This window comes from Pinus tabuliformis, chromosome 1_2, assembly GCF_031772625.1.
Source record: "Pinus tabuliformis cultivar Carrire ecotype Pingquan chromosome 1_2, CPIR1, whole genome shotgun sequence".
Taxonomy (NCBI): Eukaryota; Viridiplantae; Streptophyta; class Pinopsida; order Pinales; family Pinaceae; genus Pinus; species Pinus tabuliformis.
Genome location: NC_142298.1, coordinates 1034489622 through 1034561710, shown reverse-complemented (window position 1 = coordinate 1034561710; position 72089 = coordinate 1034489622). Strand labels below are relative to the sequence as shown.

The 72089-nt window shown below is 37.6% G+C and overlaps 1 protein-coding gene across 1 annotated transcript; it reads left to right on the top strand.

The window, feature by feature from the left end:
- The first annotated feature begins 14456 nt into the window (after window positions 1–14456).
- LOC149209664 (uncharacterized) lies at window positions 14457–43618 on the top strand. The gene is made up of 4 exons (XM_089398698.1): window positions 14457–14520; window positions 14669–14725; window positions 43112–43376; window positions 43471–43618. The coding sequence occupies exons 1-4, from the start codon at window positions 14457–14459 to the stop codon at window positions 43616–43618; spliced, it is 534 nt and encodes a 177-aa protein (XP_089254824.1).
- The last annotated feature ends 28471 nt before the right edge of the window (window positions 43619–72089 follow it).

Genomic DNA, 72089 nt, shown 5'->3' with positions numbered 1-72089 from the left:
CGGTTTAGTAAACTATCAATGGCAGAGAAGGGAAAAGTCGTTACCTTTGAAACAGAGGAGGAGGAGGAATATTTGCAAGCCTTGATCGCCCAAATTGAAGCACAGGACGATGAGGTGGTGAATGTCTCCTAAGTGCCTTTGGTGATAAAGTTACCCCCCTACATCCCCCCGTGGGAGGGGAAAGCCAAGATACCAAAGGATCTGGAGGCCACGAAGAGTGCACTCCAGACCCTGCTCCTTCCTGATGAAATAAGGCTTGAAGGTCCACTGTTGGAACGGGTACCTAATATGAAGTTCGAAGACTGGGACCTCGCGGATGGCGAGAAGTTCCCACAGTTGGCCGCAGAGAAATTACTAAAGCAGAAATGGCTACGCGGTGTAGAGAAGGTTGGGCTACTCCATCTACGATGGATACCCCACTACCACTGTGCGCCCGTCACAATTTTTTTCATCCGGCAGCTACTGTGCCTAGTACATGATGGGTATCTATGGCTGGAGAAGCTGATTCCCATCACAGCCAATTTAACTCCCCAGATTTCTCGGTTGTCCATCAAAGGAAATGACCCCGCAGCCATAGCAAGAATGAGCAGTGACTTGGCCCTCGCAAAAGCTATGAAGGCCAAATATAAGCTGGAGAAGAGGAAGCAAGGGTACGTAATCGCAAGCATCAAGGACCAAGGGGTGCACGTAGCCACCCAGTTGCTGGCCAGCAAGCTACTGAGGAAATGTCGGGCTGACGAAGTGCCAACCTTTGTAATTGCGTTGGCATAGCAGTGTGCAAAGGGGGTCCAGTTCAACTGGGTGCAGTTCCTATGTAATGAGTTTTTGACAAACTATAGAGAGGCCTAGGAGAAGGGTAAGAATTTCCACTATGCGTGGTTGCTCTTATCCGTCATGTTGGTTGTAGGAGAGCTGCCAGAAGACAACCAGTTTCCCACGGTTGAGGGTGACCTACCCGATGCCATGAGGTACACCTCACTCTGGGCAACAAAATACAAGACGAGGATTCGCGAGATAAAGGTGTTTTGGGTGTTCGTAGAGGCGAGCATACGAACATGGATCAACTGCAGGCCACGCTTGTCCCCTACAGTATATCGCAGCTTACAAAGCGTGACAGAGTTCAAGGCGGATATGCATAACCTATATATCCAGGCACACAAGGATCCATCCTAAACGTGGGTGAAGCTTCTATTCATTTCAATGGATGATGCAATCTTCAATGTGATGGCGTTGTGGTCTACAAAGTGGCATGCTTCGGACTTGGCAGAACTGGAGAAGATCGCAGTGTAGCAATGAAAGAAGGACACTAAGCTGTGCCTTGCGCAGCTGGCGGAGAGAAAGCACCAGGAACAAGAAGTGGCCACACAGTGGAAGTCAGCTGAGGTAGCAGCGGCAGCGCAGATGGCAGAGACCATAACCGCGCCCACGAAAGAGAACAAGGAAGGGCAGGAAATGTCCACAGAGTAGGACATACAAGGGGAGGCTGAGACAGAGGAATGCATGGACCCAACACCAAAATTGACCAACTCAAGAGGCCGCATGTCCACGAGAAGCCAGCCTTGCGGAAAAAGACAAAGGCATCAAATACCTCCACCGACCCAATCCAAATCACCGAGGGAGACCTTCTTGACACTGGCGAAATAGTTCACGATGTCACTAAGGATACTCTTCAATAATTAATGACGGAGCAGACAAATATGTTGGGGGCGCTCAGAGCGTAATTGCTAGCATTACAGGTGCGATCCCCTGGAATGATGGCACCACACGTTGTGGTAGGTACATCTAAAGCCGAGCCGATGCTGCACGCCCGCACCACGAACACTTTAGTGTTACTAGAAGGTGCAGTCTTAGTCGCAGCTGAGGGCGACAGTGCCACGGAAAGTCAAATGAAGGGCTAGGGGTTGAATTTGGTCGCCCTTCCTAGAGAAATCCTATACCAACTATAGGATGGGGTAACTGCTGAACTTCGCGCTAGGGAGGGCCGCACCCTCCAAGTCTTGAGCGAGCAGAAGTTAAATTTAGAACAACTCAGCCTGCAGCACGACAACCTAGTCACATAAAACCAGGGATTGGAACAGGTTGTGGAGGAGGCCTGTAGTAGAATACTGAAGTTGGCCATGTCAGCGGTACTCCCAACAGTAGAAAAGATTCACCAGCTAGCGGCTGGAGTCCGCAAGGCCTAGGAGGAGGTTGCAAAGGTTCAGTTGGAGCTGAACCTGCAAATCGCTAAGTTGTGACTGAAGGCGCAACCCTCTACACCCCCGGAAGTCAGAGAGTAGTGCCACTGTGCCATTCAATCGGGGTGGGAAGTGATAGAGGACGTTGTACAGGACTGCACAGGATTGTTGGATCAGTCCCTCTTCACGCTCACCTCACTGCAGGAAGATCCAACCATACAGCTCCTGGAGACAGAAGCATGGCAGTTACAGCAGGCATATGAAAATATCAGGGGGACCGCACTGACGGTCGCCCTTACTCAGTGACTGGCCAAGATGAAGGAGGCTTAGGCTCTAAAGGAACAGGTGGACGCTGCGTGCCAGAAATAAGCAGTGCTTAAAGCGCACATCCAGCCTTGGTTCGAGGAAGTGTTCATGGTCATTGCCATGATTGAGGGAAAGCTAGCCCAAATGCAGGGTGCATATGCGCTAAGGCAAGAAGGTTCCCCTGACAATGATGCATCGAAGATTCCTGCACAACTGATACAATGGACAGTGGAAAACGTGTTGCGGATGTAAACAAACCACAAAGGTTGCTGGATGAACCCCGCGCAAAGATCAATGCACCAGCTGAGTGACTCGGGACGAGTCACGATGATTGTGTTGGGGGTTTGTTGGGCAGCAGATCCCCCCATAGCAGGTTTTGGGGCTTAAAGCCCGAGTTTTGGTCAATGTAATGTAAACACCCCACAAAATGCGAGCGCGGAGCGCGAGAGTCTAGGGTTTTCCTCCCTAAAATAATGTAATTTAATATAGAATGTGTCGGCTTACCCATGGTCCGCGGACCATGGGATTGTATAAATAGAGTGAGGCTCTAAGTGTAAAGAAAATCTTAGTCTTAGCTTGGAGAAGTAATATGGGTTTTGGATGCTAAATTAGCTCTGAGTCTATAAGTCCAAGTCCTGGGTTGTAGTAGTAGGAAGAGGCTCTATAGTTGAGTGCACAGAGGCTTGATAGAGTCTGCAACTGTGTACATGGACCCCTGTAGCTGAATGCGCAGGGTGGAGTTGGGATTGTATCAGAACAGAGGATTAATAAAAGATCAGTTGATTCTCAAATACTATGTGTTTATTTCTTCTGTGATATTTATGCATCTCTTTACAATTCATGATTGTGCGCACTGGTTATAATTGTTGAATGATTAATGAGAATATTGGGCCCACATAATTAAGTTAAGATCTATAATAAATGCATAATCAGGAATAAGGATCTAGACATCTCCTCTTCGCACTCGTTACAGAGCTACGTGGAAGCAGTTGCACGAGTTGTGAAGGATAGACGACTGCGCGGAGCAGCGCAAGTGCATAGGATCGGTTCGCGAACTTCCCAGACTTCATCAAGATAGCCCTAGGGTGTAGAAACCTGGTTCCAGCACCCTCCCATACTACCTCGGGTGAGACCTCAGTCTGCGCACCGCGGACTGTTATCGAAAGGGCCGGTAGTTTCGAGATTTGTTTGGCTAAATCACTTCTGAACCTGGGTTAGGCCCCAATAAGCCAACATAAAGTGTTTGAAAGAATGTCAGTCTTGGTTAGTGATGGTCAAGCTTAGTCATAAGGTTGATTTTTGGTTTATTAATATTGTCATCATGTCTTTGATGGATTTTGAAAGTTATAACAAGTTCTGGGTAGTGGCCAAAATTCTGGGCTAGAAAAGTTCCTTCAATTCCGCAGATGCTGGCACAGGTATGCTGGGAAAAGTCCCTAGACATTGGCTTGTAGGCCTATGAGAGCATCGAGAGGTCCCTAGACATTGGCATGCCCATAGCATGAGAGTGTCTAGAGGTCAAGAGGTCTAAAATATCAGTGGGACCTAGGGGCAAGATGTCTGAGTGGTTGAGATGTCTCTTGGGGGTCTTGTTAATGATGTGGAAGGTATGGTTGACGTGTTTTTCCGATTCAATTTCCTTAACATCACCAAGGAGGTTGAATCATATCATAGTGGACTATCTCGTCGCATGTTTAACCTGGTTGGTTACATATTATTCCTCCATAATTCCTCCTTTTTTATTAGGAGAATGATTATTGTAGTCATTGCTACTCTTTTGATTATAAGAGGATCTTCATTTTGGACAATATCAAGCATAGTTCCCATGCTTATGACAGTTAAAGCATTCAACATTACTCACGCTCTTCTTGAAAAAATTGGGTTTGGACTTTGGCTTAGAATATTTTCTCTTTCCTTTCTTCTTCTTTGCTCGCGTAGCAAAAAAGCAGATGGTTCTCCTTCTTCATGTCTCTGAATTCTGCCCCCTAAAATCATCCTTGATTCTTCTTGTTTGCATCTTCCAATCAATTCATCAAAAGTTGGTAGAACATTATTATCATTGATAGCAGTAATGAATACTTCCCAAGTGGTAGGAAGTACATTAAGGGTTCTTTGTACCAATTCCCAATCAAACAGGGGCTCACCAACAAACAAAATTTGGCCCTTGATTTTAGTAATCCTTATAAAATAATATTAAATAGATTCTCCCTTATTTGATTTGATATCTTTAAGCTGTTTCTTCATGCCAAGGACGTGATATAGCTTTTGGACTTAAAACATGCCAACAATATTGTCATACATTTCCTTAGATGTCTTCAGTTTGGAGATATAGGTAAGAATATGATCTTTCAAAGAATCAATAATAATTTTGCGGGCTTTGATCTCACCTTTCTTGTATCTTGCTTTAGCAATAGTAGGGGCATTTTTAGGAGGATGGGATACACCTCCTTGCACATACTTTGGAACATCTTCTCCATCCAAGTTGGTGTCCAACCTGAGTTTTCAAGCAACATAATTTGAAACCCCTATCAGTTTCTCATTGTCCTTAAGGAAGGGTGTAGCCATATGAACTTATCTATTGTGTTATTTTGAGCAACAAATAAGGTCTTTCAACAAATAATTGCCTTCAACTTACTTTTCTTGAGCTTATCTTCACCACAACATTGGTAGCATGTTAAATTTTACAATTTTTAAATTAACTATCTTAGATATTCAACCTTTAAGTGCAAACAGTAACCAATAGCCATATGGAAGACATTCAATGAATAGTAAGACAACATATTTGTTCCAAGACCAGGGGAAACCCCGACTGTGGGGGAAAACCCTTTAAGAATATTCTTCTATTACATCTTCATAAAATGTTTAATAGAGATACATAAGTAGAGTACAAAACCCTTTTCTTAATGATAGCAACATTATCCCTTTTCAAAATAGGAAATATCTTCTAAAGTGTCATATTTGATCACAAATGTAGAATAACATATCCTTCAATCCTTCAACAAAGTTTACAAGTGCGAATAAAAGATCTACAATATGTCTGCTAGCAGATGACAAATAAGCCTCAATGCAAGCTAAAAAAAAATAAGCCTTTAGTGTGAAGTGATCTAGCCACAAATATGAGAAAATTATCTTCCGAAGATCATGCTTCAAGATGAGTGTTAATGAATTGAAAATCAACTTCAAAATTGCAAGTGTAAGAAGAATATTAGCTTTCATGAATGAGATAGACAAGTCTCCATATGCGTGCTAGAAATCCAAGACAATACACCTTCACAATAAGATGATCTGACCACAAATAGTAAGTAAATATCCTCCAGGTGCGAGAGGATGAGACTTGTAATACGAGATCTCCAAACACTGATACAACGGATATATGCCACCAATGATAATACAAGATAGAGATCTTTCCAATAATATGAAATATGCCAAACAATAATGCAAGAAATAAATCTCTAGAAATATGAGAGATAAATATCCACTAGATCTGTCAATGATGAAATGAAATAATAGGCTTCCAATAAATCTGTTAATAGTAAGAGAGATAAAATACTGATGCAAGGGATTTATCACCAATGTGAAAGAGATCACTAGTGATAAAAAGAGATATGCCATTGATAATAAGAGATCTTTCAATGATGATAAGAGATCTGCCACTGTTAATAAGAGATTTGCCAATGATGATAAGAGATTTGCCACTGATAATCATAGATCTTCCACTAATAATCGGAGATCTACAAATCTATAATAGATTTGCTAACAATAAGAGAGATAAATCACTGATGTGAGGGCTTGATCAATAATGCGAGAGCTAGATCACCAAATCAAGAGAGAGAACTCGATGTGTTGCAAATGAAGGCTTCTCTTCAATATATAGGAATCTTTGAGACAAAATCCCTAACTCGAATTAGGTTTTTGGAAGCTCCTAGAGTCATCCATTTTTGCACATGTCAAAATAACTTTATAAAACAATTTTGAAATAACTTTTGCACTTATAAAGTTAATTTGCACTTGAGAAATATTTCGCTTCAAGGGTGAAAGGGGTTAACTCATATAGTGTTTTTCTAGGGAAATTTCTCCCTTAGTTGCAGAAAATTCAACAATAATCCTTTGAGTTGTGTTGGGAAGAGCATTCCCTGTTTTGATTTTTTTTAATAACACTATGTTCGATTTCAGGTAGTAGGAATATGACTCGGAAAATGATTTGTTGAATGAAATTTCTGCTAGCCTTATCACTTATGTGAATATTGAATTAGGAATGTGGATGGAAAAATGGAAAAGTGGATAAATTATCAACTATGCCTTCTACATCTACAAATTTATGCAATTGAAAGTTTTTTTCTGTAGTTACAATCTTTGGGATATCCCGGTCACATCACACCCTACTTGGGTTTTTATAGTAAAAATATCTCCAATTTTAGGTAGTAAGAGAACCTACAGCTTGTACAATTGTTGTTTCGAGGCATGAAAACTCAATTAGAGTTATCACATGTATGTAGACTGAATTAGGGTCAATAATAGAAAATAGAAAAGCATCACATCTATGTAGAATTGATTAGGAGTCAGTAAAAGGAAATAGCAAAATAGAGAAAAGTATCAACTATACATTACTAGTTATAAATTTTGTGCAAGAATTTTTTTGTAGTTACAATCTTTGGGCTATCTGGGAAGAGTATCATATTTCAAATGAGGTTGAGCCTGAAGCATGACTACCCTATGTGATTGATGTAAATCCACAAAACGTAGACCAAGAAACCATCCTAATGATCTGCTCATGGTTCTAGCTCCCTGTGAATTTTATGTTAGTATGTAAATCAATTAATAACTTCATAACATCATACATATTATGCATATTGAAAATAAATTAGTCACACATATATGCATGATTTTGTGCACTGAAATACTAAATCATCGCATGAAAACACATGATACAATAAATACATATGTAGGTCAATTGTAGTGTGTGTTACGAATGCTTACAAAATTGAGTGTTGTGATCATACAGTATAGGTAAACTTTGTAGTCCATATTCATGGAAGTTTTGTATTTCAAGCCAATGCATAATGGAAGAGGCATCATGTTACAAGTTAGAATGTGATATCGCAGCGGGGTTGGGATGGATAAGCATACCCGTTTGTTTTTATTTTTTTTTTGAAGTTTTGAAATATGTTGTTAAGTTGTAGTTTTAGTTTCATTCTTACTTTTTGTTGGGAAAATATAATATGAGAAATACACATGTTTTGTTTTAATTTTAGAGAGATAATTTATTTTTAACAAGGCTAATGGTTGAAACACGTTATTTGATGGTTTTATTATTTTATAGGTGATTTTCATCTTTAACTTTTCTTAAAAGATTCAAATTAGTAATTTGATGAAAATTGAACTCGAAGCAAACCTTGTGTTACTTCATTGTGATTTGCTTGACAGATGAAGGTGATCCCTATCTGGACTTTTAGCTTGTTTGCAAATTTTAAATAGAGAACTACAAGAACTTTACATGTACTATCACATTATATAATATATAATATGTACATGTATTGTCATATTATATAATACAGAATATGAAATGCAAAAGGGAATTGGTTTTCACTCTTGGTCTTGAGAAATGGTTTCAAGAAGTGTGGAAATGATCATTTATGTTTTGATATTGCTTGGAAATGTTTTTCTGATGGGAAGTATGTTGGTACTCATAGCATAACATGTTTCCTACTGAAATGAATCAAATTTCATACTTTCTAGCCTTAAGTTTGTAGGGGAGAGTAGCACATCTTTTTGAGTGGAAAATTAAACCAAATTAGTTACTTTCTTAATGCAAGGCCATGGGTTTTTTCTCTTCTTCTAGTGCAAAGTCCATCATGTAACTGCATAATGTTGTGCCTATTTTCTAAACATTTCTTCGAGGAAGCTAGATTAAACAATGTGCTGGAATTTCTTATAAACAATTTGGTAATGCATACCAGAAAAATTATAGACAAGGAAATATAATATATTCATTTAATTGAGTAAAATACAATAGTTTATGCAATGTTACATTGTCATATGATTTCTGCATAACATAAAATAAGGCCTGAGAAAACATCTATACATATTTTGCATAATGCTAAACTAAACCTAGAGATTCAATATGTCCCAAGTTTTATTCCAGGATTCTCATATGTTGTGCCTTAGTTGTCCTACATACCCACTACATTCCTTCATTACCTATAGTTTGTTGCATTATTAAATAGAGCAAAAGGAGTTTTCGAAAAATAGTTACAAAAATTCCTCTTATTTGCAATTGTGCAAAATGTTACAAGCAATTGCATGTCTGTTTGACCTAAACACAAAAGACTATACAAGAGAGATAGATATTAAATATGGAAAATAGACAAAACACATATAATTAGGTTATTTACCTCGAAATCCTTCCTTAGTGCAATATTTTTTATATTACTGTAGTCGCTACACTTCAAAGAATGTACTGCAAAGCATTTTTTTATGTTTTAGCATTACTTTGCTAAGTGTATCCACTGCCATCATTGTTTTTATAGGAGTATAGTTGGACACTTTCTTGTCTTCTAACCTTTTATGAAATGAAATTGTATTGAATTTTGATGTTTAGTTCTTGTATTTCTTGTATCCAATATTTTTCAGTAGCTATTGGATGATTACTTCATTTGTAGATAATATGCTCTTAGAGAGGGAGATGTTGCTCCACTCAAACAATGATCTGTGATTAATGTCCCACATATCTCTCCACAAACAAAATGCCCTTTTTTCTTGGAGCTTCCTTGTCTGATATGCTCACAATGCCCTCAATATTTTCTTGTGTTTCTGCAGCCTATAATACACTGACCCAACATTTTCCAAGTACAAATTTAAAAAAGAGGAAAACGGTCAAAGGCTTTCTTCTGTTTTTGGGGGAAAGGGAGAATTGAAATATATTTGAAGTAGCTGAAGACATGGGCTTTTCTTTCAAATTGGTTTTCTCTAGATTTTCAGAAATTTTTTTAATATATTCCATGAATTTGAAATAGGGCTTTGAAAAGTCTTCTAAAAGTTTGTAGTTTAATATTTGCAAATCATTTCATGCAACCCTCTACTTTACCAATTTCTTCCCATTCCCCCACTCCTCCCCTCTTGATTCCTCATGCCTTCCACATCCACATCCTTATTTCCTATAACGCTAATTCTGCATCACTCTACATTTAACCACACTTTTATCGGTGTGTCTTTAAACCTCTTGATACAAATGCTAGTAATAAATACTATCACAAAAATTATACAAAAACTTGTATAATTTCCCACACTGTCTTCAATCTCTCTTCATAATCTTCATTGGTTTCTTTATCACACTTTGCGTGATTGTTGCCTCTCCATATTTTTCAATGGTTTCTTTCACTCACTTTACGTGATGATCTTCTCTCAATAATTTTCATTGGTTTGTTTAATGCACTTCACGTGATTGTAGTCAAAGTAGTTATCAATAGGGTATGAGTCTGCTGGTGTTGCTCATTAATAAATGTTTTTGAGATAACATTTTGGTAAAACAAGTGTTAGTGGAACATTGCCCCCATCTCTTCCTCTGTGCCCCCACACCCTACCACTTTGTCTAAATGTAAATAGCTCTTCATTTTCTCATTCTCCTCCTTTGCTCGCACATTTCACGATGATCGACATTCACTGTTGCAATTCAAGAAGTTGATCACTGGTGATCCTTATTGGGTTCCAACGACCCCTTTCTGCAACTGGACTGTGGTCACTTGCAGCTGCCGACATCTGAATAGAGTGTTCAGCCTCGACCTCAGTGGCATGGATCTGCAAGGTACAACCTCTCCTTTCTTAGGAAATATCTCATTTCTCCACTCTCTAAATCCATGGTCATATCCCACCACAATTGGGACGTCTATCTTGTCTAGAGATGCTCTGCTAGGTGGAAAATCAATTTGAGGGAAGCATCCTGAGTCATTTGGGTAGTTACTGAAATTTGACATTCTAGTTGCTTGCTTGGAGGAACAATCTAGGTGGAAATATCCCTATGGAGTTGGGTTCTCTAGTGCATCTGAAGGTTCTTTACTTACAAACCAACTGGCTCACTGGTTCAATTCCCTATTCCTTAGGAAACCTTTCAACTTTGATTGATTTAGACGTTTCTACAAACAATTTGACTGGTGTCATTCCACCTCAATTGGGTTCGCTCAATCCGATGCGACTGCTTCAACTTTTCTCAAATGAATTGATCAGCAATGTTCCACATGAATTGGGCATGTTCACTGATATGATTATTGAATTTTATTCATATAAAAATGTTTTGTCAGACACTATTAATCTTTCTTTGTCAAATATCTCTACTTTGGTTTCCCTAGATATTTCCATAAACAAATTTACGGGAAACATACCACAGAAATTGGGTCAGTTCCTTTATGCAGGATACTCTTACTTACATCAAAATGATTTTTTTGGTGTTATTCCAATTTCTTTATCTAATATCTTCTTCTCCTTCTTCTTTTTTGAATAATTTGGAAATTTCCACAAACAAATTGATTGGTATCATTCCCCAAGAATTGGGTTTTTTCACCAATTTGGAATATCTTTACTCAAATCAAAATAATTTGTGAGGCACCATTCCCTCTTCTTTGTTAAATATTTCCACTTTGATTGAAATAAGATTTGAGTAAAATAAAGTCACTGACAACATTCTCACTTGCTTGCTAAATATCACTAATTTGAGCACTCTATTTTTATGGGTTAATCATCTTAATGGAAATATATAAACTTCCATTGGAAATTGTTCTAAGGTTAGTTACCTCGATTTAGGTAACAACGAGCTGAGCGGCATTGTGCCAATAAAGTTAGGAAATAAATCCCTCCTTAAACCAATAGACTTGCAAGTGAATCAACTCTATAGTGGCAACACTACAACTATGCCCTTTCTTGTAACACTTATCAATTTCTCTCAGCTACAAGAACTAACTTTGGAACACAATAAACTATGTGATGTTTTGCCCCTTTGAATAGGCAAACTTTCTATGGATATGTCTATCTTATCATTATCAACAACATTATAGAAGGAAACATCCCTCCAAATATTAAAAATATTAGAAACCTAACCTTTCTAAATTTAGGGGGAAATGTTTTAAATGGTAGTATTCCATCATTAGAAAACCTTGAAAAATTAGAAAGATTATATTTCAGAAACAACAAATTAGAAGGGAACATCCCTGATGACTTTAAACAACTAAATTATCTTGGTATCTTGGACATTAGTAGAAACATGCTTTATGGAAAAATTCCCAATTCTCTATGCCGCCTTAAACAAATAAGGATCATTTCCCTTCATGACAACTACTTTTTCAGATAAGATACCCACTACTTTAAGAGATTGTGAGAATTTGGAAACACTGGACTTGTCTCATAATAGACTAAGTGGAATCATACCACGAGAAGTTTCCACTCTTCCTCACTTACTCTTCTATTTAAATTTGGCATGGAATTTGTTGGAGGGCCCTTTACCTCCAGAGATTAGAAAGCTTGGAAACACTCTAGCTATAAACATTTTTTCCAATCTACTAACCGATGTCATTCCAACAACACTTGGAAAGCTTGGCAACACTCTAGCTATAGACATTTCTTCCAATCTACTAACCGATGTCATTCCAACAACACTTGGAAGTTTCATTGCACTTGAATCATTGAATATATCTAACAATTCCTTGGAAGGTTCAATTCCAGACTCACTTGGAAATCTACAAAATCTTGTGGACTTAGATATCTATTCCAACTCCTTACCAGGTACAATACCAACCACTCTTAACAAGTTGAAAAACATCCACTATTTGAATTTATCTTTTAATACTCTCAAAGGATAAATATCAAGAGGATTTTTCACTTCTCAACCCATCATCATTTCCTTAAATGAAAATTCTCACCTCTGTGGACCACAAGTATTTTCATTACTTCCATGTTGAACACCAAGAATTCATGTTGAAGTTTTGATGAAAGTTCTATTGCCAATAGTTGGTGCTATTGGTATTACATTATGTTGTCTATTTTTAAAATTCTTTTGGAGGGGCATTTTTCAAATAAAAGAACCACATTTTTTGGAAGTTATTTTGTAAAAATTAGAGCATCGAAGGATCTCATATGAAGAGCTTGTGGGAGCAACTAATGGATGTATCGAGGCCAACTTATTGGGGAAGGGTAATCTTGGATCAGTCTACAAAGGTGTTTTGGGTGATGGAAAATGTGTTGCTATAAAGATTTTCAATTTGTAAAGTGACAAAGTTGACAAGAGTTTTAAAGTGGAATGCAAAGTCTTGCAAAAGTTTCGACATAGGAATCTCATGAGGATCATAACCTCATGTTCCAACTTCCATTTCAAAAGTTTAGTGTTTGAACTTATGAGTAATGGAAGCTTAGAGAAGAATTTGTCTCTTAATAGAGATGACAACTATAATACAAATGTGTGTGAATTAGGATTGAAATCTTGGCTAGACATTGCCATAGATGTGGCCCATGCCATAGAATATCTTCACCATTATTCCCCTGTACAAGTAGTGCATTGTGATATAAAACCTAGTATCGTGCTTTTGGATGAAGACATGGTAAGCCATGTAATAGATTTTTGGATTTCAAGATTAGTTGGTGATACCACTAACAATTCACTTACTTCAACAGTTCCTTTGAAATGATCTATTGGCTACATTGCTCCAAGTATAACCTTTTGAAATATTACTTTTATTTGTATTTTTTTCATTAACATTGTAATTTTTTTGCTATGGTTGCCTTGAATGCAGAGTATGCATTGGGTGAGAAGGTTTCCACTCAAGGAGATGTTAATAGTTATGGCATTCTTTTATTGGAAATGCTTACTTAAAAAAAGTCGACCACTAACATGATTGATGGAGATTTGAACTTGAGAATATGGGTAAACTTAGGACTTCCAAATAGAATGAATGAGGTAATTGACAATTGTCTTTTGAGCATGCTGGATGAATATGAAATTGAATAAAATGATAAATACAAATACCTACATTCTTTGTTATGTGTTGGTCTACTTTGTTCAAAAGATTCACTTGAAGAATGCCCAACTATAAGGGATATGTTGCTGGTGTTGGAGAGTGTTAGAGAGGATTTGGTGAAAAACAAATTTGCTTCAAAAACATTAAGACCAAACACATCTACTTTGCTTGTGGGTACAAGTGCAATGGGGAATAATGCTACTACTTCAAATGGTCAAAGTTCTGCATTTTAGTCAAATGATAAGTATTTACATTACTCAACCACAAATACAATTTTTATATTAAACAATAGTTTCATGCATATAAACTAGATGTTTATTATTATATTTTAATAAATAAAACAAGATATGTCTACATTATTTTCAATATTCATCCCATTAATAATCCAGTGAAAGTCTTATATTGAGTCATCTTATTAATTTTTCTTTTTATTATTCTCAGCATATCCAAGATTGGTGATTTCTAACCATACAAAAAGCTTGAGCTGGCAATAAAAAAAATTGGTAAGAAATTGCATGTATATATACTAGTTTGTTGGGAGGATTATAATTTTAAGATCTTTTAAACCCATTATAATCATAAATTTCATCATGTTTTGTTCGTATTGTTGGAAAAAAGAGAAGCATTAAATTAGATGCAAGTTTTAAATTTTATAGAATGATGTCCACTAGCTATTCAACTATACCATTTTGGATTTGAATAGCAGTAAAAGTTAAATGATTTATATTCTAAAGTCGTGACCTTTATTACGCCGTAAGGCGTTTCCCTGAAATGAACTTCCCTAAAATCTACCTGTCATCCCTGTGTGTCGTTAGATTATGTGTTAGACGATTAGAGTATTGTTAATCGTTCGATTAAAGGAAGGTAGTTGAATGGTTGTAACTATTCAGATAAGCTCACGTCACCGCAACTGTCCCAAGGTTTGGAATGAGCCTACACTGGGAAGCTGAAGCGAACAAAGTTATTTCACAGAGCAATGGGGTTGTTGGATAAGCAGTGTAACGGTACTCTCACAGCCCCTCGCCCTGAGAATGGCCTTGGTAAACTCAACAGGGAAGGGAAGGTCTGTTTCATCACATATCTTCATTCATCCCTTCATTTGCATTCTACCCAGATCCTTACTTTACTTTGGGACTTTCAAGGCCAAGGCTGGAAGTGAGCTATTGTTTGTTTTAACTGTATTGTCAGGGATTACTGTGGATGGAGGTAATGCAGATGTAGCTGTTGATCAACCATCGTTACAAGGTATTATTATCTGCAAATCTAAGAACAATAAATGTCACTAGGACAACCTATATGCAGTGGCTACCTGTAACCCTTCCTCAAGCTTTATGTGCATGTCCAACCCCATTATTGTTGTTTTCATACTAATGTATCAATAGTTAAACTCCTAGATGATTTGGGTATCAACCTGATGCAAAATTTCATGTGGGTTTTGAAGGAGGATATTGATCTTATGTCTGTGATGGGAGTAGATGCCTATAGATTTTCAATATCATGGCCTAGGCTTATTCTTGGTATATTTCTGTTTGAGCTCTGACCACATGTTTAATCCTGAGAATTTAGTAAACACTCCCTTGAAGGCAAGATGCCCTGATCTTCATTGTAATCTTTACTTCTTTTGGTTAACCGTGTCCTATATGGTTTCTTTTCTGAACATGTCGAAATTACTTGGTCTTTTGTTTTGTCAATGGCACACCTACATTATTCGCTTTACTCTAATATAGTCTGTGAGCTATCATATTAAGGATTTTTCTTATCAACGATGCTATGCTATCTTAGTTATCTTAGTGGTACCAATAATTACGAGTTCTAATTACCAATTTCCCAAATACCTTGAAAATACCTTGGTTAGGATCAATATTTACTGGTAATTGACCTTCGGTTTTGAATTTTGCCGAGAGATTATTCACTGAAATGTAGTTGAAATTGAAACAAAAAACTTCAGTCTAAAACTTGCCAAAAAGTCTCTTGCTATTTGACGAGATTGCTCCTTTGAGTTTCCAAACATTTGGCAAGTAATGCCAGTCCAAGTCAAACTACTGTGATAATTAGATTTTGGCAGTCATCTCTATTCCAAGTCCAACTACATTAGTAATTAGATAGCCTGAGTTTCCAAACCTTTGGCAAGTAATGCCAGTCCAAGTCAAACTATAGTGATAATTAGATTTTAGCAGTCATCTCTATTCCAAGTCCAACTACATTAGTAATTAGATAGCCTAGAAATGTGGGCTTCATATACTGCAAAATCAGGGCTATTGGGTCTTTCTGTCTGCTCGTATAATATAATTGTAGAATTGAATTCCTTGGTATTAGTTTAAACTAACACAGAAAACTAAAAAGCATAAGGCCCCAACCTTGCCGAATGACTGGATTGGCTGCATTATTAAGCTGTGTTTTTGAAGTAACTGATATTGCGCCTGTTGCGCCTGCCCAAAGGCAAGACGAAGGCATATAAACTAATATACAAACCGTGAAAAGAGTAGATGCAACCCATATCTATAGAAATATGTTATCAGAGCACATTCATAGAATGATAGTGAATGTTTAGGTAGCGAATTTGTCAGCAACTTTGTCTAAATGTAATGCCCTAAAATTGCATTTTTTTGAAAATCTAAATTACTTATGTATTAATATTGTAAAAAAAGTTACAAATAGTATTAGGTGTGGTCTGCCATAATAAAAAACTAGGTCATACCTTGCTGCCAGCTAGCATAGGACCATTCTGAGCATACACAATAGTATATGTGTGCTGACAAAACAAAAGACCAAGTAATGTCCACATGTTCTGAAAAGAAACCAGAAATTCAAGAGCTAACCAAAAGAAGTAAAGACTGCATTGAAAATCAGGGCATCTTGCCTTCAAGGGCCAGCCTGCAAGGATGGACCAACTTGTTCATTGGTCATTTTGGCTTTCCCTTTGCCTGGAGGTGTTCATGCAGGCTCCTCATCAATCATGACCGGATTGGAGCTGGAAATGATATTGCCAGTTTTACAGCCCTGTTAGGCCATTGAACTCAGGGAGTTGGCATTTTGACTCTTTTTGAAAATGAAACTTTTATTAAAGCCGCCAAGCCTTGAACTACAAGCCTATGAACTCAAATAGTTGGCATCTTGGCTCCTGTCATGAAGAAAAACTTCATAGCTCTTCTTGTTTGCTAAAATTTCATAAATTTGCAGTGTTTCTAATCTGTCTGGTTTGCTTCTGCATCTTGGATATCACTGCAGAAGCTCTTACATGGTTTGTTTTTGTTTGTGTGATCAGAATTAAAAACAAGAAACATGATTACTGTTTGTACCTTGTGTCTGATGTCCTCGAAGGGGTCTGATATACGATTAAATCACCCACCATGCCCTGGGCGCATAATAGACAAGTGGAAACCCCCCCCTCAAAGCTGGAAGTTCAAAAAGTTGCCTGCTGGGCTTTGTTTCTAATTTTGGAGGGTAGATACTATGAGTTTTTGGTGGCTATGAGTGAATAGAATTTGTAAATCATATATGATTACTTTCATACTGAATGGCTCTGCTATTGATTATCCGAATGATACTAACAAGCAGCCTGGTTTGAATTGTTACCCTAGTGATTTGGTCAAACCCATACCCTGGGATCTGTTATGTTCATTAATAATTCCCATGATTCTTGTATGATGCCTATATCAAGTCCATCTTGCAGGAGCATGCACACTAAACTAGAGGAAAGCCATGAAAGGCATAGGGTAAGATCATATAATGAAAAGTATGCTTCAGACGGTAGGATATATTTAAGACATCATATTGGACAAAAGAATATATTTAAGAGTTTGTATTGCTTGTAGAGTTAAGAAATTATTGGTGTTGGGCTAAGAGTTTTCTTCCATCCCTAATACATAGTATTTGGTTTTTCCTCTTCCCCTCTTTCTCCCTTTGTATCTTCATCTATACATCTATTGCAGTGGCCACTGCATAAATTCTCCCAGAATTGTTATGCTTGTGGTTTTATTTTCTGCGTGCATAATAATATAAGGTCTTGTTTAACTTTTTTGAAATATATTCTTCCTCTTTCTTCTTTGTATCTATATCCAAGCACTGTGCCATATCTTCAACCTAGGCCAACACTATTTCAATTCCATGCCATCGATGAACAATTTCATTTTCCATTTTTCCATGAGGATACAACTATATTGTAGTGACCCTTGAGCCATCTTGAAATCGGTGAACAATTCGATTTTCCATTTTACCACGAGGATACAACTATATTGTAGTGACCCCTGAGCCATCTTGAAATTGCCAGAGTATACTTTTAAGGTTTTAGTTTTTATGGTTATTAATCGATACTACAAAAGGATTATTGTGTTTGATAAGTTTATTAAGCTATCTGGTAATGGCACCTCTTGTAGCTCAATGTTTTTTGCCAATTGGTTGGCACATTAAAAATTCAGTCGAATTAGTTTATTGAATTAAGGTAGTTTGTTTCCAAAGTCGATTGTTAGTGGTTGAGTTCTGTCTGTTAACTGCTTGCTCCATTCAACTTGCTGCCATTCCATGTTTGTTATTTCAATTCAGTTCAGATTGGGATGTTTTCCTTTTATATGAACTATGTATTGTTTTTTAAGCATGTTAAATAAATCAATAATAAAAATTTGGACTCTACCGTATATCTCCCTTTTCAAATTATCCATGCCTTCCACTAAGAGATGAAGTTTATATTTATGTTTGCAGCTCCTCTTGTCAGTGGACAAAGGCTACAGAAATATGTTTACGATAAGATCTCAAATTAAATACCTGAAGGGCCTTACTGTCTTGTTTACATTGATACCTCTGTTCAAAGGAGTGAAAACAGACATGGTGTGTCTACTTTGTGGTTGATCTATGAAGAATTTCCTCCGGCTTTTAAGGAAACACTTCAGGTGGTGTATTTCCTACATCAAGGGCTTCAGTCAAGACTGTTTTTTGCAACCCTTGGCCATTTCTTCTTGAGTGCAGGGTGAGTATTAAGCTGAGTTTGCATTTTGATTCAAATAGTTCATTAGAACTAATTGTTGCAGATGTGCTCATGCATTTTTTGATGTGTTATGCAGTTTATACTGGAAACTGAAGTATATAAATCATCTAGAATTTATCTAGGATTACATTAGGAAGGGACAGATTGAGATTCTTGATTTTGTGTATGACCATGATGATCAACTGGAAGACAGACCTTTGATGGACTATGGTGTTGAAACATGATTACTATTTGTACCTTGTGTCTTGTCATGCGGAAAGAGTCAATTTTGCGGACAAAACCGACCTCCCTAGAAGCTAAGGCTTTCTAGTGACAAACAAGACAATTAAACACTACCTTTCCCTAAATATGCATTTAGAATACAAGTAATCAGATGTTTATAACATACCTTTAGTCCAACGCTTTGTAGTAGTCCAGCCTCGCCGATCCGAATGAGCTCCTCCTTCTCTTCGAAACCTGCATTCACTAACAAACAAAAGATTACATAACACCTGAATAACTCATAAAATAAAACATATTCATCATACAGACCAAGGAGTATATGAAACAAATCATGTATAACAATCTTTTGAGAAAAATGAGTTTATTGTATTAGGTGGAAACAAAAGAAACCATTACAACCTGAGCCTTGGTGTTGTGCAGGTCCCTCCCAGGGTCTAGCAAGAGTTCTCCTTTACTTTGATCAGCTCACCCACTTCCAAATGAAGCTAAGAAATGATGGGAATCTCTCCTCTCAAGCTCTATAAGGGAGTCCTAATTCCAGCGGCATCTACCCTTAGGAATGTTCAGCTTTCAACCTCCCCTCCCTCTGGCCCAATGCCTGTATTTATAGTGCTTTGGAGGAAGTTAATCAGGTCCACCATCAATGGGATAAGCCCCTCTTTGAATGGGATAGCTCCCCTCTTGATGGGATAAGTTCCTCTTTCATAGGGATACATGAACCATCTGGAGGCGCTCAATACACGTCAAACAAACTTCTAGAATGCTCTAGAATCGACCACAAGTAACTTTTTTGAAGTAAAACTCGCGCCTTTTGACCTTTACAGGGGTACGCACCCACCCCTTTACAGACAGAGCGTACAAGTATGCATGGAATGTGAACTTGAGGTGCGTACACGCAGGTAAGGGTAAGAGAAACTGCGTACCCAGAGTTATATAGATTTTTAAAGACTTTCTCTCTTTTTTTGGAGTTTGACATGAAGAGAAGAGGTATAAGACTTGCCAAGGAGGATAGTATGATAGTTGATGGATCCATACTAACTGCAAATAGTCATGGTGACAAATTTTAGTGTAACAGATTGCCCCCTAAAGTGCGAAGCTTGTAGTAGATTAGGGTTTCATATCATCTAGGAAGGGTGAAGTACTTTATCATTTCAAGGATTATCTTGTGGAGAGCCCAGTCGGAACCTGCAAATATTCAACACAAAATACATATATAAGATCATATCATCGCTGAGGTAGGCATTCCCATACTCAGATTGAAAACTTTAACTAACAAACTAACTATTGCTCTGATACAGGAATGATTTCGCAGTACATCATAATCATAGACTCTTGTGGGCACAGTATGGACGCAGCCATCTGTTTATGATTAGTCTACTGTATAATGAATACAAAACTCCTCGCAGCCTGGATGGTGGAAACTAGATCCAGGGTCTTCATTTCTACTTCCCGAAAAGGTACGATTCTATCCATGCGAATAAATGAGTTGATGTCGAACATGGTAGAAACCACTTGATTACCAGTCGATGATGTAAACTGTTAACAAGTGTGAGAGAGACCACCAGTGATGTCAATGGTTCTCAAAGTACCCAGTACAATCCATGAGATGTGAATGAATGAGTTGATGTCGAACATTTCACGGAATCCTTCGATCGAAAGTCAATGATGTAAACCGTCGTCAAAGGCGAGAAACCTACCATTGATGCATGCATATTTCAAGGTACTGACAATTTCTAGGTCATCTTTCTAGATAATGTGCTGATGTCGATAGAAAGCGACCCATTGCAGGCAAGCCCACAACACGAAATCATAGATCAAGTTGAAGAAATGTAGCTGTAAGGACTGACTCAGGGATGGTCAAGATGGATGACAGGTATTTTGCAGATGAATGGTTTATTTGCAGTGACCTCTTGAACACATAACGACACAACAGATGGCTTGGTGACAATTGACCCAAAGTTAATACCCGGAACCGGTTGAAGATTTTCAATGTGGTTTGATCAACTGTTAGGCAAAGGATTTCCCAACCCAGGTGAATGAAAAGTGTCGTGTTCAAGAGTGGTGATAAGGCTTCTTCTGAGACAAAGGGTAACAAATAGGCTCATTTTCCTTTCTTTTCCCCCACCATTTCTGGCAAGTACCTCTTTATTTTTTACAAGCTTGAGGAGGATAACATATGCTTGATTATAAGCTCATCCTTCAGATGAGTCCAACTTAGTTTAGATTCGAACCCTAAGAAGGAGTGGTCCGTTCCTGTTTGTAATCGAACAAGTCCTTTACTGTGAAATTTTAACGAGTCCAGTATAGGAGAAACTCGGTGTTTTTCAATTTTAGAGAGTTTGAAAAACTTAAGAAGACTCCAGGGTTGACCTTTTTCGTAAATTTGTGTCTCCCAAGCCCGAAAAAGTATAAAATAATACTTGAGAGAACCGCTTGATCTTTACAACCAAGGAGTACTTTCATGATTAGTGTCTTTGACCTGAAAAGTAAAAAGCGATCAAGGACACGTCGTTTTATTTCCAATATCGAATTTGAAACGACAAAAATCCGGCAATCTTTTCGTGTTTTTACGGTCAGAAAAGGGCTGTAAGAGGATCGTCTTTTAATTCCGTTTTAACGAGTGTAAAAGAAACGCTCGGCAATCTTTTCATGTTTTAGGAGTCAGAAAAGGGCTTAAAAGAGAACTCCAAGGTGTCACTTTTTCGTAAGTTTTAACGAGTTCGAAAAAATGATAAAAATGTACTCATGGTTTTCACTTTTTCATCAGTTTTAATGAGTTCGAAAAAATGATAAAAATGTACTCATATGGCCGAATTTCAATTTAATTTACGAGCAGGAAAAGACGGAAAGAATTCGGCATTTTCATTTCTTTTACGAGAATGAAAAATAGCAAAATAATCTCGGGATTTTCATGAGTTTAACGAGTCTTGAAAATAACTGAAATTGACTCGAGATAGGTTTCATTTTTACAAAAGCTTGAAACAGAGAAAAACTATGCTTCAAAGTACTTTCATTTTTACACAAGCTTGAAACAGAGAGAAAACTGTGCTTGATTGTTTCATTTTTACACAAGCTTGAAACAGAGAGAAAACTGTGCTTGATGCCCCCTAAGCATAACTGCTAGAGCGCATGCCCCCCTAGCTTCATTTCATTCAACCAGTTGGATGAAATGAAGGTTGAGTTACGAGATCATTTGAAAGACTTGACCTAAAACTGTAAGAAAATTATGCAAAAAACTGAAATAACTAACCTAAGTATACAACTTAACATTTATGAGATCTAGTCAAACTCTTGACTCAAGTAGAGGAGGATTTATTTCATTTTTTTAAAGAGCTTGACACAGGAAAAGAACTATGCTCGGATTCGTTTTCATGTTTACGCAAGCTTGAAATGAAAAACTATGCTTGTTATAAGTTCACATGCCCCCAGCATAATGACGCAAAACGAGGTACATGCCCCCCAAGCTTCATTGCATTCAATGAGGTGGATGGAATGAAGCTTTAATTTCAAGATCTTGGAAAGACTTGTGGGAGTTGTTTCATTTTTTAGTGAGGTTGACACAGGAAAAGAACTATCCTCAAAACCCTTGTTTCATTTTTTAAACGAGCTTGACACAAGATAAGGAACTATGCTCATAACTACTCGCTACAATCTACCTAACAAAAAACTCTACTCTAAAAACCTTGATTCATTTTTTAATGAGCTTGACACAAGACAAGGAACTATGCTCTAAAATCCTTGATTCATTTTTTAATGAGCTTGACACAAGACAAGGAACTATGCTCAGGACTACTCTCTACAATCTACCTACTTAACCTACCCTTGTTTCATTTTTTAAAGAGCTTGACACAAGACAAGGAACTATGCTCAAGACCCCTTGTTTCATTTTTTAACGAGCTTGACACAAGATAAGGAACTATGCTCCAGAAGTTTGCATGCCCCCAGTATAATGATGCAAAGCGAGGTACATGCCCCCCAGGCTTCATTGCATTCAACCAGATGGATGGAATGAAGGTTTACTTTCAATATTTAACTTGAAAAGGGAGTTGTTTCATTTTTAAGGAGGTTGACACAAGAAAAGAACTATCCTCATACCTGATTCTTTTTTTAACGAGGTTGACTCAGTAACAGGAACTATCCTCATACCTGATTCATTTTTTAATGAGGTTGACTCAGTAACAGGAACTATCCTCAAAACCCTTGTTTCTACAATCTACCTACATAACCTAAAATCTACCTGATTCATTTTTAAACGAGGTTGACACAGGAAAAGAACTGTCCTCAGACCAACTGATTCATTTTTTAACGAGGTCGACACAGTAAAAGGAACTTTCCTCGTACAACTGATTCATTTTTTAACGAGGTTGACACAGTAAAAGGAACTTTCCTCGTACAACTGATTCATTTTTTAACGAGGTTGACACAGTAAAAGGAACTTTCCTCGTAACATTGATCATGGCTTCCAACTGGAAGAAAGACATGTCAATGGACACACCTTGATCATGGCTTCCAAGAGGTCTTCATCAGAAGGAAGAGTACTTCTCTGGAAGGAACACATGTCAAGGGACTCAAAAGGGATAAGAACATCGTGTTCAAGTAATCCCATAGAGTTTTCCATGTCAATTACCGGATCTAAATCAAGTACATCGGTAACTGAAAACATGGGACCAGTTGCCACATAATTAACCCGTGGCAGGGTAGATACCACTTTAGAATCAGGAACATTTAGGGGTGTCGTATTATTGGTAGTTGAAACAAGACTAGGGAACGAAAGCTGGTCTACAGTCACAATACTACCATTGTGAGGGAAAGACATCACGTGAAAGAGTGTCGATATGACAGCCTTCATTGCATAAACATAGTCTTGCCCAAGGAGTAAATTGAAATCCAAGGGACCTCGAACTACCATAAGATCAATACAGACAGTTTTACCTTCCAAGGTAATAGAAAACTTAGGAAGGATCCCTAAAGGTTCACTAATGGTTCTGTTAAAAGCTTTCAGATTCTGCGTAATAGGCACGAGCTTAGGGGAACCCAAAGCTTTCCAAACAGTTGAGGATAAAATACTAACAGAGGCACCTTCATCTACCTGAGTACGATGTATGTCCCTACCACCAGCCTTGACAATGATTTGGAAAGGGATGGAGGAAGGAAGACGAGGTTCTGTCAGTCTATTCCAATTAAAGGAAAAGACCTCAGTGCTTGGAGGGGGTTCTGTAGAAACAGGTGAAATGCCCCCCGGCATAGAAGAATATGATGTAACAAGAAGAACCTGAGCGGTATGAAGTTCACTCTCTAAAGGGAAAGTGGGATCGACCGAATGTGAAATTGAATCGACCACTTGATCAACTAATGGATCATCAACCTGAGTGACATGAGTTTCACTCTCCAATGGAAGAGTGTGATAGACTGTACTTGAAATTAGATCAATCACTCCGTCATTTGACGGTGGGTTGGGAGAAAGTTTACGATAACCAGTTGGAAATTCTTGCTGTGGAACAGTAAGGTTTTCCAACAATGTTGAGGCTTCATCTATGTGAGGGAAAATGTGAGTTTGATGACTCCCTTTGCATAACTTACAAGGAAACCTAACTTTACCCTTTTTCCCAGGAACCTGACTATCACTGGTTGATGGATCAATGGAAAGTTGATGAGATTTGTCTGACCATACTTCCAAGACCTTTGGAATACCATGACAATTGACAAGGAAGTGGTCACCCTTACAAAGCCTGCAAGGGTATTTGGGTTTACGATGCATGTCGGAGTTTTCCTCAACACAACTAACACTTACAACCACGGTTGGTTGATTGACTTCTTTCTTATCTTGCTTCTTCTTCTTCTTCTTCTTCTTCTTCCCTTTCTTCTTCTTCTTAAACACCTGGTTATTAGCATCAAGGCTTTTACCAATCGAAGAGGAAGAAATGGAGGAAGAAAAATTAGGCGAAGAAGGTAAAGGGTCAACAGAAGGTTGGTGATGTTGAGATGGTGAGCTCTGTTGAGGTGAAGCATTCGGTTGAGGTGGAACAATTGGAGTATTTGGGGCCAACGAAGTTGAAAATAACCATATCGGTAAACCTATTGTAAATCCAGGTAATGACAAAGTAGCCATATAAGGAGGACCAACATTTCCAAAGTAAGGAAAAGTACTAGGATTCTCGTTAGGAGGGGTTCCTAGGTTGGTAAATTCCGGAACATTTGCTATTATATTCAACTTCAGTGAATTTTATTAACAATTTATAACTAAAATTAACAATTCACAATTCACAATTCACACCTAACAATTAAAATTCACAATTCACACCTATGGTCTCTAAAAGTAAAAACAAACAAATTAACACGCGCTATCAAATCTAGGAGTCAAACCATACACAAACAGTAACCTTCCGGACCGAAAACACTAGTTGGGGATGAAATCCAACATCGCAGAATTCAGTACAGAAGTGGCGGGTGGAACAGTTACCCCGGCAACCTGCTTAATGAATAGACTGGACCAAGTTCCTCCACTTTAACCGTCTCGAGTGAAGTGAACCCCCCAGAAAATCCAAGTGAGTCTAGCCGACGTCTACTCCAGGTACAGTGGGATCTTCCCTCCACCGTCACCTTGGGTAGAACCCTAAAGATAATGGTCACTAAGGTTACCAATAGCAACAAATACACCTGGGGGAACAGTCTACGATCCGATAGCACGCAAGGGCAGAGTATCAAGCTCAATCCCCTTGCCGGCTCCTTGACAATAATCCAAGATTTACCGACAAGTGACCCCAGGCTCCTCGACAATAATCCGAGGTTTACCATTTGTAGTACGTGCGTATCTGGCGTCGTTCCCAATGAAGGAGGATTGATCCCCTCACTGGTTCGGACACGATCTTGTGCTTCTCCTTTAAGAGGAGCTTTCCCAGAGCATAAATGTAACAGCTGGATTTAGTCTACCACAAGATGAGCTACTTGTTTGGTTTTGTTGTCTTGGAGAGTTAATTACTCTCCTACTCCAAGACACTAGCCTAAGCTATGTTGGTGTATCAGAGCCCTAGAAATGTAAAAATTACTAGATGAATTTTAATTAAGCGTTGTGTTATTAAGGCTGTTATTACTCAAATGGGTAAATGGATACGAAACCAATGGTGTTATGACCCGACTCAACTGAATGCAATCGAATATGATAATGTAATCCTTTCAATTCGATGAATCCTAACTAAAGTAAGGAGAGAGTTTCCATTCACTTCCAACAATGCAAAAAATTGATCACTAAGAGAAAATATAACAAATTCTCTAATGCACTGATTTTATCAAGAAAAACTAATGCAAATCAATTCCAAAATAGTTTTTTTATTTTTTATTTTTGTGTAAATTCAAATCAAAGAAAACTGATCTAAATCTACAATTGATTTTTCAGAATGTAAACTATGCAATTGTAATCTATGCACAATTCACTTGAAAAGTATGCAAATGTAATCTATGCACATTTTTCATTAATATTCTGAAAATGAGAATTCTAATTATGCAAATGTGATCTATGCAAGAGAATTCTCAAACACAAGATGATTCTAATGTAATCTAAGAACCAATCAAGTGCAAGTCAAGAAAATTGGGTGAGAGTTCCAAAGATCAAAAAATAAAAACACTCAAAGGCGATTAACACTCATACACAATTTTTTTTTTGCAAAAACAAGAGCAAAAAGATGCAAAATTGTGAAAAGACTGAGACAAACCTCCAAGTAATGACCAAAGGAAATCAAATTAAGAATTTCTCAAGAAAGAGACTCAAAACACCCAATTGATAAAAGCTGAGAGCGGGAATGCCAATGAAACAAGCCTAGATGAATACTTCTGACAGATAACCAATGGATATGGGCAGCAAAAACAAATTAAAAACAAAATCTAAGAGGCAAAAAAGGAAAAATTGAAAATTTCTCAACTTTTGACAGGGTACGCAGGCAGCCTGTTTGCACAGGTGCGTGTACGCTCTATGCACAAAGCTGCAGTGCGTACAAGTACGCACTATGCTTAACTCAGAGGCTGCGTACTTCTAGCAAAACCAAGAAAAGTAAAATCTAACTTAACCCTAAGCTATTCCACCCAAATTCACAATCAATCAGTCAAAGACCAGAAAGAAAACGACTTTTCTCAAATCAAAGTATCAAACAAAAGAGAAATCAATCAAATCCATGGATTCCCCAGCGGAGTCGCCAATTTGTCATGCGGAAAGAGTCAATTTTGCGGACAAAACCGACCTCCCTAGAAGCTAAGGCTTTCTAGTGACAAACAAGACAATTAAACACTACCTTTCCCTAAATATGCATTTAGAATACAAGTAATCAGATGTTTATAACATACCTTTAGTCCAACGCTTTGTAATAGTCCAGCCTCGCCGATCCGGATGAGCTCCTCCTTCTCTTCGAAACCTGCATTCACTAACAAACAAAAGATTACATAACACCTGAATAACTCATAAAATAAAACATATTCATCATACAGACCAAGGAGTATATGAAACAAATCATGTATAACAATCTATTGAGAAAAATGAGTTTATTGTATTAAGTGGAAACAAAAGAAACCATTACAACCTGAGCCTTGGTGTTGTGCAGGTCCCTCCCAGGGTCCAGCAAGAGTTCTCCTTTACTTTGATCAGCTCACCCACTTCCAAATGAAGCTAATAAAGGATGGGAATCTCTCCTCTCAAGCTCTATAAGGGAGTCCTAATTCCAGCAGCATCTACCCTTAGGAATGTTCAGCTTTCAACCTCCCCTCCCTCTGGCCCAATGCCTGTATTTATAGTGCTTTGGAGGAAGTTAATCAGGTCCACCATCAATGGGATAAGCCCCTCTTTGAATGGGATAGCTCTGTAGGAATTTACAGGGTAAGTTCCACAGAAAGAATACCAAAAGGACACCGCTCACAACCAGATCTCAAATCAATACACCAGTATTTTTGACGTGGTTAAAACCCTCAGAGTGCAAGGAGGGAAACAGTCCACGGCCTGTCCCAACGTGGGTACTACAGGCAATTTATTAATCAAAGAATGAAAATTTACATAAGCTTCTCTCATGCACGGATTACCCGAACAATGACCCTCCATGCGCTTTAAATAGAACTCATGGACCAATCGGGTGCAAGCCACGGATCAAGTGTCGGTAATACCGAGGTGAGAGTGAACCGTCGGATTGTAAGTTACAAAATGTACAACGGTAAAGAAACACACTTTACCTAACTCTAACCTAACTCTATGCTAGACCAAGTTGAACTTAACTATATCCTATGTGTCGGAATATCCTAACATCCCCCCTTAAGAACAAATTGGGATAGGATTGAAGGATTTACAAATATGACACAATAGGAGAAGGAAGGAGGCACTAGAGCCTATCCCCCCTTAGTGACAACTTCCTGAACTCCAAGCATATATCGAAGTTTAGTGAAGTTCGCCTCTGTGAGAGCCTTTGTGAAGATGTCTGCAACCTGATCATCTGTTGGACAATATTGCACTTCAAGAACATGGTCATGAATGAGCTTTCTGATGAAGTGCATGTGTAGTTCAATGTGTTTGCTGCGCTGATGCTGGACTGGATCTTTGCATAGCTGAATGGCACTTTGATTATCACACCAAAGTGTGGTTGGATGCTGCTGCTCAAAGCCAAACTCTGATAGGATCTGACGAAGCCACAAGGCTTCCTTTCTAGCTTCCACGGCACCACGATACTCTGCTTCTGCTGACGAAAGAGAAATGGCAGCCTGTTTCTTACAATCCCATGTAATAGGTCATGAACCAAGAGTGAAGACATAACCGGCAGTAGACTTCCGATCATCAAGGTCACCAGCCCAATCAGAATCAGTGAAACCAACTAACATAGGAGCTGCTTTGGCACTGTAATGAATCCCAAACTGTACTGTACCTCGAACATAACGAAGTATTCTTTTAGCTGCTTTCCAATGACTTTCACGGGGGTTTTGCATAAAACGAGCAACAAGGCCAACAGCAAAGGAAAGATCAGGACGAGTATGGGTTAAATACAAGAGGTTTGCCGTTACACCAAAACCCGCAGGTGTTGGTAAACATTACAAGCCAGTAACTAGGATCCCCAGGGTGGAAATTACGGATTTTATAGAGGTGCGGTGATTCTTCCAACACCCCCCCTCAAACGCAACTTGGGGGATCGAACCTAGGTCCAAGCTCTGATACCATGTAGGAATTTACAGGGTAAGTTCCACAGAAAGAATACCAAAAGGACACCGCTCACAACCAGATCTCAAATCAATACACCAGTATTTTTGACGTGGTTAAAACCCTCAGAGTGCAAGGAGGGAAACAGTCCACGGCCTGTCCCAACGTGGGTACTACAGGCAATTTATTAATCAAAGAATGAAAATTTACATAAGCTTCTCTCATGCACGGATTACCCGAACAATGACCCTCCATGCGCTTTAAATAGAACTCATGGACCAATCGGGTGTCAAGCCACGGATCAAGTGTCGGTAATACTGAGGTGAGAGTGAACCGTCGGATCACTACATATCATGACCGTCGGATTGTAAGTTACAAAATGTACAACGGTAAAGAAACACACTTTACCTAACTCTAACCTAACTCTATGCTAGACCAAGTTGAACTTAACTATATCCTATGTGTCGGAATATCCTAACAAGCTCCCCTCTTGATGGGATAAGTTCCTCTTTCATAGGGATACATGAACCATCTGGAGGCGCTCAATACACGTAAACAAACTTCTAGAATGCTCTAGAATCGACCACAAGTAACGTTTTTGAAGTAAAACTCGCGCCTTTTGACCTTTACAAGGGTACGCACCCACCCCTTTACAGACAGAGCGTACAAGTACGCATGGAATGTGAACTTGAGGTGCGTACACGCAGGTAAGGCTAAGAGTAACTGCGTACCCAGAGTTATATAGATTTTTAAAGACTTTCTCTCTTTTTTTGGAGTTTGACATGAAGAGCAGAGGTATAAGACTTGCCAAGGAGGATAGTATGACAGTTGATGGAGCCATACTAACTGCAAATAGTCATGGTGACAAATTTTAGTGTAACATGTTTGCTGTCATCGAAGGGGTTTGATATAGGATTAAATCACCCACCATGCCTTGGGTGCATAATAGACAAGTGGAAACCCTCCCCTCAAAGCTGGAAGTTCAAAACGTTGCCTGCTGGGCTTTGTTTCTATATTTGGAGGGTAGATACTATGATTTTTTGGTGGCTATGAGTGAATAGCATTTGTAAATCATATACTATTACTCTCATACTGAATGGCTCTGCTATTGATTATCTGAATGATACTGGCAAGAAGCCTAGTTTGAATTGTTACCCTAGTGATTTGGTCAAACCCATACCCTGGGATCTGTTATGTTCATTAATAGTTCCCATGATTCTTGTATGATAACTGTTGAGTCCCAAACCTGCACTTCCCTATATACCTTTTCAGCCTTCTTTTCCATTTACTTCATCCACCAAGCTGTCAAATCATTGCACATTAGTCTAAAAAGAGCTTATGAAATGGTTTCCTAACTATGTTTATGACCGCTGTTTGATTTAGATTTTTGTTCAAGCAGCTGCAGAAACTTGTCACTTTCCGCAGCCAGCTCAAGTTTCCGCAGCCATTTTGTTAAAGACTATGTTAAAGGTGTCCAATGGAGAAACCGGCCACATGGGCAAGCTGTAAGTGACATGTACATGGAGCGTGTCCCCTCAGTTCAGCCAAATCACTCATAAACGGTCATGGTCAAAGGAAGGGCCAAACCAAGAGTCTTGCGGTGGCACGGCTCTGTTTTGCCCACGTGAAGGTTTGCGTGGCACGATCCTCAATTTCCAGAGGTATTGGCACACCTGTAGATCAACCCGTGAACTGAATCAAGCAGCCACCACTCCATGGATTTAACTGTCATGATTACCATAACGCTAGATCTTAGGCCGTGGAGATTTACGTGTCTCTTTGGCAGCGTAGAATCTAGGAATTAGTTGCAGCATTTTCACTTATAAATAACGCGTTGGTATACGCTAGATAGTTAGCTTTTCAGATGTAATTTTGACTGTTGTTATAAGCCCACTGTACTGTGCTTTACTTTGTCTTATTACTGCACTTTAATATATGAGAAGACAACATTCCTGAATTCGATTTGTGACTGAGTACTGACTGGCTGAGGTTGCAGAGGGCCCCTGTACACCAAGGCTCTGTATATTTTCTTACTTGCTTTCATTTACTGTTTTTATAATCATTGCTTGTATATATTGCGATGTTCTGATGTTCATTTCTATCCATATTTCCCTTTATGTTTTCTCATAACTGTTAGCTTATTAGTGCTTTTCTTACAGGTTTTTGTAGGTAGCCCAGGCAAATTTACATATTTTTAATGACTACTGACATGAGATCATCTTGTCCTTTCTGCTGATTTTCATTTACTGAGTTTTAATTCCAGCATTATCATTTCTTTCATTTTTGCTTTGCTTATTTACTTTTCTGCCACTTAGATATCATATTACTTATCTGTTTATGATTTCCTTTCTATAGCCAAGAGACTCAATTAATGAGGAATCAGAATATTATTTGATGTAGTATGATTTAGTTTGCTTTCCTGCAAGTTAGAGATTAAATTACTTATGTCATTTTCAAGAATTGGAATATGAATGAGTAGTTAAATCTTAGTTTCCTTTTATGCAATTTGATTTCCTGCAATTTAGATATCATATTACTCAGCTTGTTTATGATTACTTCCTATAGCCGGAGCGAGTCGAAAGGTGAAGGGTCAGAATGTGGGTTGAAGTAGTGTGATTTAGTTTGCTTTGCTTTCAATCTTTGAGTTGCTTTGAGTTCAGTTTTTTAATTTCTTTTTCATATAGCAGTAAGGATACTGGGCCATTGTCATTAGTTCACTGTTTTGGTACATTTATTTCCTTTTGAGAATTGATTTCATCATAGTCAGTTTGAAACCTTCTTTTTGAGAACTTTGAAGTTTGGAAAATCATTGTAGAAATCACCATTACCATCCATACTTGACTTTCAATTTCGCCATCTCACACTAGGGAATCCACAAAAGATAACCCAAAAACAAACTAAAAAACTCAAAAACGACAAAAGACTAAGAAATCGGTTATCTTGCACATACAGTGCAGTTCACTTCATTAGTTTACGACTCCCGGATTGACATTTTAAATAGCAATTTAGGACACACTAAATTGATCAAAAATTTTGGCGCCGTTGCTGGGGAAGTGAAACTAGGTAGCCAATTTCTTTATAAAAAAAAAACACAAGAAAATTTCAAGGAAGGGAAATTGATAACCTCTCAAAGTATGCTATCCTCTTGCACTTAGTGTGAATTGGAGGATCAGAAAAGAGAAAGTTATTGGTTTAATAATTTCTTGAGTATGCTCTCTTTTTGCACCTAGAGTGACCTGGAAGATCAGAAAGAGAATTATTAGCCCGACTTGAAGAAAAAATAAAAAAAAAATGACATGCATAGAGCAAGAGATTCTAGGGGAAGGTTTTTAGCTAGGGCAAAGAGTTCGATTTTTTACAACTCCATCTACTTCAAGAAATAGAGAAGAGACACCTCCATCATCTCCAACTCACACTCCTAGCCTTAGGATTCCTGGAATTCAAGAGGCAGTAGTTGAATTAGGAGACTCTCCCACACCATCCATCGAATCTGAATTAGGAAAAGATCCTTTCTTTCCTTCTACAGGGAGACACATTGTAATTGAAAAAGTAGAATCACCTGAGGTAGAAGAGGGAGAAATTCCTCCTCGTTTGCCATTAGTAGAGGAACCAGAGGACTTTGAAGTCTCTGAGGAAGCTATCATGACAGAGGAGGTAGTAAACGGATTTGGTAGAGGTAGAGGTAGAGGAGGAGGAGGAGGAGGAAACAATGGAGGAGGTAGAGGTAACAATGGGGGAAATAGGGATGGGGACAACTCATTCGGATTTCCTATAGTCGATGAGGATTCTCGAGCAACAATGAAAAACATTTCACCATCTATCCTCCCAAACTTTCATGGGTTAAGAAATGAGGATCCTGAAACATTTCTATTTGAGTTTGAGGTCATGTGTTGAACTTATGATTATCTGGAAGACTCTCAAAAACTCAAACTGTTTCCTTCAACATTGAAAGGAGCTGCTTTGAAATGGTTTATGGGATTACTCACCCAATCCATTAGGACTTGGAATGATATGAAACAAACATTCTTGGATAGATACATGGACTATTGTATGCCCACCAATCACAAGGATGAAGTATTCAAAATGGTGCAAAGAGAGGATGAAAACTTGGAGGATTTACTTGAAAGATTTCAATACAACCTGAAAAGAGCAAAAATAAGTAACTTAGATGAGGAAACTTTGAAAGCCCTTCTATTGAAAGCCATTAGAGATGAATGGATAGACATTTTGAACATGATGGGAAAAGGAGATATATCTCAGTTTTCACTTCATGATATAGCAGAGCTATGTGTCCATCTCTCAAGGGGAAAATCTAAAACCGGAAAAGGGCCTAGAGATCCTTCTCTCATTAGAGCAAACAAATCTGCAACTGGATCAGTAAGTAGGGCTGAGATTGGCAACATGCTTGATAAATTCAAAACTGATATCTTAGGGAGTCTTAGTGAAGAACTAGACACCCTTAAAATACAAAACAAGCAGAAAGTAGAAGCTGAAGCTTTGGCCATCTTTTTCCCAAAATGTAGAAAGAAACATGCTTTAAGGGAATGTCCCTTGGATGCAAAATTTGTAGAAACATGTGTGATTTGTTCAGAGAATCATGAGACCAAGTATTGTCCTTCAATTCCTGGACTTAAAGCTGTCTTTCAAGAAGATCCAAATACAATTGAGTCTCTCTGTTTTGTTGCAAGGAGACCTTGGCAGGGGCAACAAAACCAAGGGTTTAACAACTCTATGAATTTTCAACCCCCATCGAATTGGAATCCTTGGCAACAACCTTGGTCCCAACCTCAAAATCCTTTTCAATCATGGGTACAAGGTATGCAAAATCCTTATGGGAGATTTGCTCAATTTTATCAATATCCTCCATCTTTTCAAAACCAACAAGCTCCACAACTTCCAAATCAAAATCCACAACTATCATTTCCATTTCCACAACAACAACAACCTTCTCAACAGAATCCAAATTCTCAACTCTTGCTTCCATTCCAACAGAAGCCAAATCAACTTCCTTCCCAGCCATTGCCAAACCCCAACAATAAAAACCCTCAAAATGCTTACATGGTAGAAGGTCAACAATTTCCTACCTATATGATTGTTCCTCTCAATGATGTACAACTCAGATCTGGTAGAGTTTTAGATAAACCTTCTATAGATGCCCAAAATCAAAGCATTTCTGAGGAAGATTCTCTTGAAGCCAATAAAGGTTCTGAAGCATCTCTTCAAAACCCAAGTACTCAAAAAGAAAAATAAAAAGAATCAACCCCCACAAATCCTATAGATGAGCAACCTGCACCTTCATCCACACCTCCTTTTCCTGAAAGATTACAAATTGACAAAGGGGTGGAAAAACAAATCTTGTTGCCTGACTATGATTTTCTAGATGAATTAAAGAATGTCTGTATCAAGATTCCCTTGTTACAAGCCATTAGAGACATTCCTATTCTAGAAAAAGCAATAAAGGAGTTGAGTCTTAAAAGACCAGGAAGGAAACCAAGAGATACAAGAAGAATCCACCTGGTAGGAAAAATTGCAGATATCATGATGGGAAAAATTACTACGCAGAAGTATGTAGATCCCGGTAGTCCAATTGTCAAAACACATATCAATGGGGTAGAAATTCCAAATACTTTGATTGATTTAGGGGCTGCTATCAACATTATGAGTAGACAAACTATGGAACAACTGAAACTTCCTAATCTTCTTTTTACACCTACTTTACTGCAACTTGCAGATCGATCAATTATCAAACCAGATGGTGTATTAGAAGACATTTCGGTCTCCTTAGACTCTTGGGAATATCCAGTAGTTTTCATGATTTTAACTCCCAAGAGTAATTTAGGAGGACACCCTCTCATCTTAGGAAGACCTTGGCTAGCCACAGTTGATGTTTTTATTAGTTGTAGGTCTAGGGATATGTATATTTCTGATGGTAATTCAACAAAGAAATTCAATCTGTATCCTCCAGCAAAAACAATTACAGAAATAGGAGATAATGAGTGGGTTGATGATGAGGATACTATACAACCTGTCTTTACCATTTCTGAAATCAGTGAAGATAGTCAAATTCTGAACACATTAGAAAATCTTGAAACATCTTCAGAATATGACAACACACAATTTCAGTTAGATTCTGACATTGAGTATCTATAATCTAGACAAATGTCTCTTTTCTCTATGGAAGATTTTGGTAGTTCCGCCATTGAGATCTTTCCAGGTAAAACATTGAATATCAAAAAAAACTTGGAAAGATCACAACAGGGAGAGCTAACCAAAATCTTGCAAAAACATTCTACTACATTTGCATGGGAGTATACTGATATGAAAGGTATTGACCCTAAGACTTGCATTCATCACATCTACATAGAGGAAAACAGTAGACCAATCAGACAACCTCAGAGAAGGATGAATCCAAACCTTAGGGAGATAGTGAAAGAAGAGCTTCAAAAATTACTCAATGTAAACTTCATTTATCCAATTTCATATAGCCGATGGGTTTATCCTTTGGTTATAGTACCTAAAAAGAATGGTAAATGGAGGGTATGCATTGATTACAGGGAATTGAACAAAGCAACTTTGAAGGATCACTTTCCTTTACCCTTTATCGATCAGGTATTAGATACTTTAGCAGGAAAAAAGTATTTTTCATTCTTGGATGGTTTTAGTGGATATAATCAGATTCAGGTAGCACCTGAAGATCAGGATAAGACCACATTTACCTGTCCATGGGAACTTTTGCTTACCGAGTACTTCCTTTTGGATTATGTAATGCACCCGCAACATTTCAAAGGGCGGTACTATGAATCTTTTCCGATCTAATCCATGATTGTGTAGAGGTTTATATGGATGATTTTGCAGTTTATGGTAATTCATTTGAAGAGGCATTAGAGAATTTTGAAAAATTCCTTATAAGGTGTAAAGAAACAAACCTTTCATTGAGTCATGAAAAATGCTTTATGATGTTTACTGAAGGGATTGTTTTAGGACATCATATTTCAGGGGATGGGATTAAAGTTGATAGGTCAAAAGTTGAAGTCATCTCCAAGTTGCCTATTCCAAATTGTCAGAAAGATGTTAGAAGTTTCCTTGGATTTACTGGATACTATAGAAGATTTATTGAAAAATTCACCAAGATAGCATCTCCACTCTTCAAATTACTTACAAAGGATTGTGAATTCAAATGGGATCCTGATTGTCAATCCACATTTGTAACTTTGAAAACAAGAATATCTGAAGCACCCATTCTGAGAGGGCCAAATTGGAAACTTCCTTTCCATATTTCTACAGATGCTTCAGATACAGCTCTAGGAGCTGTGTTGGGTCAAAAGGATTTAGTTCCTTATGCCATTTACTACACCAATAGAAATTTGACTCCCACCGAGTTAAACTATAAGGTGACTGAAAAAGAGTTCTTAGCTGTTGTTCATGCAATCAATAAGTTTAGACATTATATAACAGGCTATGAAACTTTTGTCCATACTGATCATTCTGCAATTAGATATTTAATGAACAAACCTGTTACTAATGGAAGAGTTACAAGATGGCTCTTACTTTTACAAGAATTCAATATTACTGCGTTGGATAGACCAGGGAAACAAAATACAATAGCTGATTTCTTGTCTAGAATCCAAAATACTAATGAAGATTCTCCTGCAAAGGATAAGTTTCCAGATGAATATTTATTTGCAGTAACTACTAAGACTCCTTGGTATGCAGATATTGCTAACTATTTGGTTACAGGGAAGCTACCTCCACATTTATTTCCTAGTGAAAAAAGAAGAATTATTCAAGAGAGTTCGAATTATTCATGGATTTCTAATGAATTGTTTAAAACAGAGCTAGATTATGTGATCAGAAGATGTGTTCGGGAAGATGAAATGCCTGACATCCTCAAGGCATGTCATGATGCACCATGCGGTGGACACTTTGCTGACAAAAGGATGGCCTATAAAATCCTTTCTTTAGGACATTATTGGCCTTTCCTTTTCAAAGATGCAAAACAATATGTCAGAAGGTGTGACAGCTGCCAAAGAGTTGGGAGACCGACTCTTTCAAATGAAATGCCATTACAACCACAAGTACTCATCGAACCATTTGAAAAATGGGCTTTAGATTTCATTGGACCCATTAATCCACCATCTAAATAGAAGAAGTATGTATTGGTATGCACTGATTATGTCACTAAATGGGTAGAAGCAAAAGCATTGCCTTCTGCCACTGAAAATTCAGTTGTTCATTTTCTTTATGAGGATATTTTTACTCGTTTTGGTGTCCCAAGAGAAATTGTGACAGATCAGGGAAGTCAATTTACATCTAACTTGATGGAGAAGCTGATGGAAGAATACAAAATCAAGCACAGAAAATCTACTCCTTACCATCCGCAAGCAAATGGCCAAGTGGAGTCTACAAACAAAGTTCTTGAGAGAATCATCACCAAAACTGTCCATCTACACAGAAGAGATTGGGCAAAGAGGTTTCCTGAAGACTTGTGGGCCTACAGAAGTACATGGAGGAATACAACAGGACATTCTCCCTATGAACTTGTTTATGGGAAAGAAGTCCTGCTCCCCATTGAGTTTCAAGTCAAGACTTTCAAGATGGCAGTCCAGTTGGGGATGAATCTATCAGAAGCCCAAAAGCACAGAATGGAGCAGCTGAATGAGCTAGATGAGATCAGACAAGAAGCAATTTTAAGGACTGATATAGTTCAACATCAAAGAGCTAAGTGGCATGACAGATATATCAAAGAGAAAAAGTTTCAAGAGGGAGATTGGGCGCTATTGTTTGATTCCAAGTTTAAAGACTTCAAAGGTAAATTTCAGACCCATTGGCTTGGGCCATATGAGATTGACAAAGTCTTTAACAATGGAGTAGTAAGAATCAAGACCATTGATGAATTTCAGACTCCTCTTATTGTGAATGGCCACCAATTGAAAATTTATCATAAGCCACTCTCAAAAGAGGAATTTGTCAAAATGTTCCAAGAGAATTCTGCAATAAGGTTGGTGGAGAAGAATCCTTCTTCCCCACCAGCCTAGCCTTTGTTTCTTTCAGTTAAAAAAAAAAAATTGTATAAGCCTGAAAACCAATCATAGATTGGCGGTCTTATACAGAAAATATAGAGTGAAAATCAGGGACACCTGACACTCTATATTTTCCAAAATAAAAATAAAAATAAAAAATCTCTCCTCTCCTTCTTTTTCCATCTTCACTCCACCTCATTTACCATTTCACTCCATCTCCATCTCATTCTCATTTTCATTCCACTTCACTCCGCTTCACTTTCACTCCATTCCACTCATTTCATTTTCATTTCATCAATAAAAGTCCCTTTCAGGACTATTTTCACTCAGTTAGTTCTTTTCTAACTATCTTTGTTCAGCTAAGTGGGTGTTGTCCCAGTTTCCGCAGCCAGAAACGATTTCCGCAGCTACCACCACTCTGTTTTTCAAATTCATAGTCAAAATGTTAGTGCAGTAATCATGAAAATGCAGGTGTAATTGAGCAAATGCTATGAAGACATGGAGCATCTCCAAGACATCAAGGAAGAGCAGTTGGTTAAAAGCTATGAGCAAGAAATGACAAAGTTTCCAAAGGTATGAGCAATTTTTTTTTCAAATAGCAATTAAAGTCATGATTATGCATAGTTATCAAACCATAAAAGTTCTACTATGTGCAATGATTCGGTACGATAGCTCCATTACCCACTCCTATTCCACGATATTACTCCACACACCATGCATTCATTTCTTAACGGTCTCATGATTGATTTTCGGGTTTAAACTCAAGTTGACTGCACTTTCATTTACCACCTGTACTCATGAGATGTGACCAATCCCATTACGGCTCCTCTCCACCGCATTTCCCGCAGCCATCCATTAAAACGTGTGATATTTCATACGCAGCCGTTAATTCAAAAAAATCTCGACTCCACTCCGTTCACTTACCATTTTATTAAGATCATCCTCTTCACATACACGCATTTCAATTTGTGAACTCATTTGCGACTGCTCATCCTTTGTTCCGCCTGTAATCTGAAGCATTCCCATTACCTACTACCGATTGCAGCCACTGTATTTTACCATAAACCCTGCAACTGAGCTACCTTCCCTCTGCTAAAACCTCACACGCAATTGAATCCTCAGTTGAAATCCAAAACAGAGGAAGGAATGGGAAAACTACTAAGGGCAGAACCAGAAGGACCGAAATATTTAGAAGGTTACCCTCAAGCAAAAGATTTGCTGAAGAAAGCCAAATGGTTACGCTTCATCCAAAAGTTTAAAGGCTATAATAAAGAGGTAACCAAATCTTTTGCACAGTCTTTTGATGGCCAAATGGTGGAGATTGGAGACTTGAAGCTCACGGTGACTGAAACAACAGTAGCAGCTGCCACAGGCTTACCCCAGGAAGGTGAGCGATGGTTCAAAAACAAAAGCTTGGATGAACAGGCATGGAGAATTATGCTAAGAAACCCAGGTATGGACACCACTGTGTTTACTAAAGGAATTCTTGTTCATGCATTGAAGGAAGAATGGGCCAGTCTGTTGTTAGTTATCCAAAAATTTGTCACTTGCGAAGGATGCTTTGGTTCAATGTACATGTACCATGCTAGACTGTTGATGAATTTCTTAGAGAATCAGACTCTTAATTTGCCTTATTTCTTACTGTTGAGTTTGAAGAAGATGAGTATTACAGTCCAAAAACACATAGGCAATATAGAACCTCATCTATATCATCATGGACTTGTAAAAATTCTCATTGAGGACCAACTAAAGAAAAACAAAGATACCTGGGAACAATTCTTGATAAGAAACTACTTTCAAGAGCCATCTGAGGCCTCTGAAAGTAGTACACCAAAGACACCAAGAAAAAGTAGGAGAAAAGAAAAAAGTACCATAGTCCAAGACTCCCCTACTACAGAAACTCAAGAAGTTGGTCAAAAAGAAAAAGAGAACAGAACTAAAGACAAGAAATAGAGAAAAGAGAAAGGCAAAAGAACCATCCAAAAAGTCTACCAATCACCTGAGCCATCCATAGAAGAGGATTATCAACCACTGTCAGAGAGATTAGTGCATCTTCAAGAACAGGCTGCCATAGCAAAGAAAAAGGAAAAAGGGAAACAGAGTATACAAGAAAGGAGTACTAGTCCACCATACTTAAGGAGAAGCACCAGGGTAAGAGGAAAGGGGAGTAAAACACAAATAAAATGGCCCCACTTCATTGACTTGGGTGGAGAGACACCTGAGAAACCTCCAGCTGGTCGTAGTCCACCTCGTCCTCAGCCAAGCATTGAAACTAGTCCTCCACATGATGAAAACCCTTCTCGGCCAGAGCTAGAGAGCAGTCCTCCTCCTCCACAAGATTTTGAACTCAGTCCAAGAAAGACACCTGAAGTAGATCCCAATCAATAAGAGGTATATGACTACTTGGAATCTTTACAAAAATCAGCTGCAGGTCCGAGTACCACTCTGCCACCAGATGCACAAGTTCAGTCCTTAAAACAGGAGGTATTTGAATTAGACGTCCTAAACAGGCATATCAAGCAAGAAAATGAAGCACTCAAGGAGCAGAGCAAATTAGATAAAATTATTCATGATAACACTATGCTTCATTTGGGACCATGGCAAAAGAAAAACAAGAAACTGAAGAAAAAATGCAAAAAGTTGAGCAGAGCATTGATCAATCTCAAATTCAGATGTCTAATAAGGAAACCCAGGATGGTGGTAGCACCAAAGAAGAAGAAAAGAGGGCTAGATGTCCTAGCAGAAGCTTCAGAACATATGGATTAGAGGGGAATGACTAAATTTTGGTTGCATGAGGACATGCAACACCTTCACAGTGAGGGTATGTTGAGTCCCAAACCTGCACTTCCCTATATACCTTTTCAACCTTCTTTTCCATTTACTTCATCCACCAAGCTGTCAAATCATTGCATATTAGTCTAAAAAGAGCTTATGAAATGGTTTCCTAACTATGTTTATGACTGTTGTTTGATTTAGATTTTTGTTCAAGCAGTTGCAGAAACTTGTCACTTTCCGCAACCAGCTCAAGTTTCCGCAACCATTTTGTTAAATACTATGTTACAGGTGTCCAATGGAGAAACCAGCCACATGGGCAAGCTGTAAGTGACATGTACATGGAGCGTGTCCCCTCAGTTCAGCCAAATCACTCATAAATGGTCATGGTCAAAGACGGTCAAAGGAAGGGCCAAACCAAGAGTCTTGCGGTGGCACGGCTCTGTTTTGCCCACGTGAAGGTTTGCGTGGCATGATCCTCAATTTATAGAGGTATTGGCACACCTGTAGATCAACCCGTGAACTGAATCGAGCAGCCACCACTCCATGGATTTAACTGTCATGATTACCATAACGCTAGATCTCAGGCCGTGGAGATTTACGTGTCTCTTTGGCAGCGTAGAATCTAGGAATTAGTTGCAGCATTTTCACTTATAAATAACGCGTTGGTATATGCTGGATAGTTAGCTTTTCAGATGTAATTTTGACTGTTGTTATAAGCCCACTGTACTATGCTTTACTTTGTCTTATTACTGCACTTTAATATATGAGAAGACAACATTCCTGAATTCGATTTGTGACTGAGTACTGACTGGCTGAGGTTGCAGAGGGCCCCTGTACACCAAGGCTCTGTATAGTTTCTTACTTGCTTTCATTTACTGTTTTTATAATCATTGCTTGTATATATTGCGTTGTTCTGATGTTCATTGCTGTCCATATTTCCCTTTATGTTTTCTCATAACTGTTAGCTGATCAGTGCTTTTCTTACAGGTTTTTGTAGGCAGCCCGGGCAAATTTACATATTTTTAATGACTACTAACATGAGATCATCTTGTCCTTTCTGTTGATTTTCATTTACTGAGTTTTAATTCCATCATTGTCATTTCTTTCATTTTTTCTTTGCTTATTTACTTTTCTACCACTTAGATATCATATTACTCGTCTGTTTATGATTTCCTTTCTATAGCCAAGTGACTCAATTAGTGAGGAATCAGGATATTATTTGATGTAGTATGATTTAGTTTGCTTTCCTGCAAGTTAGAGATTAAATTACTTATGTCATTTTCAAGAATTGAAATATGAATGAGTAGTTAAATCTTAGTTTCCTTTTATGCAATTTGATTTCCTGCAATTTAGATATCATATTACTCGGCTTGTTTATGATTACTTCCTATAGCCGGAGCGAGTCGAAAGGTGAAGGGTCAGAATGTGGGTTGAAGTAGTGTGATTTAGTTTGCTTTGCTTTCAATCTTTGAGTTGCTTTGAGTTTATTTTTTTATTTTCTTTTTCATACAGCAGTAAGGATACTGGGCCATTGTCACTAGTTCACTGTTTTGGTACATTTATTTCCTTTTGAGAATTGATTTCATCATAGTCAGTTTGAAACCTTCTTTTTGAGAACTTTGAAGTTTGGAAAATCATTGTAGAAATCACCATTACCATCCATACTTGACTTTCAATTTCGCCATCTCACACTAGGGAATCCACAGAAGATAAACCCAAAAACAAACTAAAAACTCAAAAACGACAAAAGATTAAGAAATTGGTTATCTTACACATACAGTGCACTTCACTTCACCAGTTTACGACTCCCGGATTGACATTTTAAATAGCAATTTAGGACACACTAAATTGACCAAACAATGCCTATATCAAGTCCATCTTGCAGGAGCATGCACACTAAACTAGAGGAAAGCCATGAAAGGCATAGGGTAAGATCATATTATGAAAAGTATGCTTAAGACAGTAGGATATATTTAAGACATCATATTGGACAAAAAATATATTTAAGAGTTCGTATTGATTGTAGAGTAAAGAAATTATTGCCAGAGTAGACTTTTAAGGTTTTAGTTTTTATGGTTATTAATCGATACTACAAAAGGATTATTGTGTTTGATAAGTTTATTAAGCTGTCTGGTAATGGGACCTCTTGTAGCTCAATGTTTTTTACCAATTGGTTGGCACATTAAAAATTCAGTCGAATTAGTTTATTGCATTAAGGTGGTTTGTTTCCAAAGTTGATTGTTAGTGTTTGAGTTCTGTCTGTTAACTGATTGCTCCATTGAACTTGTTGCCATTCCATGTTCGTTATTTCAATTCAGTTTAAATTGGGATGTTTTCCTTTTATATGAACTATGTATTGTTTTTGAAGCATGTTAAATAAATCAGCAATAAAAATTTGGACTCTACCATATATCTCCATTTTCAGATTATCCATGCCTTCCACTAAGAGATGAAGTTTATGTTTATGTCTGCAGTTCCTCTTGTCAGTGGACAAAGGCTACAGAAATATGTTTACGATAAGATCTCAAATGAAATACCTGAAGGGCCTTACTGTCTTGTTTACATTCATACCTCTATTCAAAGGAGTGAAAACTGCCCCGAAGTGTCTACTTTGTGGTTGATCTATGAAGAACTTCCTCCGGCTTTTAAGGAAAGGCTTCAGGTGGTGTATTTCCTACATCCGGGGCTTCAGTCAAGACTATTTTTTGCAACCCTTGGCCATTTCTTCTTGAGTGCAGGGTGAGTATTAAGCTAAGTTTTCATTTTGATTCAAATAATTCATTAGAACTAATTGTTGCAGATGTGCTCATGCAGTTTTTGATGTGTTGTGCAGTTTATACTGGAAACTGAAGTATGTAAATCTTCTAGAATTTATCTGGGATTACATTAGGAAGGGACAGGTTGAGATTCTTGATTTTGTGTATGACCATGATGATCAACTGGAAGACAGACCTTTGATGGACTATGGTGTTGAAACATGATTACTGTTTGTACCTTGTGTCTACTGTCCTCGAAGGGGTCTGATATAGGATTAAATCACCCACCATGCCCTAGGTGCATAATAGACAAGTGGAAACCCTCCCCTCAAAGCTGGTAGTTCAAAAAGTTGCCTGTTGGGCTTTGTTTCTAATTTTGGAGGGTAGATACTATGATTTTTAGGTGGTTATGAGTGAATAGAATTTTTAAATCATATACTATTACTCTCATACTGAATGGCTCTGCTATTGATTATCTGAATGATACTGGCAAGAAACCTAGTTTCAATTGTTACACTAGTGATTTGGTCAAACCCATACCTTGGGATCTGTTATGTTCATTAATAATTCCCATTATTCTTGTATGATGCCTATATCAAGTCCATCTTGCAGGAGCATGCACACTAAACTAGAGGAAAGCCATGAAAGGCATAGGGTAAGATCATATTATGTAAAGTATGCTTAAGACAGTGGGATATATTTAAGACATCATATTGGACAAAAAATATATTTAAGAGTTCGTATTGCTTGTAGAGTGAAGAAATTATTGGTGTTGGGCTAAGAGTTTTCTTCCATCTCTAATACATAGAATTTGGTTTTTCCTCTTCCCCTCTTTCTCCCTTTGTATCTTCATCTATACATCTATTGCAGTGGCCACTGCATAAATTCTCCCAGAATTGTTATGCTTGTGGTTTATTTTCTACGTGCATAATAATATAAGGTCTTGTTTAACATTTTTGCAATATATTCTTCCTCTTTCTTCTTTGTATCTATATCCAAGCACTGTGCCATATCTTCAACCTACGCCAACACTATTTCAATTCCATGGCATTGATGAACTATTTCATTTTCCATTTTTCCATGAGGATACAACTATATTGTAGTGACCCTTGAGCCATCTTAAAATCGATGAACAATTCGATTTTCCATTTTACCACGAGGATACAACTATATTGTAGTGACCCCTGAGCCATCTTGAAATTGCCAGAGTATACTTTTAAGGTTTTAGTTTTTATGGTTATTAATCGATACTACAAAAGGATTATTGTGTTTGATAAGTTTATTAAGTTGTCTGGTAATTTCGCCTCTTGTAGCTCAATGTTTTTTAATTAAAAATTCAGTCGAAATAGTTTATTGCATTAAGGTGGTTTGTTTCCAAAGTCGATTGTTAGTGGTTGAGTTCTGTCTGTTAACTGATTGCTCCATTGAACCTGTTGCCATTCCATGTTTGTTATTTCAATTCAGTTCAGATTGGGATGTTTTCCTTTTATATGAACTATGTATTGTTTTTGAAGCATGTTAAATAAATCAGCGATAACAATTTGGACTCTACCATATATCTCCCTTTCCAGATTATCCATGCCTTCCACTAAGTGATGAAGTTTATATTTATGTCTGCAGCTCCAATTGTCAGTGGACAAAGGCTACAGAAATATGTTTACGATAAGATCTCAAATGAAATACCTGAAGGGCCTTACTGTCTTGTTTACATTCATATCTCTGTTCAAAGGAGTGAAAACTGCCCCAGCGTGTCTACTTTGTGGTTGATCTATGAAGAACTTCCTTCGTCTTTTAAGGAAAGGCTTCAGGTGGTGTATTTCCTACATCCAGGGCTTCAGTCAAGACTGTTTTTTGCAACCCTTGCTCATTTCTTCTTGAGTGCAGGGTGAGTATTAAGTTGAGTTTGCATTTTGATTCAAATAATTCATTAGAACTAATTGTTGCAGATGTGCTCATGCAATTTTTGATGTGTTATGTAGTTTATACTGGAAATTGAAGTATGTAAATCATCTAGAATTTATCTGGGATTACATTAGGAAGGGACAGATTGAGATTCCTGATTTTGTGTATGACCATGATGATCAACTGGAAGATATACCTTTGATGGACTATGGTGTTGAAACATGATTACTGTTTGTACCTTGTGTCTACTGTCCTCGAAGGGGTCTGATATAGGATTAAATCACCCACCATGCCCTGGGTGCATAATAGACAAGTGGAAAGCCTCCCCTCAAAGTTGGAAGTTCAAAAAGTTGCCTGTTGGGCTTTGTTTCTAATTTTGGAGTGTAGATACTATGATTTTTTGGTGGCTATGAGTGAACATCATTTATAAATCATATACTATTACTCTCATACTGAATGGCTCTGCTATTGATTATCTGAATGATACTGGCAAGCAACCTAGTTTGAATTGTTACCCTAGTGATTTGGTCAAACCCATCCCCTGGGATCTGTTATGTTCATTAATAATTCCCATGATTCTTGTATGATGCCTATATCAAGTCCATCTTGCAAGAGCATGTGCACTAAACTAGAGGAAAGCCATGAAAGGCATAGGGTAAGATCATATTATGAAAAGTATGCTTCAGATAGTAGTATATATTTAAGACATCATATTGGACAAAAAACATATTTAAGAGTTCGTATTGCTTGTAGAGTGAAGAAATTATTGGTGTTGGGCTAAGAGTTTTCTTCCATATCTAATACATAGAATTTGGTTTTTTCTCTTCCCCTCTTTCTCCCTTTGTATCTTCATCTATACATCTATTGCAGTGGCCACTGCATAAATTCTCCCAGAATTGTTATGCTTGTGGTTTTATTTTCTGCGTGCATAATAATATAAGGTCTTGTTTAACATTTTTGCAATATATTCTTCCTCTTTCTTCTTTGTATCTATATCCAAGCACTGTGCCATATCTTCAACCTATGCCAGCACTATTTCAATTCCATGGCATCGATGAATAATTTCATTTTCCATTTTTCCATGAGGATACAACTATATTGTAGTGACCCTTGAGCCATCTTGAAATCAATGAACAATTCGATTTTCCATTTTACCACGAGGATACAACTATATTTTAGTGACCCTTGAGCCATCTTGAAATTGCCAGAGTAGACTTTTAAGGTTTTAGTTTTTATGGTTATTAATCGATACTACAAAAGGATTATTGTGTTTGATAAGTTTATTAAGCTATCTGGTAATGGCACCTCTTGTAGCTCAATGTTTTTTACCAATTGGTTGGCACATTAAAAATTCAGTCGAATTAGTTTATTGTGTTAAGGTGGTTTGTTTCCAAAGTGGATTGTTAGCGGTTGAGTTCTATCTATTAACTGATTGCTCCATTGAACCTATTGCCATTCCATGTTTGCTATTTCAATTCAGTTCAGATTGGGATGTTTTCTGTTTATATGAACTATGTATTGTTTTTGAAGGATGTTAAATAAATCAATAATAAAAATTTGGACTCTACCATATATCTCCCTTTTCAGATTATCCATGCCTTCCACTAAGAGATGAAGTTTATATTTATGTCTGCAGCTCCTCTTGTCAGTGGACAAAGGTTACAAAAATATGTTTACGATAAGATCTCAAATGAAATACCTGAAGGGCCTTACTGTCTTGTTTACATTCATATCTCCGTTCAAAGGAGTGAAAACTACCTCGGTGTGTCTACTTCGTGGTTGATCTATGAATAAATTCCTCTGGCTTTTAAGGAAAGGCTTCAGGTGGTGTATTTCCTACATTCAGGGCTTCAGTCAAGACTATTTTTTGCAACCCTTGGTCGTTTCTTCTTGAGTGCAGGGTGAGTATTAAGCTGAGTTTTCATTTTGATCCAAATAATTCATTAGAACTAATTGTTGCAGATGCGCTCATGTAGTTTTTGATGTGTTATGCAATTTATACTGGAAACTGAAGTATGTAAATCGTCTAGAATTTATCTGGGATTACATTAGGAAGGGACAGATTGAGATTCTTGATTTTGTGTATGACCATGATGATCAACTGGAAGACAGACCTTTGATGGACTATGGTGTTGAAACAGATCCCTTTCAAGTTTATGACATGGCTGCCATTGGATCATCTGATTCTTGATACTCCTTGAGATGGGCCTCCTAGGCACTGTGCAAACTTTATCCATCAATTATGGCCATTTGTTGTACAACATTTTATTTTCATGCTTTTCCTTCTGTATGCAAATGTGAGTGATCCCTTTCCAAGTGACTTCCCTTGACAAGAGACTGTGTTCTTGAGAGAAGGCACTTTCTTGTTTTTCTATTGCAGTTTAGTTATCCAAAATCCTTGTGCTATAAAATTATGCCATTCCACATTGGGTGTACATATATGTAAATAGTCAAACCTGAAAACATGGCAGCATGCAGTTACTATGCTTTAGTAGTTCATCTTGCCGAAGGTGTTGATGGAAAAAAGGGTTTGTAGTGCAGAAGCATGGTACAAATTATTGTCATTGGAAAGAAAATCTACTTTTTGTGTTAAAACTTGGCTTTCAAAAATTTCAAAAGCATGCCTAGCACACATTGTCTGCATGGATTTTGCCTCAAAGCTAGCCAATTTCCACTACTTGACTGAAGAACTACTCTTATAGTCAAATTTGTATTTTCACTGTTGAATTAACTTTTGATGTACCTTCTATGTACAGAATAATATATCCTGTCATGAAGAAAAACTTCATAACTCTTCCTGTTTGCTAAAATTTCAAAAATGTGCAGTGTTTATAATATGTCTGGTCTTCTTCTGCATCTTGGATATCACTGCAGAAGCTCTTACATGGTTTGTTTGTGTTTGTGTGATCAGAATTAAAAAAAAAAAAAAAAAAAAAAAAAAAAAAAAAAAAAAAAACATGATTAACCAACTGTTCTGGACAGACATATTTATAATGGCTTGAAAACGAATTACTTGTTTTGCAGCGCTTTCCCTTCTCTAAAAAAACCTTCTTGAATGATAATGATAAGTTTACTTGGACAATGTTCAGTTATCTGAATAAAAATCCTTTTTGAATGACAGATAGGTTACTTGGACTATGTGGATTTTGGTCCCATCAAATCATGAAGTTTGTTCTTATGTTCATGGATCTTTTCTCAACGATCATCAACTTTACAACATTGGATCAGTAAATTTTTCCCAATTCAGATTCTAGAGCATGAATAATTGGGCTTGAGAGGCAAACACACCTCTGAGCTCACCAAATTTAGCTGAAACGATATTGCCAGTTTGTTCTTATTGTATCACACCTGGGCTATATCATTATGCCTATATGGTCGATCTTCTTGTCCGTGTAGGGCAACTGGATGATGCACATGCCGTTATTAAAAATATTCCCTTGAAAATTGAGTTTCGGGTGTGGGGAGCCTTGCTCAGTGCCTGCAGGATTTAGAGATGGTAGCAGGGAGGATTGTACAGTAAAATTTATATGTTCCATCACCAGAATATGGCTGAGCTTAAATGGTGGGGTGTGGGGAGCCTTGCTCAGTGCCTGCAGGATTCAGAGATGGTAGCAGGGAGGATTGTACAGTAAAATTTATATGGTTCATCACCAGAATATGGCTGAGCTTAAATGGTGCAATTTTCAAATGAAAAGAATTAAAGAGGTAGTAGCAGCTGCATGAGTTGTAAAGAAATTTTATCAAAAACTACGGTCCAATACACTGTGAACAATGATCAGGTGTAGCATTTTGGAGTCACTCCAAAATAAGGCAAATCATCAGAATTCTAATAAATGTTAATATTATTGGATGTTTTAGTAAAGTCTCAATGATGTGTAATTCAATCAAACATAACACAGTCATTTCTCAATCTGAAATGTCTTTATTCCTAAAATAACCTACAATCTATAATTCATGAAAACTTCCCTTGCCTCACTATTCAAAGATAGAAAACCCAATTCCACATACAGAGTTGAGAAGGAAAAATAACCTAATCATGCATCAATCTCATCTCCATACAAGCTTTTCAAGGAAGTAGAAGTACAATGTCTAAATTCACCTCTTGATTTGGTGTCATAAGTTAACTAGGGGAACCTCCCCTCATCGACTATTATATTAAACTTGTCAATTACATATCTTTCGTACTCATACATGATGTGGCCTCGGCATTGAATTCAAGCTTCAAGCTTCCTGCAAATCTTTTCTCCGCATTGTAAATCCATTTTGATAATTCTCTGGATCTCATATACCATAATGAACTAGTCCCTTGTCCCACTTCTGACTTGTAAGACATTCAAAATAATCTTTTAGCCTACTATTAAAAGGTCTCTTGCCAAAGTTCAAAATCAGATGAGGACTGAAGGTTGGAAAAATTCATAGCCACATCATTTTGTTCATTATGCTTTGGGGTTTGCTTTGGTAAACTTGAAATGTGGCTTAGAGTTCACAATCAAAGAGGACTGAAGGTTGGAAAAATTCATATCCGCATCAATTTTGTTCATTATGCTTTGGTGTTTGCATTAAAATCTCCATAGTATTCATGGGATGCATAGCTATAACAATCATCAGATTAGAATGTTTGCAAGAGATCAGGAGACCCATATCTACAATTATATTCCAAGAAGAGGAGGTAGTATTAGATTCTAAATAAATTAGCAATGCAACAACATAAATGTTTGCAACAAATTTAGAGAGATCCACCTTCTTGAATAATGTACACACTACATGGATAATGGATTTCTGCACTTTATGCCTTACGGCGTTTCCTTTGCAACATCTGGTGCAAATGCTAGTATACAATTTAGGATGATTTAGACCTCTCAAGATTATCAAAAATATTAATTATGCTTAATTACCAACTTCACTGGTATGCGAAACCTTTTTAATTTTATTTTATATATAGAGAGGTTATCTTATGGAAAGAAGTCGTACAGTTTATATATTTATGTCAGGTTTGGAATCCATGTTTTAGAGTTCTTTTCTATATTTATAAATTTAGATTGCAGACATTAAACTTGAATATTTAATGTCACTTCAAGGTTTATATATTTTTCATCTTTGTTGGACGTTGCTATTTAGTTTAGTTTTGTTGCCATATAATTTAGTTGATGAGTCAATACTATATCACTAATAGGTTCATTATCTTAGGATGATTCTGATAATTTTGTTGGCTTATAAGCTTCTTCATAGTTTCATAATTATCTAACAATTTTAAATAAACTTAGTGTTTTTTATGGATGTAAATTATGTGTAAGATATTTAGTTGGGTACATGATAAAGAGGACAAAATAAAGAAGGATAAAAGGTAATATGCTAGCAATATTTTGCACTAGTATGATATTCATTAATCCACCCATATTTTGCATATTAATTCTAATTTAGTTAAATAAACAAATCGTGAACTTTTGTTGTCATTATAACTACAATTGATACCATGGGCATTAATATTCTTGTGGAAGTCAAGAAGATACTAGAAACAAAGCTACAGGTAAGCATGATGATATGTTCATCAAAACATATACTTGAGGCACATGATATTCTAGATAAAGAGTATTTATATGCATATAACATTGCATGAGAAGAGCCTCAAGGGTTAGCTCAATTGGTCAAGCCGGGGCCTCGCCAATGGGAGGTCACAGGGTCGAAACCCGAAAGCCCTTGGGGTTAGGTCTGTGATGGCAGAGGGGTGTGACCCCCTTCGGGTGGGGTCCACTCTAGAGACTTTCGATCCTGGACGTAGCGGACCACTGACCATGGTATCCGTGAACCAGAAGTGAAAAAGAAAAAAAAAAACATTGCATGAGAAACCAATGAATTGCTTCTTATATTATATCCAAATTTATTCCTATATATTACACTATATATAGCTCAAAATTGAAGATTAAACTTCTTTTCTCCAATACATGCCAGACCAATTCAGACCTTTTAAATAGAGTCCAAAATACTACAGAAATAAGTTTGTCCATAGACTTCCCAAAATTTCCAAGAAAGTCTACATAAAGTGTCCAGAACTGTCCATGGAAATATATGCATAAAAATATCAGAAGCCAAGTCTTGTAGAGATATATATCTTGTCATAAATGGCAACGTCAATGGGATTAGATCTGATATCGATCTGGAAACTGCGAGAATAGTGTGTTCTCCATCAAATGTAGGAAATAATTTTTTTAAAACAATATAACCATCCTTTGTTTCTTTTCAAAAGCAAGATCCAACTGGCACTTGGAGTCCATGTGAGAGAGACCCACTTGTAGAATTAAAATATTTGTAAAAGGCACATGAAAAGTGATAATAAAGAAATTAATTTTATTTTATATGTTAACTAATATTTCTGAGAGGATTCTATTTCAATTTTTATGTAAATTAATGTTTGAATTGTTTGCAGCTTGCATCGGTGAATTATGCAGCATGACTCAGAAGTGATGGAAGAGCTTAACACTACTTCACATGTTCATCATAGTTCATGTTGCAAGCTTAGTACTAATTCACACGCTCATCATAGTTCAAGTAGGAAGTTCCTCAAATTGGAAGAGCGAGGTGATACTACTTCACATGTTCATCATAGTTCATGTTGCAAGCTTAATACTAATTCACATGTTCATCATAGTGCAAGTATGAAGTTCTTCAAATTGGAAGAGCCAGGTGACTTGAATTTGCTTGGATTTCAAGCCCATTACACTTAATATTGTATGAGATTACACATCATTATACATTGTGATTTTCATCACATTTGTGGATATTTACAGTTGGTATGTTCGAGTTTTAGACTTGTTGTTTGCTCAGGATGAGTCTTCATCACATTTGTGGATATTTACAGTTGGTATGTTCGAGTTTTAGACATGTTGTTTGCTCAGGATGAGTCACTAGATGATAGAGGTAATATTATGTTTATGCATTGATAAAATTAGTTACATATTATTTTGTCTTATAATTTAATACTCATATACTTTATCGTAATATTTTGTTTCAATTATATGATTGTTATTATTTATTTTTTGTAGATATGGACATATTTTTAGATAGAGGGGGAATGACCTATTATAGAGTTTTTGTGAACCCAACGTTTCGGACTACCAAGTGAGTCCATCATCAGGGGATGCGTCAATAGATATTCTCCAGATCTTAATGATGTATCCAAGAGCTATAATTAGGGTATATATATAAGTTATCAAAAAAAGAGTAATAAGAAAATAGGTCGGCTCTTATCATACTAGTTATCATTTATTTGTTTAATTATTTATTTATTTATTTATTTTATTAATGGATAAATTAATTACTTTATTAACAAGTTAGAGGGATAACTTAATTAATTAATTTTATTATTTTGTTTATTAATTATATTTTTATATGAAATTAATTATCTAAGTAATTGGTTTAATTTATTGGTTAATTTCTCCAATAAAATTAATTAATTTGTTTGATTAATAAAATTAATTAATTTAATTATTTTTAAGTTATTAATTTATTAATTGGATTAAATGATTCATTAATTAATAAGTTTAAAGTGATAAATTAATTAATTAATTTTGGTGTTTGTTGATTTAATTATTATGTTTATTATTTTTATGTAAAACTATAATATATATATATATATATATATATATATATATATATATATATATATTATAATTTGATTGGTTAATTCATTAATATGTTTAACTAATTAACTAATTTGTTTGATTAATAAATTGAAAGAATAGATTAATTGATTAATTTTAGTATTTATTATTTATTAATTTGATTTATTTGATTAATTAATTAAATAAATTTTATTATTATTATTATTACTTATTAATTAATAATCCTTATAGATTCTATGAGTTATAGATTTTGGGGATCAACCTCCCCATAGGATGAGAAAATGGAAGAGGTTGTCTAGTAGCCTCTAGCACATATACCTGCCATGCCATGCAGGCTAGATCATAGAGGCCAGATTAAGTTGATGAATTGCATATGTGATCTGTTTGTTAGGGAGGTAGTGACATCTTTTCATGCTAGATATATCTTGCAAGCCTTGAAGTTGATAGAGATATGACACACAATTCCTTGTGACTTGATGTTATCGATGTGTCACGATGTAGGTACACTCAACCTCATTTGAAGGTTAAGGGATCATGCTTAGTCCATGTCATCTTCTAATAATGATGCTCTAAGTCCTCCACATCATGATTCTTCACCACCCAGTCATCCACGTCATAATTCTGCACCACCTAGTCCTCCACATCATGCTTCCCCAACACCTAATCCTTCAGATCATGATTCTCCATCACATATTTCTTCAATAGACCCAGTAACATCCCTTAATTCTCCTCCAAATGCATCACCTACAACATCCACTCCTCCTTCACCTCCTCCACATGATTCACTAGTGGCACCATCCACAGATTCACATCCTCCTCCTAGTGCATCTCCTCCACATGCATTTCTAGTTGCACCATCCACCATTCCACTTCCTTATTTTACTTCTCTTCCACTTGTGCCATCATCTACACCATATATTGATCCATCCATTGATGCCTTTAGTTGTGATGGTGAACCTCTATAGTCAATGGTGTAAACGTTTATAAACATTTAACATTTACATGTTGACTCAATTAAAAAATAATAAAATGTTATATGTAATCTAGATCCTAAAATGGAGGAGATGTTGTAGTGTTAGTAAATGAGTGTAAAAATTTAATAATTGGCTCAATTAATAATAAAACATTAAAAATAATAAAACTCAATTTATCATATTGTAATTTTATTAAAAGAATATTATAATATACATATCACAATGAAATATATAACATATAAATAGTAGATATAAATTAGGATCTATGTTACATATAAATTAAAATAATAATTTTGTCGCCATATTTAAATTTAATTAGTAAACATATAAAAACTTAATACTTAAAATAAAATTATAATATATCTTAACCATGAATATTCACCCTACTTTACCATGGATATTATTGACTTGTAAATAAGTTTTTTTACAATACCATGGGCGAATACCATGGCTTATCAATAACATGTTCCCAAAAAGCTTAACTTATTTCACAATCAAAATATATTGTAAATATTTTATTTTAATTTAATTTTATAACGAATTTTAAGTAAAAAGGTTATAATAACCCTCTATTTTCACTACTACTAAAAATATTATGTGGACATTCCATAGAGATTAAATCAAGGTTTTTATAAAATTAAAAATGAGAATACTTTTAGATATAGACATCTGAAATTTATATAAATAATATTATTAAAAACTAATATATATCCATCTTAACTAAGGATATACCAAGTGATGAGAGCAATCAAATGTCTGGAAGTACCAATTTTTCCTAAAAATTTACACTAAAAAAAAATTTACATCTTGATAGATTTGATCCTTCTAGAAACTTGGTAAAAACAGATTTATAATATCGTTTCAATATTAAAAAAAGTTACACGTGATAGAATACTAAAAAAAATTACAGAGATGATAGCATACTGTGATAAACATATTTACAAATATCATAAAATGATTCAATAATAGTGGTATTATTTGATTAATTTTTTTATTAAAATATATTTAATAAATTTATTGTTATTTTTTTAAACTATTTTTTTATTATTAAATTTAACGAAATTAAGTGGTATAATAGTTGAATTTTTTTAATTTTGATGAGATTAAATAGTATAATAGTTGAATCTAAGGGGAGAATTTGTTATTTTTTTTTAAACTAATTTTCATTTAAATTGTATAATAGTTGAAATTTTTATTAATTTTGATAAGATTAAATAATATAATAGTTGAATTTAAGGGAAAAAATTATTTACGTTATCAATATGCATCAACGGCATTAGACATTGATTTCAATTTTTTTGGTTTAGTATAATTAAAAATCAATCCATTGAATTATTAAAATTAAGTTTCATCAAAATAAGTATATATTTATTTTCATTTTCTCAAATTTTTATACTTATTTATTTTCATTTTCTTAAATAATAAAAAATATAAAATTAAATTGAAATAAGTATATATTTACTTTGGTAGTGAAGATGTCTCAAATTCCTCGTCTCAAATTGTTTCTTCCATTCTTTGTTTATGGATGTAATATAATTTCTCTTGGGATGGTCTACCAGCTTCCAAGTTGTATTCTTTATGAGAGCATCATATTCTTTATGCATTGCTTCTTTCTATTAATTATGAGAAATAACTGATTTAAAGAAAGTTGGTTGAAAATTTGTAGAGAAATTTAATTCACAATCATAAGGAACATCGGTATCATCAACTAAATCAAAATCATCTACTTCAACTCCTTTTTTTCTGGTGGAACTTCTAGTTCTTGTTTTTCCGACCTCATCAAGATGAACACTTTCAAGTGTTTTGTGAGCCATTTTGGAGGACCTTTCTACGATGGTACGGTCTGCTTTGTTGACTGAGATGGGGTTGTATCAAGATTTAACCTTCTTATCCTCTCAATCACATCATTCAAAGGATCTTCTTGATATGAATAAGTGGCTAGAACTTCATGATGGGGAGAAAGTGCTTCAAAAGGAGATTCTACTGATTGATCTAGGATAGGGATCCCTCCTTGAAGATGTAGAATCTCATTATCAAATTCATGAATTTTTTTGCATGATTGAATCTATCCAAACTATTAAGATGTCGTTCAACAATATTGTCAGCCTTGGAAGGTTTAAGAAAAATCATATCTATATAGAATATAAACTTCTTGTTTACCTCATAAACCATATGTTTTTGTGGTATTTGAGTACCCCAAGAAAATACACTTTCAACTGCTTAGACCAATATTTTTTCTTTGTTCTTTAGGAATCAAGGCATAGTAGGTGGAACCAAAGATTGTGAGATGCCCTACCGAAGGAATGTGGTCATACTACATTTCATAATTATTATTGTTTCTCAGAGCATGAGTTGGACATCTATTTTTAATATATACTGCACATAGAACTACATCAACCTATGAAATTAGCGCTACATTTTTTAAAAACATCATTGAATGAACCATATTTAAGATACTCATGTACATTCTTTAAGCTACATCATTTTGTTGATGATTGTATGGTAGATTTTTTTGATGTTGAATCCCATGTTGGTGAAGATAATTTTATAATTTATTTGATATATATTATTTTCCATTATCAGTAGGAATAAGGCTAATATGAGATTGTGCATAATTTTTCAGTCCATGGATGAAATTTTTTTAAAGTTTCAAAACCTTTTAATTCACTTTTCAATAAATATACCCAACACATCCTATTGTAATCATCAATAAAATTCATCATATTTTTATTTCCATTTGTAGAAGGAACATGCATAGGGCCACACAAATCAAAATGAATCAATGCAAGCTTTCTACATTCTCTGGAAACAAAATCATGAAATGGTTGTTTGCTTTTTTTTCCTAGGATACAAGCATCACATTACTTCAATTTCTTTGGAATTGTTCGTAAACTAGAAACACCATTTCTTTTTAACAAACAAAGATTGTAATAATTCACATATCTAAATATTGCATGCATAAAAAACTGGATGCAAATGTACCTTTATTGTACTAAGAATTATATGCATAGTTTTGTGCATGAGTAGATGTTCCTTGCAACTTTAGTGGTCTTTCCTCCTCTATTCAAATCACGGCAACTGTATTATCTGCTACTTTTCTCACCTCAACGTTTCCATCAAATATGTGAATCGAGTATCTGGTGAATGTGAACAAGGGATGAAAGTTCCTCCATAGTTCTGGAAGGTAGAGAGAATCATGTAGAATAAATTCATGGAGTCTAATATTCAGTTTGAGCTTGATGGTGCTAAGTCTGAATGGGTTGAGTCTTGACTTGTATGCAAAGTATAGTACTCCATCTACATTGTCCTTGAAATCTTCAAATAAGTCTTTCCATAAGTTCATGTGGCAGATTGCACCTGCATCAAGTATCCATGCATATTTCTGACATCTTTCTGACTGCATACTCATCCACCTCTTCTTCTCTGTTAGCTAATAAATCAGAAATTTGGATCCTTTGTGCACTGGATATGTTCTAGTAATGCTGAACTAAGGAAGAAGCACTTTGGAACAGAAAGAAAAAACTAACAATGGCTACTGCGCCATAGGTTGCACACCACAAAATGGCTGCCAATATCAAAAAATGCATGAAACCCCATATTTATTTATTGGATCACTACGAAATTACTCCAAATTTGATGATGTCAGGCTGTAGAAATTTATTCGTTCCCCCGCCCATTGGTCTAAACCTTTTCAAAGATGGAATTTGTAGGGCAGGATTGGCAAGGAAAGAGCATGTTATGACCGAAAAGTTATCGGCTCGAAATGCATCAGGTTCTTCCTCTATTTTCTTAATCATGAAAAGACTCGTCAAAGTTCTGGCATTGGCATTTATATTTTATTTCCAAAATGGACCAAACGATATCCACGAGTGACAAAGCTCCTCACGCAGGTTGATCCACAATGCATCTCTAATGCCAAAATTCAGTGAAATCTTTTATGCAGCAAGCTTCAGATCATACAAACTTCACATTAATATACAAACCTGGGAAAAACTTCGATTTGTCTCCATAATTCATAGAACGGTAACTAGCAAAATCATCCGCTACACATCTAATAATTGGCATATAGAAGTTGAAAGATCGAAAAAGGCTTAGAGGCACCAGAGACAAGACCATAGCTTTTTCAAATTAAGCATTAAACGAGAAAGAGGCCATCGAATCATATTGATCCTCAATATAACCATTACGCCACCATCACTATCACACCTTCAAAGACAAAGGCCCAAAAATAACAACTATACTTAATGTATTCAACAAACTAGATGTATTCTGCGCCTGCTCATCCATGTATGCAACAGGCCAAACAACTTTTGACTCTCACTAAGACTTTAACAACTTCAAATGATATTGGGTAGATAATCCTTACCACAACTCACTCTCTTAACACTCAGCTCCACCACGCATCCACTGCAAAATAACAGATAGATGGATACTCTGAGCCTGTCAAGAAGATTTTGGGTCTATGATTTTCGCACTCCAACATAATATTTCGACCCTTCTATGGATTAAGAGCAGCTCGAACAAAGGGTCCCTCCATTATCGCGTACAAAACTGCACCAGCGCCTCCCATAACCAGGGCTATTACGATTTGCAAAAGAGACGTTTCCTCTCCCGAATCTTCAATACTCTGTCAGTTTTGATGCATTGATCTTTGCTTTTCTTTCATTTTAGCTCATAAGTTTGAATCCCAATTCGAACTTTTGTGGGCTATGCCAAAATTTGATCTGATTGGCAAAGACAGAGGATGGATTTCTTTGAAACACGCGTGCTTAAAGTAGCACGAATGCTAGAGTATTGAGGAACATAGTCAGCCAAAAATGCTAAAATCAGAGCGTTGGCAACGGTAAAATGGACAACATGCTACAACAAAACAACATCCTCGCTCCAAGCTTGGCCTTTGATACCAAAATTGGTGCAGTGCTTCCAATACTTGAACACAAAAATAATCACACTCAAAAGCTTTAACTAAATCAAAAGTCTCAAACTTCTATATACATTTCTACATCTTACATGCCTCATGGCTCTCCTCAAATTATACAAATGGATTAGAACCCAAGTAGGTTTTAGATCCCTTAACAAACTCCAACAATATCTCTCTTGATCGCTAAAATCTCTTATCCAAATCCTTATCCTTAGATAAGAGCTAACTAATCCATAAACCTCTCAAACCTTCCACAATACTCTCGAATCTTTTCCTATTTACAATAATAATCATTCTCTCTTAAAAACTATAGGAAAATACAATAAATAATTAAATCTTAGATTTCTAAACTAACTCCTCTAATAAACCACTGACTCAGGGTAGATGCTACTGCATCATGACCTTTGTTTGACCATCAATTTGGGGGTGGAAAGTCGTGGACTTAGTGATATTGGTATCCAACATCATCCAGAGACTTGACCAAAATGTACTTAGAAACCTATTGTCCCGATCTGTGATAATGGACTGTGGGATCCCAAAGTGTACTCACACCCGTTCAAAGAAGAGCTTAACAATGGCTTCTGTTGTAATACTCTTCTTGCAGGCCTCCATAATGACCATCTTAGAGAATTTGTCGGCAACCACTAAAACATAGTCATTGCCATAGTTAGTAGAAGGAAGGCCCGACATGTAATCCATGAAGATGGGTTCTCAAGGTCGACTAGGAGTACGTAGACGACTATATAGGCCTTGCTTCTTTATGGTCAGCTTGGCAATAGCACAACTGATGCATAATCTGATGTACTTCCCAACATCTTGTCGAAGCTTCGGCCTATAAAAATACTTCCGCAACACTACCACTATTTTCTCCACCCCGAAATGTCCAGCAACCTGACTATAGTGCACATCCAAATCATTGGTGAGCTCCAGTATTGTAGCAATAATGCTACAACTCCTGGAACTCCCTTCTTTAATTTTATCAACCCGGTAGTTCGTAACAAACTTGGAAGCGACGGTGCTGTATGCACAAGTACTAGCTCTTGCCGCAGTTGTCACTTAGTCAGCTGGCACAAGTCCGCTAGGGGCTTAAGCCAACTTCTATAGGCTCTTAGAAGAAGCTTTTTAACTGATGGATGAAAGCTAACTCAAAGGAAGTTAATCTACTTGCGAAAAGAAACTGAAAGCCAAAAAGAAACACAAACCCTAGCAAACCCTAGCAAACCCTAATTCTACCAGCTAGTCCTACTGATGCAAAGGAAAGAATGCAAACAACGAAAAGAGATGCCATTACTTCTAGGAAGGTAAAATGCATGTGTCTAAGTTATCACTATTTGAAGAAAACATCTTTTTGTATTTTTGATTAAGTTGTTGGAATTATCATGCATGTGCTTCTAACTAGTTTTCCACTGTGCAGGGATGGATCAAGGGATGAAATGCTTTGGGAAAGGTTGGGATGGTACAGAGAGGGTCTAAGGGATCCCCAGTATTCTTTCTGAGAGTTTCACAAAGTCTGGATGACATGCAACCGTGTTCATGAACTTCTACAGGAAGTCTGCAGGGGCTTCTACAGGAAGTTTCTACAGGATGTTCTGTAATTCTTCTACAGGATGTTTACGAATTGGATTTTTGAGGATGGATGGTTGATGGAAGATGCATGGATGGTTATGGAGGTAGGATGGGGGTCTGAAGTGACCTAGGAACTGATGGATGGAGTGGTGAGATGATGTGGAAGGCTGACTTGCATCAACGAAGGCTTAGGCAATGGAAAAGCAAGAAGGTAGGGTTACGTGGCAAAAGAGCAGATGGGAGATGAAGAAACAGACTTGGTGATGGAGGAGCTGATCTGAACGAGGCTCAGATGAACGAGGAGGTGATGAAGGTGATAGAGATGCCCTGCACAATTCTTATTCAAACAAATCAATGAATTCTTGCAAACAAACCAAGTCCTAGCTAACTCAATCCAACTGTTAATGAATGAATAAACAGCAGCCTTGTTTGAAAAGAGAACCATATACATCACGTGAGCAAGAACATGCTAAAAGATCTAAATGCATACAAACTCCTACCAATCGATTCTAAGCATAAAAAGCTACGTTACCCATCAAAACCAACTACAATAACAAAGTAAGAGCGAAAGAGCAGATTTTATTTCAAGAACGCAGCAAACACATAAATATAAACAAGGGAGGTACTGGGCGCTTGAGATGGGCCCAACCCCAAGAGCTACAGCCTCCCAAGAGAGATTTAGAGCTGGTGCAAAGCTGGATCCATCTTTATTAATCAAGAAATGAAAAGTTACATCAAAATTGTCCACAAGGAGAGCTTGAGAATGAGCTGAAAGCAAAGCTAATCTATTGCATAAAAATCGAACTACAAACTAGCTAACTAATGGCTAAAACAAAATGACTAACTGGCTACAAAATGACTAACCACTAGCTAACCCAAAAATGACTACCAACTAGCTAACCAAAATGAGGCCCCAAGCCTTCTTATTTATACAATTTGAGGACCCAACAGTCCTCCTAAAAGTTAGGGACTTGGCTGCCCAAGACTTGTAGTTAACAGCAGTCCTACTTGACTTGCTTGGCTGCCCTTGAGCTCATTGATTTGGTGGCCTTTGAACTCCAAGCTGATGGTGGAGAATTCGAGGTAAGGGCCCATAAATGAAGGGGACACCTTCCTACAAATCCTCTAGCTTGTTCTCCCACGAATTTGGCTGCCAAGTGCTCATTAAGACCTTCAATTTTGTCTCCAAGTTGACCAAAAAGGCTACACAAAGCACCCATTAGACTTGTTGGCATAATGACTAACCAAATTCACTCTATTAACATAAAAATAATAAAAAACATGCAATAAACAAATGAGAATGGTGGAATAAGCCAAATTAGGAGGTTGAATGAGCCCAAATAATTGTACATTTTTGGGGCTCATCAATCATTTTGGCACGCTCTCTTGAAGGTACACAGAGGTGTCCCAGGTGGCATAACAGTGCATCATGAAGGTGAAAATTCAGAACTTGCTTGCCTTTTAGGAGCATCTGGTATGTGTTTCTGAATTCTGGATCGCTCTTGTAAAGATGCAGCCACCCCACAGTCTCATACCCACAAGAGTTGAGCACAATGGTCAGTGCCATGACCAGCGGTCGGATAAGGTAGTCTGCAACATTATTGGTACTTCTCTTCTTGTACTTAATATTCAAATGGAACTGTTACAGGTATGTGGACCATTTTTGATGGTGATCGTTGTGCAACTTCCCTTGTATCTATATGAACTGTAAGGGTCAGTGGTTTGTGTGGATTACTGTTTCCTTCCCCATAATGTAACGCTTCCATTATCGGCAGGCATTCACAATGGAATACATCTCTTTGTCATAGGTTGGATACTTTCAGACTATTTCTGAAAGTGTCTCACTGTGATATGCCATTGGATGCCCTTGATGAGTGAGAACTACATTAATAGCATAGTCAGAGGCATCTGTCTCGATCTCAAATGGTTGTTGCAGGTCCGGTAATGTGAGCATTGGTGCACAACGGAGGCGATGCTTCAACTCGGCAAACACCTTCTATTAGGATTCAGACCAAAAGAAATTTGGTTTCGTTCCTTCTTGGTGACTTGACTCAAGGACCAAGTGATATGAGAGAACCCCAACACGAACCTGCAATAGAAGTTGGAAAGACCCAAAAAATTGTGGAGCTCTATTAGAGTGGTTGGTGCTGGCCAATCCTGAATAACTTGTATCTTGGCTGGGTCCACATGCACACCCCACTCATCAATGACGTACCCCAGATCTTGAACCTGGGTCACACCAAAAGTGCATTTCTCCAAATTGGCACACAACTTGTGTTGCCGTAGGGTTTGGAGGACCTGCCAAGTATGGTGGAGGTGCTCTTCCCAACTCTAGATGAAGATTAGAATGTCATCCAAATACAACACCACGAATGAGTTGGTGAAGAGTTGAAAGATTTCATCCATAAACCACATGAAGGTTATGTAGGCATTCATTAACTCGAAAGGCATGACCAGGCATTCAAAAAGGCCCTCCTTGGATTTGAAAACAGTATTCCACACATTGGAGGGTTCGATTGGTACCGGGTGATAAACAGACTTCAAGCCAATCTTTCTAAAATATTTTCCCCCGTTAAGATGGCCCATAAGGTCATAAATCCATGGGATTGGATACTTGTTTCAGAAAGTGATCTTATTCAGCGCCCGATAGTCAATACAGAGTCTCCAGGTCCCATCCTTCTTCTATACCAACACGATCAGGCTCCCACAAGGTGATGAACTTGGCTTGATGTGCCCTTTATGCAATAGCTCCTGAATCTACCTCTTGATTTCATCATTCTCTGGAACAGAGCATCGATAGATCACTCCATTGGGTAGCGTCACACTCGGGGTTAGATCGATGGAGTGCTTGACCTGACAGTGTAGAGGTACCCCTGTGGGTGAGGTGAAGATGTCCCTGTACTCCTCCATAACCTTGGCCATCTCTTGTTTCCATGTGGAAGATCCCTATCTGGAGGCCATGGCCACAATATTATTCTTTCCCTAAGGGCAAATCATAAGGAAAGAAAAAAATCCCTATCTGGGAAATGATCTTACTGCATTGCTTCGCAGTGATAAAATAAATGGCGGTAGGCGGTGCTACCTCTGGTATCTTGTACCACTTATCACCCAAAGTAATAATAAAAGTTTGAGGCAAGAATCATACACAATATGTCGCTTTCACAAGTATGGTTGGTCTAATAATACATCACAAACTTCAAGAGAAACATAACATAGTACCTCATCTGTGAATGGCTTGATGTTTTAAGGAATTTGAGATTATTGACTGACGCGGAGATCTCGCCCTTGTTGAAGCCACCTGATGGTGTATAACTACCGGTGTGATGTGGTCAGTAGGCCCAAATTCTTCACAACCTTTGCTGAAATGAGGTTCTTTTGGCTCCCGCCATTAACAATGAACTGCAGTCGAGAACCCTTCACCCACATCTGTGAGTGGAAGAGGCTCTCCCCCTCCTCTAGATCATTGGGCTCATCCTTGTGGATCTTGGTGGTGGCAACGGTGGCACTAGGCTCTGCATCGATAATATGCCTCCCTTTGACACGCCCCTTGTCGATTTTTGACTAAGAGTCAGAAAATGCATCTGATTCAGAATCTTTTAGCTCAACCACCAATGACTGCTTGGATCGACACTCACTTGTATTTTGAGTGGGGCTCTTATGCAACTCACACCATTTCCCTGTGTCCTTCTTTGTCTTCATGGTGTTGTTCTTCACTTGCGGCTTCGGTAGGTTGTCCTGGGTCACCCTGCCTTGGCTTCTTCCTTTGGTTTGCGGCTTGGGAGCACCTTTCCCTTGCTTTGGATTCGCAAGTCCAAAATCTCGCTTCTTTTGTTTAAATTTTTGCTCTATCTTAACAGTGTATTGATAGGCGGCACCAAGCGAGGAGATGTCTAAGAACTCCATCTCGTCTTGGATGTGTTTGTGTAGACAGTCGCGGTACTTGACCAACAAATTCCGCTCATAATAGTTTATACCCAGCTTTGTGCGAAGGGTATGGAAAACATTTGTGAACTTAAACACATCTTGGTCCCTTCCCTGTCGCAGCGTGGTCCACTTTATGTATTTATCTTTATAGCTCTCGACAGGGTAATGTTGTTCCTTGATGGCGTCTCAAAAAGAATTCTAGGTGGGTGCAACTGAAAACAATGAGGATTCCCTCTCGTCCTTTTGTTCAAAGTAGGTTTCCCACCAGTGTTTGATGTGTGGGGCGACTTTGAGAAGTGCAAAAGTAATCTTTTCTGATTGGAAAAGTGATGAACTAAAAAATATCCTTCCAACATATTTAACCATCTATCTACGATGTCTGCATCTATCTAGCCCTCAAATATGGGAATATCAAAGTTAGATTGTACCTTAAAAGGAGTGGCACCTCCAGAGGGGTTGCTGGATGAAGATGTGTTGCCTGTGGGTAGTTGTCAAAGGATATAGGAAAAGTTATCCATCATTACGTTCTTTTGTCACTTGAGGGCTTCCTCAAGTAATATTTTAAAAGGATCGCCTGCCCCCTCATATTTCTTTTCTTCCACCATGGGAGTTTGTCGGGGTTTGCGAGGATGGTCTTGCAAAGGTTCAGCTAGATCGAACCCTAACTCCTTATACCCTAACCTCATTAGGGACATGCAAAAAAAACAGACAAGAGAAAACTGCTCTGATACCACTAATCCAGACTTATGCAAGAATGCAAAAAAATACAGAAATACACATATACACAAAGATGCAGCAGAAAAAAACATTCATTTCATTAATATCAAAGAACTGAAATATGCTTATATACAAAAATAGAAATAAACTAGCTCAAGTAATGGTAGCTTATCTCTTAAAAGAGTTGTGGAGGCTACATGCCTTTGACTTGTCTTACAATGAAGCTCGAAGACCTATTTATTATTGAGAAATAATGGAAAACCCTAAACATCTAAAAACCTAACTCTAGGAGATGAAGTGCCAAAACTATGGGCTCCGTTTGGGTAAATTGGTAGATCAAGTTACCAGGGTCGTAACTTTGGAATACAATCTCTGTTGATGCACACAATACCTCGTTAGAATCATCTACCTGAGGACTACAACTGCTGACTACAAACATGAATCAAAGACACATGTTTTCTCATTTTCCAAAAAAACGTCGTTTTGGGTCTCAAAATGACTCCGGAAGTTCAAGACCCGAAAAACTTACAAAAATAGTAAACTGTGCTACAATTAAGGAAATTGAAAAACTAAAAGAAACAATGGTGGGGGTCCAAGTGGAATAGGCGGGAGGCCACCAATATACACCTAGATCAATAATTGATCGATGAAATCATGAAGCAGAAAAAGGAAGAATTCAATCACACATAACACAATAATTTTTTGGGGAAAGCCACAGCTAAAAACCCCTGCTATCTGTATATTGCATTAATCAGAAAATTTGAGAAGATTACAATGCTTTGCTCAAGCCTGAGAAAACTCTACACTATCACAATCTATCTCATTGCTTCACAAACAAGCTCAAGCCAATACTTAGCCAATTCTGTTGCATGTCAAGCTCTTATTTCCTTGTGAAATTTCCTAGGGAATTAGCCTGTATTTAATTGGGAAATTCCTCATCCATAACTGTGCAATCCATCAATAGGCCTTCCTTTGATTGCATGCACCATATTGTTAATTTAGATGATTTTACAACTGATAGTACATTGTCCCTAAACTCTAATCTCAACTAGGTCTTTCTCTGATCTGACGTGCATGAGTTAATTATGAGTGAATATTTAGTTTACTGGTTGAGCAGTGCTGGTTACACCCATAATGTAGTGGCTACAACAACCCTCCAAAATTTTGGCTCGCATGCAAATTTCAAATCCTACCTTGGATCCTACGATTGATTATCCTTGGTCACTTGTTGGTAAGCTAATGATTTCAAGCTCCCCTCCTTGATCTTAAGAGTTTCCCGTGTTCTCATCTTCATGTAGCATGTGTCATATTTTGGCATAGGGGTTGTTGCTTTTCATGCAAAGGGTATGTCTTGCTTCAATGGAATTGTGTTCGTATGCGTGGTTGTCATCACATAGACATGTTTCACACTCACCTCATGCACTCACGTCACGAAGGTTGTTGCATCAAGAAAAGTATGTCTTATGTATTATGGATGGTCTACGTTGTGTCACTAGTGTCCATGTGCAATCATAGTCGAGTCCTATCAATGTTTAAATATGTTTCACAGATCTCACACTTAGCCATTTTCCCAAGCAACCTAGCCTCATCCAGCTTCTTGAAATTGTGCGCTCTGTTTCTGCAACCATCACCAACCTCCCTTGCCTTCTAAAACCCTGCAACCCGTAGAGACCCCAGCTAGAAATACTATCCAAAAATGCACAAAGTCAAGCAGCCAGCACTACCCTCCAGAAATGCGCAGAGAAGTCCAGCTACACTACACTCATAAATTGCATAGAGGTTTCCTACCATGACCCCTGTCCCGCAGCAATGCCCTGAGCCTCAAAATTGCACAGTGTTGTCCAAGTTGTCTTGTTTGTCTTGCATGTAGAAACTGCGTAGATAGACCTCCTAGGGCCTCATTCTGGCAGCAGTCACTGTCCGCTGAAATTGCGCAGATCTACCTCTCAGTGACTACAAGAAAGGGTGACATGCTGAAATCACTTCCAAGGAGTTGAGGAGAGGGACCAAGGAACCAATCAATGGAAAAGATCAAGACCACATGCAAACTCCATTGGATGCATGATCATCTTGAGGGTAAGTATGGTAAGTAAAGAACACGTATTATTTGAGTTTGTAGGACTGCTTTTCATTGTCATATCATCATGTCCTTGGTAACATGCATGTGCACAAACATGAAAAGTCATCTCATGTGTTTCTTCTACATGTCTTGCTTCCTTTTCACTTGTTTGAAAAATTGTCATCTTCAACATGTTGATTGTTATGTCATGCTTGCAACCTCGTTCTGGTGATGATGAAGGTTGTGTTTGAGTTTTGTTCACTATGTACACATCTATCACACTCACACATGATGTTTTATGTTTTTTCACGCAAGCGTCATTGTGGTCGTTCAATGATATATCACAAGTGTCGCGCTTATCACTCACACCATCAGTCAGTCACACTGAGTGTTTTTGTCTTGATGGTTTGAGGTGTCTTGTTGTCAATTCATGTTGAGTAGGTCACTCGCTCACACAGTTGGTCATTTTTTTGAAGTTCTATCGATCGGACCATCCTCCAACAACTAGACATCTGCTGAGCTGCACTGTGCAGTTTCAGCTCTCAGTGATTATGTATTGTTGTCCAGAATTGCGTAGAGATTGAGGCTGCCTCCCAGGCAGTCTGCATTGCGCAGCCTTAGAATCAACTCGACCGTCACCCAAAACAACGCAGAAGTTTCCCAGCAAGCCATTTCAATCTGCATTGCCCATAATCACATCAACCAAGCCTCTAGTTGGTCAACCAAAGAGTTTGATCGACCAGTGACCTCGAGACTTAGTTCCCCAAAAAATTGCGCAAATGCTGCAAAGCATGCCCACTCAAATGACTGAAAAAAATTCATAGAAATGTCGGATAGACACCCTGTGTCTATCACTGTCTCACTCAAAAAATTGCGCAGTTTTTCCAGCTAGTCACCTAGTCAACCGACCTACTGCTCGCCCAGAAAACTGCGCAGTTTTCATGAGCAGTCACCAAGATGCCCAACATCCCGCTCAGCTCAGAGATTGCCCAGGGATGTTCAGCAGGCCAGCCTCCTAGAGATTACGCAGTTTTTTCCAGCAGACTCTTGCAACCCATTGCCAACTCCCAAGAAAAATTGCACAATTTTTCCAAGCAAGCCTCCTACAGCCCGCTGCTAGCTCTTCGACGAAATTGCGTAGTTTTTGCTGCCAACCCCAATGCTACCTGCACTACTTCCCTCAAAAAATTGCGCAGATATTCCCTCCAGCTGAGCTAGACCCCACAGAAAGTAATTGCTGATCCAGATTGTCCATCCTAGTCTCCTAGTGACCTTCGCCCAATTTTCATTGACAGTGCCCGGAGCCCACATCCTGCCTTGAAATCTGCCTTGCATGGTTTCAAGAGCCTTGTCCTCTCTCCTGGTCACCTGCATCCGAAAGCGAAGGATAATGCATCATGGTAGACTAGGAGATTTATGTATTTGATTTCGTCTCGTCATGAGTGATTGCAAATACAGGTAAATGGATGAGACATGATGCGACAACGAATGAGATGAACAAGGAGAGCACATGCAAGGATAATTTTTCATGAATGGATGAACAAGGAATGCATGCGAGGAGATTTTTTCGTGAATGAACGAACGAGGAATGCATGTAAGGAGATTTGTTCGCAAATGGACAAACACATGAAGCATGTCAAAGTACAAGCGAAGGAGGAACATGCATGTGCAAACATCAAGTGAACACCAAGACCATCAAAGACTTTGCACACCTTGCCATGCAGAGGTGAAGCTATGAAACACCAAGATCACATCCATCACTCAGCAACATTGCAGCTCGACATGAACACCACCAGAAGCATGAACATACTAGCACTATCGTGTCAAGTCATGTCATGATTCATCTTGGCCACATCACTATTGTGAGCCATACTGTCGTAAATAAATGTAATGTAACGTGGAAGTCCAAGAGACCCACATGTAAAGATGAAAATTCATGTAAGTAAAACAATCACGAGGGAAGTCGAACAGTCACAAGGGCCAGTTTTACCCTTGGCTATAAATACCCTTCATTTGTACATGTAGTGGACTTTTCACCTTGGTTCCTCCCACATAGCCTTGAGAGTATGTAATCTTTTCTTTGAGGAGGGAGCAGTGGCTCCAATGCCTCGCTTACAGGGTTATTGATGTATGGTGTACTGATGTGTCTTCGAACTTTCGCTTAAGTCATAAGCCTGTTAACATGCCATCATGTTTTCACACATGTATTGTAATTGTTTGTAAGACTGCTCTTTGAACTCTTATAATACATGTTGCTTTAACCTGTGTTAATACAATTGAACTATTTTGGTTGTTCTAATACATATGCTTATGAAAATGTTTTGTATAAGTTGTTGATGCTACCTTCCTCATGTGGGCTACCTCACTGGACACCAGACATAACCATTCCCATAAACTTGTTATAGCGACCATCGCACTCGCGTGGACTATTACGTTGGGTGTTGTACATGATATCCCTTCATTGTGTGTTTGTAACTGCCGCATCCGTGTGGACTACTTTGCCGGAAGTTGCTCATGTCCTGTTGTATTATGTGTCTTTGACAAAGTTGGGACTCTTCCCTTTCGACTAGAGACTCACTTCCACCCTCTCCCTCTACGGTGAAAGAACCTTGACACAAGTAACACTAGTACTCACCAGGCATGCAAACCTTGTTGTTTGAAGACAAAGTAGATCACTGTCATGTGCTGACAAGCAAGAGCTAAGGAATATCTTTAAGATAATGGCAACCAGGACATCATACTAGATGGGACTCCTACACCAAACGATGTGAGTTCTAGTTTGGAATTCATACCAGGGAGATCCCCTGAATGTTTGCGGGTCCAACACCGTCAACATTTCTGGCACTAGAAGGAGGGCCATATGACAAGCTACGTCCTCACATTATGTTTTAAACATTCCCACATATATCATGGAGTTTATTATAGTTCACCATCTAAAATGTCTATCCAATGGACATATCTTTCACATCGAGAGGGAGTTTTGGGATGACTTGTCACAAATCACGTATGATGGTGAAGGCGAAGTGGCCTGGCCCAAGCATTTATATGAATTCTATGCACTCATGGAGAATGTGGAAGGTTTTAATGAAACAAAAGTTTGTTCATTGCTCGCACACACACTCCGTGACCACCCATTGCGATGGTGTAGCAAACTGCCTCATAACTTCATGCACTCATTAAATTAGTTCAGTGATCTAAATGAATATTTTTTTCACCATTTTGATCCTAAAGCACTTGATAAAAAAAATTTAAAACAATGGAAGGCCCCGCATAAATCGCCTATGGATTTTTTGCAGCGCTTCCATCTGTTCATGTTTGAAGCTCAGAGAAGTCAGATGAAATTCCAATATCTCATGGACAGGTTCGAATATTTCCTTATCAAATCAAACTGTCCAAAAATGAAGTTAAAGTTCAAACCCCGCTCAGCATACTTCACTGATGGAGCTGTGAAATCACAAGAGGATACAGTCGTTTTCACAAGCGATTGTCTGCCTTCCCCTCATCAAATAGCTCCACCCCCACAGAGTGATGTGGGAGAGCATGCAAAAACATCTCTTCAACTGTCACATCCTCCTACCCCACCTGCTCATGATATCTGTGCATATTTGGCTTGCAAACCTGCTGGTTTTCATGTGGATTTGTTCCCTCAACCTGTGTCCTCGCGTTCCATTGATCCTCCGGATTGTACTATCTTGTGTTCTTCCATTTCGAACTCCACATGTTTTGTGAATGAGGATCAAGCTATCGATGGAGATGATGTTGGGAAACCAACCTGTGCTATCATTCATGATGAGTGTGTGCGAGAATCTGAACATGAACCAGTGGTAAAGGATGATCTCCTTCTGTCGGTGCCTCCTCTACTTTTTCCTGACATCTCTGGTGATTCTAATATCTTTGGTTTCCCTTGTGAAAATTCATCCATGGATGCTCCTACTTTCGATCATTCGTAGAACACACTCGATGTCAGTCTATCATTTGATAGTGGAGAGGACAAATATTTCATCAAGAATCCACTTGACGTTTCATCTAATTTTTTCGGAAATGCAGAGGGTGAACATTCTTTCTTCTCATCTACCCCTCTATATGATTCATCAAATCATGAGGATGCCGACGAACATCCCGAATTTTCTGATCGTGGTTGTCGTGATCCCCATACTTCTTCATTTGATCACGATGTTGATTCACTCGCTATTAATTTGTCTAAGCCACTGGTCTCCGATGATCTACCTATTGACATAGTGGAAACCCCGCAGGCTGTCGAGGCACTTCAGCCTGGGTTGATGGTTATGTCAGGCCCTCCCTATATTGAGGTTGGTTCCACTTTCGATCTGAAAATTTTCGAAACACCTAAGGCTCCTGATCACTCATCTGTATACACTGAAGATCGATCCAACACACATATTTTGCTTCCTCCACCGGAAACACATGATCCCATTGCCCAAGATTTGGAGGAATCTTACACAACAAGTGTGCTTGTAAAGAACAATCTTTCAGTCTTTCTCATGTTCACTCGTATGTCATAGTACAAAGAGTGTTCATGTTTATCAGCTACACGCATTGTGTCACAGCACCATGTTAAGTCCGCAGAATGTATGTCTTGTGCATTCACTCTTTTCTTTTCTGTGGATGTTTTAGAACTCGAAGCGTGTTGGTGTTCATTGTTTATATATTTTGTGTTTGCTGGTTCACTCGACTGTGCTTCTCACGATCCATGCATTCACCAACATAGTCCATCCAATGCGTCGGTGGCTGCATTGGAAATATCACTTCATGTGAGTAGGCCCATGCACTATTTAGCGTAGGAGTAGGAGCAGTCTTTTCTTCTTGCTTTGCTTTGCTTTCTGGTTTGCATGTTTGTTTGTTTGCTTGCTTGTTTTTCTTGTTTTTATTTCGCTTTACTTCTGTTTTAACCTCTTGTGAAACCGTATTTGACTCTTGAGACAAGCCAGGAAAATCTAAGAGGATTTATACAACTATCAACATCTGTTGATCTATTGTCCTCTCTCTTTATGAA

Excerpts from the sequence above, each read along its gene's own strand:
- LOC149209664 (XM_089398698.1), top strand. The coding sequence starts at position 14,457 with ATGGGGTTGTTGGATAAGCAGTGTAACGGTACTCTCACAGCCCCTCGC. Across the intron at positions 14,521-14,668 it reads TCGCCCTGAGAATGGCCTTG|GGATTACTGTGGATGGAGGT; the intron begins GTAAACTCAACA and ends CTGTATTGTCAG. Across the intron at positions 43,377-43,470 it reads CATTTCTTCTTGAGTGCAGG|TTTATACTGGAAACTGAAGT; the intron begins GTGAGTATTAAG and ends TGTGTTGTGCAG.